General features: G+C 54.8%; 3 protein-coding genes across 4 annotated transcripts; 2 read left to right on the forward strand and 1 right to left on the reverse strand.

Annotated features, from left to right (window-relative positions):
* The first annotated feature begins 2,626 nt into the window (after positions 1–2,626).
* Positions 2,627–9,319, forward strand: Tle5 (TLE family member 5, transcriptional modulator). Of its 2 annotated transcripts, none has more exons than XM_051172896.1 (7): positions 2,627–2,782; positions 4,369–4,466; positions 7,618–7,681; positions 8,207–8,251; positions 8,405–8,467; positions 8,813–8,887; positions 9,075–9,319. In XM_051172896.1, exons 1-7 carry the CDS (start codon positions 2,756–2,758, stop codon positions 9,294–9,296), a joined length of 594 nt encoding a protein of 197 aa, XP_051028853.1. In that variant the 5' UTR covers positions 2,627–2,755; the 3' UTR covers positions 9,297–9,319. The 2 variants fall into 2 exon arrangements, with proteins under 2 accessions (XP_051028853.1, XP_051028854.1); XM_051172897.1 differs by having other exon boundaries at positions 9,078–9,319.
* Positions 9,320–20,140: 10,821 nt separating this feature from the next.
* Positions 20,141–37,915, forward strand: Tle2 (TLE family member 2, transcriptional corepressor). Its single transcript, XM_051172898.1, has 18 exons — positions 20,141–20,437; positions 20,551–20,648; positions 21,011–21,074; positions 21,327–21,371; positions 23,067–23,129; positions 25,625–25,699; positions 27,003–27,113; positions 27,847–27,891; positions 28,310–28,459; positions 30,828–30,966; positions 32,005–32,165; positions 32,985–33,055; positions 33,205–33,454; positions 34,508–34,755; positions 34,847–34,994; positions 35,446–35,596; positions 36,726–36,802; positions 37,530–37,915. The coding sequence occupies exons 1-18, from the start codon at positions 20,414–20,416 to the stop codon at positions 37,635–37,637; spliced, it is 2,028 nt and encodes a 675-aa protein (XP_051028855.1). The 5' UTR covers positions 20,141–20,413; the 3' UTR covers positions 37,638–37,915.
* A 611-nt stretch (positions 37,916–38,526) lies between these two features.
* Tle6 (TLE family member 6, subcortical maternal complex member) lies at positions 38,527–49,078 on the reverse strand. The gene is given in 15 exon segments (XM_051172726.1): positions 38,527–38,631; positions 38,733–38,809; positions 39,404–39,554; positions 40,151–40,292; positions 41,133–41,380; positions 41,466–41,724; positions 42,864–42,901; positions 42,981–43,033; positions 43,126–43,201; positions 43,534–43,830; positions 43,832–43,909; positions 46,808–46,853; positions 47,375–47,424; positions 48,791–48,870; positions 49,021–49,078. Coding segments are annotated over 15 exon segments (1,758 nt in total).
* Positions 49,079–68,247: the final 19,169 nt, after the last annotated feature.

Here is a 68,247-nt window from a genome sequence, read left to right on the forward strand (position 1 = left end):
GACGGGGGTGGTGGTGGTGGGGGGCAGCCAGAAGAACCCAAAGTTCAAAGATGTCCTTGGACCACCCACAGTCAGTAAGTCAGTTTATATGTCAGCTTGTTAAACAGAGCTTGACCTGGGCTGGAGAGATGGCTCAGTGGTTAAGAGCTCTACCTGCTTTTCCAGAGGTCCTGAGTTCAATTCCCAGCAACCACATGGTGGCTCACAACCATCTATAATGTGATCTGATGCCCTCTTCTACAGATACAGCACTCATATACAATAAATAAATAAATCTTTAAAAAACAAACAAATAAATATAAACAGAGCTTGACCATAATTCTATTCTGTCCTTCCTAGCGTAGTATAGAAATTTGCTTGTTTGACATCTATCTATCTATCTATCGATCCACCCACCCACCCATCTATCAGCTTTTTTGAGGTCCTATTATGTAGCTCTGACTGTCCTGGAGAGGTCTCTGTAGACCAGGCTGGCCTTGAACTCACAGAGATGCGCTCTTCCTCTCTGAGCGGTGGGATTAAAGGCCTGTTCCGCCACCACCCAGCTGATAAAGAAACAAACAAACTTGTGTCTCTAAACAGCTGCCACGTGGAGGGGAGCCCCATGATTCCTGGGTCCGCAGTGGCCTGTCTTGACCTCCAGTGTCAGCCCTGTGTCTGGCTCCTCTGCCCCCACAGTGGCTGGTGTCCCATCCTCTCAGGAGAAACTGCGCCATCCCAGGAAGTCACGGGAGGGAAGTGGTCACACAGGACCGGCCAATGCGTGTGATGACACACGACAGCTCTGGCCATGTTGAAATCACAGGCTGCCAGCAAGCCATGAAAAGGCAGCCTGTATGACCCAAAGTGGGACAGAGGGATGACGGTGACAGGGAAGGCTGGCCTGCGGCAGGAGGCTCAGGAGTTCAGCTTTGGTGACACAAGACCCTGTTTCCATGCAGTAAACTAAGACAATGTGAGAGGCCGACCGAGGGACCTTGACAAAAGCTCCATCGGGAGCAGCCGCTCTGCCTCCGGGGACCATAGTCTGAGCCCTGCCTCACGAAGCCTGGGGTCTCACTCCCCACTGGGGCTCCCCACTGGGGCTCGGCGTTGCAGTGGGTGGGCCACCGTTTCTCCTCACTAGCCTTGTGGGCCACATGAGCGTGACACTTGAACTTTGCCCCTGGGTGTCTCACGTATGGGACTGTTTGAGACAGAGTCTTGCTATTTAGTTCATGCTGGCCTGAAGTCCTAGGAATCCTCCTGCCTCAGCTTGATTTGAAGTGTTGAGATAACAGATATTAGCCCAGGGAACTATTTTCCTCTTATGTATTTATTTATGTTTTATTTGTTTCTGTTTTTCTTTTTCTTTTTCTTTTTTTTGTTTTTTTCCAGACAGTTTCTCTGTGTAGCCTTGGCCATCCTGGACTCACTCTGTAGACCAGGCATCTGCCTGCCTCTGCCTCCCGAGTGCTGGGATTAAAGGCGTGCGCCACCACGCCTGGCTCTGTTTCTGTTTTTCGAGACAGGGTTTCTCTGTGTAGCTCTGGCTGTCCTGGAACTCACTCTGTAGTCCAGGCTGGCCTCAAACTCGTGGAGATCCACCTGCCTCTGCCTCCCGAGTGCTGGGATTAAAGGCGTGCGCCACCACTGCCCGGGCCAAACTCACTTTGTAGACATGGCTGGCCTTGAACTTGCAGACAGACACTTGCCTCTGCCTCCTGAGTGGTAGGATTAAAAATGTGTTTTACCACGTCTGGTATATTTATTTTGTTTTTTATTTTTTAGACAGGTCTCATTCTGTAAACTAGACCCCAGAAATTGCAACCATCCTCCTGCCTCAGCCTCCCAAGGGCTGAGATGACACTAGGACCTGGGAACTCTTACTTTTTAATTTATAAAACAGGGTCTCTCACTATGCAGCCTTGGCTATCCCAGAACTATGTAGACCAGGCTAGCCTCAAACCCAGAGATTCTCCTACCCCTGCTTCCTGAGTGCTGAGATTAAAGGTCTGCGCCACAGCCTCCACCACCACCTCCTGTCACCCTCTTTAACTTTTTGTCCTGTTGAGACAGGGGCTCCAGTAGCCCAGGCTGTACCCGAACTTACTGTGTAGATCAAGGTGGCTTCCACCTACTCCGATTTAGCAAGCCCGTTGTACCTCCCATGCAAATTGTCTCTTATTTTTCGTTGTTTTGAGACAGGGTCTCTGGTAGCCCAGGCTGGCCTGGGACTCTTCTTGACCCTCCTGCCTCACCCCTGGAGGAGTCACTGGGATTATAGATTCTGCGGGACAGGTGTCACTTTGCTGCTCAGCGTGTTCCCCACCCCCCGCCGGGCCCCCCAGTGTGACAACCCCCTCCCCACTCCCGAGAGGACGTGGCACACCGTAGGCGCTTCATAAATTCACCCTGAAGCCTGGGTGTCCAGGCTGTGAGTCTGTGGCCTGGGGAATTGGTGGGGGGGGGGGAGGGGGACACTGAGGCAGGCCTAGGGCCGGGGTTCCGGGCCGCGGCGGGGGCGGGGCGCACGGGGCCAAGGTCACGGGTGGGGCGTCCGGGCCTGCGCAGTGCCGGGCGCGGCAGGTGGAGCGGGAGCCCGGGCGGCACCGCGTCGCCATTACACAATAGCGCGGGCGGCGCGGGCGGGCGGCGGGCGGCGCAGGAGGCGGGACGCGGGGCCCCGGAGCTGCCGATCGGGGACAAAGCGCGGCCGCCCGGCGCCCCCCGAGCCGCCCGAGCCGGGGCGCAGCCCGCGCCCCCCGCGACTGACATGATGTTTCCGCAAAGCCGGCACTCGGTAAGGGGGACCCCGCGCGCTGCACCCCGGAGCTCGCCCTGAGCCCCCAGCCCAGCTCACTGCACCCCCCCATCAGGGCCCTGCACCCCCGCTAGCTCGGATCCTTTCTGTCTCCCCGCCCCAGGGCCTGTCTCAGGGGCTCTCCCAGCCCTGGGCTCTGTCTCCAGGGTCCTGGCACCCCACAACCCAGGCCTTGCAGACCCCCACCAACCCCTCACTGTATCCTTCAGCCGGATCCCTGAACTTTGATCCCGGCACTGAGTCCTCCCACCCGCCGTCCATCCCGATTCCAAGGTCCCCCCTCCCCCTAGGCTCCGGACCAGCCGGTCTCTCAGCCCTGGGCCCTCGCACTCCACTACAGCCGCACTCGGCCTGACTCCCAGCCCGGGGACTCAGCCTCAGAGCTGAAGCACCCCAAGCCCAGGCCCTTCATCCCCTCAGCCCAGCCGCGCCTGTCCTCTAGCCCAAGACCTTGCACCCCCACTTCTCTGCTCTGCAGCCCCCCCCAGGCCCTGCTCTCTAACGGCTCCAGACTGGCCTGCCCCCAAGTCCAAGGCCCTGCACCCACCACCACCTGGGCCCTGCACTTCCTTCCATCTCAGATCTGCCCTGTACACATGTCGAGTGTCCCGCACCCCCGATCAAAGCCCCGCACCCCATGTCTCTCCCTCCAGCCCTGTGGGGCCTGGCGTCACCATCCGGGCCTAGCGCCACCCCCAACACCCCCAGCCTGGCCCTGCGTTCCTCCTTCAGCTTCATGCCCCGCACCCCAGCCCTCATCCTCAGCACCAGAGTTGGGGGAACCTGGTGGCGCTATCACGCCCGCCCCGTGTGCTCCCCTGTCCGGAGCTGGATACCGTCAGGCGCCCCCCCACTCCTCATCTCCAGGCTCCATCCCCCACCCCATCCAAGCCCGGGCCCAGCTGGCTTGCCTCCCACCCCAGCTTCCAGTGGCTCTGCACCCCACACCCGGCTCCTAGTCATGCTACCCAGATCCAATAATCTTAAACCCCAACTCCTGGCCCAGTGCCCTCAGATGCTAGCCCTGTACACCCCCCCCCGCCCCGCCCGCCCCATCCCCGGCCCGCCCTCTGCCCCCTACAGCTACCAGCTTTCTCCCTGGCTGTCCCACCCCATGGCTTTGGCTAGGGCCGGAGTGTGTGTGTGTGTGTGTGTGTAAATCCGCGAGATACTCCTGGGGGGCTGGACAGGTTTTTTTGGGGGGGTGTCCCCTCCTGGAAGAACACAGACCTGAGAAAACAGGTGTGATGAGGTACCCCCAGGAAATGTGGGGTGGTAAGCTAGGAGACTCTTCCAAGCTGGTTTTGAAGGGAGGCAGGTGCCCTGCTTGGCTTAGAGAGGTTTTCCCAGAAACCCCTCTGGGGGGGGGGCAACTGAGAGGACTGAGGTGCACCCCACTCCACGGGTGCCTGCTCCCCCAAATGACCAGTGCATAAAAAAAAGCCCCCACTGCCTAGGGGCCTCAGCCCCCTCCTGGCTTCCTGGGAGAGTGCTGCTGGGGCCTGTAAATCAGCAGCTCAGGAAGTGGGGCGTGAGTAGGGCGCTCACCCTCCCGCGCCCCGCAGGGCTCCTCCCACCTCCCCCAGCAGCTCAAGTTCACCACCTCCGACTCCTGCGACCGCATCAAAGATGAGTTCCAGCTGCTGCAAGCGCAGTATCACAGGTGAGCCCTGGCCCCGGGGGAACCTGGGCACCCCCATATAGAGTTGTCTGTCTGTGGCATGGAGGAAGACTAGGTGTGTGTGTGGGGTGCCCCTGTCATTCTCATGGCTCAGGAGGTGGTGGGGAGGGTGTGTGAGGGGGAGAGTGGGGGCAAGAGTGTCAGCGGTTCAAGGTCATCCTCAGCTGCTTTGCAAGTTGGAGGCTGGCCTGGGCTACGTGAGACCATGTGTCCAAAAACAAGCAGCCGCACCGTGTAGAGGAGTAAACTGAGGCACGCGTCATGTATGGCTCTCAGGTTAACACAAGCCAGAGTGGGTGCACAAAGAGGGTGGGTAACCCGCTGGTTCACACAGCCCCACCTTCTCTTTATGTTCAATTCTGGAGTTGGGGGGCCCTTGCTAGTGCCCCACTGACCACCCCGCCTCCAGCCTGGTTGCTTCCACCACAAATCCTTTCCCCGGTTCTGACTTGACACTGATCACCCCAAAGCCCAGAGAGGTCAGCAGTTTTGGGTGGGGCACACAACACAGAAGGAATAAAAACTGAAAGGGGGAAAGTGAGGGGTGGCCCAGGGGTTGGGGTTCAGCCACAGGCCCTCATTTGACCCTAGGCTGAATGGTGAATGGGTGTGGGGCTGCAGGCTCAGCGTTCTGGCTCTCAGACACACAGGCAGGGGGATGTCGGTGTTTTGGGCTAGCCTGAGGTACAGAGCAAACCTCTGACTCAGGAAACAAACTAGTAATGAAGAAGATGATGGTGATCATAGTGATAAATCCTTTATGACCCTTTGATTTCTCTAGAAAGAGGAAATAGTTTTGGTGGAGTTTTAATATTTTATTTGTATTTTAAATTTATTGTTGTATTAAAATTTTATGTAGATTGGTGTTCTGACTGCGTGTCTGTCTGTCTGTGAGGGTGTCGGATCCCCTGGCATTGGAATTACAGACAGTTGTGAGCTGCCATGTGGATGCTGGGAATTGAACCTGGGTCCTCTGTAGGAACAGCCAGTGCTCTTCACCACTGAGCCAGCCTTGGAGCTTTCTATTTTTAAAAAATTTATAAAAAATTTTTTAAAATTTAAAATTATTATTATTATTATTATTGGTTTTTTGAGACAGGGTTTCTCTGTGTAGTCTTGGCTGTCCTGGACTCGCTTTGTAGACCAGGCTGGCCTCGAACTCACAGCGATCCACCTGTCTCTGCCTCCTAAGTGCTGGGATTAAAGGCGTGCGCCACCACGCCTGGCCTAAATTTATTATTTTTAACTTTTTGGTATTTATTTTGAGACAGTGTCATCATGTAGCCCAGGCTTTCCCCAGCCCCCTAGGTAACCAAGGATGACCTTGAGCTATAGTAGATGACAAGCAAGGGGCAGGTCAGCAGTCTACCCACTGGACCCAGCCTTTTCCACCGTAAAGAGGAATTTAGGTCACCGGTGCTGTGACACCGACACCCCCACCCCACCTGGCTCTGGTCTCCCACTCGTAGGGTGACCTCTTCCGCACAGTGGCCACAGTGCTGTGTGTCTTCCCCTAGGGTCTCCCTGGGCATGGGATTATAGGCACTGCCACTCTCCTGCCTGCTTTGCATGGTGCTGGGATTCGAACTTTAGACCTGGTGATTGAGCTGTAGGCACTTAAGCCCCTGAGCCCTGGTCACCCCCTCTTCACCTTGTTACTTAGTTTGTAAGAACAGGGACTCTGTATGTGGCTCGGATACCCTACCCCGTGATGCTGAGCTTGACTGGCTTTATTTTTATTTATTTATTTTTGTTTGTTTGTTTGTTTTCAGGACAGGATCCCACTTTGTAGACCAGGCTGGCCTTGAACTCACAGAGATCCTCCTGTCTCACCCTCTCAAGTGCTAAAGGGTTTTTTTGGTTTGCTTTCTTGATTTAAAACAAACTATTTTGTTGGACAGCGGTGGCGCACGCCTTCAATCCCAGCACTCGGGAGATAGAGGCAGTTAGATCTGAGTTGGAGGCTAGCCTGGTCTACAAAGCGAGTCCAGGACAACCAGGGCTACACAGAGAAACCCTGTCTCAAAAATAAAACAAATAAATAAATAAACATTTCATATTACATTGGGGGGTATGCCAGGTGCCGTGGCACACACCTTTAATCCCAGCACTCGGGAGGCAGAGGCAGGCGGATCGTTGTGAGTTCGAGTCCAGCCTGGTCTACAAAGTGAGTCCAGGACAGCCAGGGCTACACAGAGAAACCCTGTCTCGAACAAACCAAAACAAACAAAAACATTGGGGAGTGGCACCGCTGTGGTGGTCAGAGGACATCTAACTTGAGGGAGTCAGTGCCAGGCATGGTGGCAGTCACCTCACCCACTGTGAACAGGACCAGGCCTTCAACTCCTCTGACCCCTCTCATGCTGGCCTTCCTGTCCCGGGGAAGGCTGCTGCTACAAAGAGAAACAACTAGAGCCTAGACAAGTCCAGCAGTTGGGCTGGAGTCATAGGCACAGGAAGGCAGGGCGACCCCAGCCTCCTGCCCTGACTAGAGAGACGGCAGGGCTTGGCATGAAGAAAGTTCTTGAAGCCAGGGCCCCTTGGGGTGTCCCCCCCAAGCTCTGTTCCCTGTACCTCTGGGCCAAGCACCTGTCTCTGTGTGGAGAATTCTGAGTTTTTGGGTTACTGCCTGCTGTGTGACCTTGAGCCAGTCACTGGCCCTCTCTGAGCGTCCACTGAGTCATGTGTTAAGATGAGGGAGGCAGATGACTAGGTCTGCAGCCCTCATCAGCCCCTCCAGGAAGGCACCTCTGACCTTGGTGGTTGTTTTCACTCCATTGAGACTGCTTTCACAGTTTGACAGAGGGGGAAACTGAGGTAACTTCACATGCCCAGGATTGCAGAAAACCCAGAGGTGTTCCCAAATAAAGTCAGCCGTGGTGTTTTGGTCCCTTCTCAGTTGGCAGCTTAGGGCTGCCACTGTGTTGGTGGCACATCTCAGCATCAGTAACTGGAGGCAGGAGGATTGGGGGGTTCAAAGCCATCCTCAGGTACATAGTGAGTTCAAGGCTAGCCCAGGCTACAAGGAGACCCTGTCACAAAAAAAAGCCAAAAAGTTTCTAGCTTGACCCTCCAGAAGGTGCCACCCCTACCCCCGGGGGGGCGCCTCAGCTGGCTTCCCTTGTGTCCTCAGCCTCAAGCTGGAGTGTGACAAGCTGGCCAGCGAGAAGTCAGAGATGCAAAGGCATTACGTCATGGTAAAGTCCCCGCTGGGACCCGGGGGGAGGGGGGGCTCGGGGCGGGCGACCCCAGACTCCCCACACACCCCAGGTGCCTGCTACGGAGTCCCGGCGGACCAGGGGCGGCCTGGCTGCCAGCCCAGGTAGTGGCTGAGGTGCCAAACCACCGGCTCACAGCCTGGGCCTGCCAGGTCCCTGCTGTCCTTGGTGGCGGGAGGAGGACGTGGTGTGGAAGGCAGCCACAGCCAGCCGGAAGCAACAGCTCCCTCCCTTCAGGCCATCCTGCCTGCCAGGCATCCCTTAACCCTTCCCCGACCAGAGCTCTCCAAACCCCCAGGGGACCAAAGGGACCACTGTAGCTAGGACCCGCGGTTCCCAGCAGGGGAGGTTGCTGGGGTCTTGAAGAACAAACAGGAGCTCGCTGGATGGGGGTGGGGGATGGGGTGGGGGGGTTGGAGTGGTGGAATGTGCAGGCTTAGTCAGGCCTCCCGGAAGGCCACACCCCTTTGGCCTCTGACACGCCTCTCCGCTCCACCCCCACAGTACTACGAGATGTCTTATGGGTTGAACATTGAGATGCACAAACAGGTGAGCCTCAGTGTCCCGCCTCCGGCACCCCATTGCCCTGTGACCCCCAGACTGAGCATTAAGGCCACGTCTGTTACCCCTAGAGGTTGGCACGCCCCCCTCTCGTCCCTCCAAGTGCCGCCAGGTACTGAGGGAAAACCGTGTGTGTTCCAGGCTGAAATCGTGAAGAGACTCAATGGCATTTGCGCCCAGGTTCTGCCCTATTTGTCACAGGAGGTAAGAAAGCCCCCGGCGGGGGGGTTCTCTCTGCACCTTGCTTGGGTACCCAGGGGTGTCCTCTCTGAACTTATTGAAGGTGAGAAAGGCGGGGGCTGGAGTCAGACGCCCCCCTGTGGGCGGGACACCAGCGTTCCGAGAAAATTCCCTGGAGGCGCCCCACCCCCACCCCACCAGCCCCTGAGCTGGCAGGACAGGACCTCGCTTGTATATTCGAGCCTGTTGCCCACCGCACAGGATGTCGCCCCCCTCCTTTTTCCCCCTTGTAACAGTCCTTTTCCAGACTGTCCCTTTGCCCGACAGAACAGTCACCTGACCCCTCTGTCCCTCCTTTGCCTGTTCCAGCATCAGCAGCAGGTCCTTGGAGCCATCGAGAGAGCCAAGCAGGTCACGGCTCCTGAGCTGAACTCCATTATCCGGGTAAGTCAGAGCCCTGGAGGCCAGGTGGCAGGTGACTGGTGACCCAGATGGGTGGGTGACAGGTGATGGGCACCCAGGTGTGCAGGTGTGGGGCCTGGGTGGGCAGATGTTTGACAGGTGACCCGGATGGGCAGGTGTCAGGTGACAGGACCCTGGGCTGACCTTTCTCCCCACCCCCACCCCACAGCAGCAGCTCCAGGCTCACCAGCTGTCCCAGCTGCAGGCGCTGGCCCTGCCCCTGACGCCGCTGCCTGTGGGGCTCCAGCCGCCATCGCTCCCCGCGGTCAGCGCGGGCACCGGCCTGCTGTCACTGTCGGCGCTAGGCTCTCAGACCCACCTCTCCAAGGAGGACAAGAACGGACATGATGGAGACACCCACCAGGAGGATGACGGCGAGAAGTCAGATTAGCTCCTGGGGAAGGGGGGAGGGGGAGGGAGGACGACCGGGAGACAGGCACAGAGAGGGTGCAGGGTCCAAGGACCACACAGCACACAGCGCGCGGTCACTAATCAAGCTTCCAGCCCCCGCCCACCCCCTCCAGTCCTGGTTCTGGCCCTTCTTGCTGTGCATCCTGGGCCTGGGGACCCCAGAGGGTTACCCCAGGCTACAGGGAGCCGGGAGAAATCCCCCACCTGCGACATTTACTTGGGCCACAGCCACCAACCTTGGCCCAGAATGTACACAACGCGATGCTAGCTGCCCCCTTTCCACCCTGTGCACCCCGTGTTTGCCCTGTTCCTCATCTCGGCTTCCCGCACTGCGCACCTGCTAGGTCCAGATTTCCCCCACCCCACCCCCAGCTCACTCAGCCCCGCCCCCTTCCCTCACCCATGAAAGAAGGGGACAGAGGAAGCTATGGCTTGGGGACTGCAGTGGGGGTGGGCACCCCACAAACTTCCCTTCTCTTCCCCCAAATAAACGTGAGGGTTCTGAAGTTGGTTTCTCTACTATTCCTTTTTCGTCCCAGTATCTTATAGCCTGTCTTCTAAGAAAGAGAAAGATAAAGAAGTTAAAAAAGACGGAGCCCCACGCGTGTCTGTGTAGTTAGCTTTGGTGCGTCGGCTCGGTCTCTGCGGAGAGGAGTGGAGGGCTGCTGTACTTAAGGGTGGGGGGTCTAGCTGTGCCTTTAAAATAAAAACACGAAAAGGTTGGCCGTTGTGTCCCTCCTTCTGTCTTGTGGGCTGAGGACCCCTTTTCCTCAGGGTACCCCTTGTCTCGAAACAAGACATCCCAGGAGCAAGCAAAGGCCCAGAGAGTGAGCCTGGGGGACCTGAGGTCAGACGCACAGCACAGCTTTCTGCTGTTTCAGAGTGTGTTGATGGGTGGGCAGGGTGGCTGTGGCACCACACAGGGACGTCACCGGAGCCCTGGTTGTCCTCTGAGAGATGGCCTGAGCGCTTTAGCTACCCGAGCTAGGCTGTCAACGTGGCAAGCCTCTGCATGCGTCTCCATTTGGAGCCTGTTTCCTTTTTTCTTCTTTTAAAAAAAATTTTAATTTATTCAGATTACAACTCAATTGTTATCCCATCACTTGTATCCTCCCATTCCTCCCTCCCTCCCACTTTTACCCTATTCCCCTCCCCTAGGTCTATGGCCGAGGGGGACCTCCTCCACCACTATATGGTCATAGGCTATCAAGTCTCATCTTGGTAGCCTGCTTATTCTTTCTTTGAGTGCCACCAGGCCTCCCCACTAAGGGGAGGTCATCCCATAAAAGCCTTCACTTACCAGGAGATTGGGATAGATGTGAGGACACCACACTGGGACTTGTGGTAAGAGAAATACAGGAGATGGGGAAATAGAAGGATCCAGAGGCTCTTAGAAACCTAAAGGAAGAACATCGTATCAGGTGGATCGGGGCCCACAGGGGTCTGCTCAAACTTGCACCAACCAAGGACAATATAAGTAGTAAACATTGAACCCCTCCTCTGATCCAGCCAATGGACAGGACATTCTCCACAGTTATGTGGAGAGCGGGGACTAACTCTGACATGGAGCCTGTTTTCTATTTGTTGTTTGTTGTTGTCTTGTTTTTCACTTTACTGGTTCGTGTGTGTGTGTGTGTGTGTGTGTGTGTGTGTGTGTGTGTGTGTGGTCTCCATGTGGCCTGGGAATCGAACTCAGGGTGTCCGGCTTTGCATCAACCGCTTCTACTGGTGAAGCCATCTCTCCGGCCTAGTTTTTGCTGTTTTTTGAGACAGGGTACACTGTGTAGCCCAGGCTGGCCTGGAACTTGCTTTGTAGACCAGGCTGGCCTCAAACTCACAGAGATCCGCCTGCCTCTGCCTCCCTCCCGAGTGCTGGGATTGCAGGGGTGGCCCACCGTGCCTCGCTGGCCTTTTGTGTTTTGATAGTTTCTTGCTAGAGTGCAGACACAAGCACCATGGAGCCTGGAGTTTGCCCTGAGTCTTGGGGTGCTGTATCTCTTGGGTTCTTCAGCCAAACAGTCAGAGGGGTGCCAGGTGCCATGGTACACACCTGGAATCCCAGCACTTGGGAGGCAGAGGCAGGCAAGTCTCTGTGAGTTCAAGGCCAGCCTGGTCTACAAAGTGAGGTCTGGCCAGCCAAGACTACACAGAGAGGAGCCGGGCGTGGTGGCGCACGCCTTTAATCCCAGCACTCGGGAGGCAGAGGCTGGCGGATCGCTGTGAGTTCGAGGCCAGCCTGGTCTACAAAGTAAGTCCAGGATGGCCAAGGCTACACAGAGAAACCCTGTCTCAAAAAAAAAAAAAAAAAAAAAGACTACACAGAGAGAACCTGTCTTGGGGTGGGGGGGGGTGGGGGAGAATCTAGGGCACCTTTGGGAGAACAAACTGGAGGAGTCTGGGCTGGAGCATTGTCCCCTTTACCCTGAGGGCTCCTGTGGGGAAAGTCCTGCCAGCAGTTGGGCTGGCAGTAAGGGGACCCCAGGAAGAGAGCTGAGCCAGCCTCACCTTGGGTAATTGATTTGCTGATGGGCTGGTAGGTGCCTGATGAAGGGGTGGGGGTGGGGGTGCCCCTCCCAGAGGGCTGAAGCTACCAAGACTTGAGCCCAAGGCAGCACCCAGGACCAGGTGACATTCCACCCTGATGTCCTTCCCCATAGATTTTGCTGGCTCTCTCAAGACCCCCAGGGGGACCTTCCACTCCTCCGTCTCTGTGTCCCCATTACAGTGGTTCTGATGTCCTCTGTTTTGGAGTCAGCCTATGGCTTAGAAACTCTTGGGACTATAGGGGCACACCCCAGGGCCAGGCTACTCCATAGGCCCCAGGCCCTAAGGCTGCATGGAGGCTGGGAGCCCAGGCACTATGGACTCTACCCTGTTCCCAGTAAGGAGAAGACACCTCAAGCAGCCACTATCCCCCTCCACCTGGCCTGGGAGCTTGCACCCTAAGTCCCACCTTGGAGTGACAATGGTGAAGTGAGTCTCAGATATGGCCCCTCCTTCCTACCGGGCAGGTGGGGAAACTGAGGCCCATTGAAGTGCTGGAGATGGTACAAGGCTGCAGAGGGAGGCTAGTCCCCTCGAGGAGGACACTGATGTTTTTGTTGGGGCCCTACAAAGAAAGCAAGCAGGGGAAACCAAGACAGCACCCCAAAACCAGCAATTGATTAAGCACCAAGGCTTGCTGGGTATTGTCCTGGCTTCAGGCAACACCTGGGTCCCTTGTCCCTTCCAAGGAACTGGAGAGGAGCCCAGAGACTATAAGCAATTGGTCAGCACTTGCTTGGGGTGGGGTGGATGTGGGGGAGGGGGGATAAGGGTGGGGGGGGCTGGTGGGGGAGGGAGAACACCCAACTTTATTTTTTTCAAGGCAAGGGCTTCTCTGTGTGGCCTTGGCTGTCCTGAAACTCACTCCGTAGACCAGGCTGGCCTTGAGCTCACAGAGATTGGCCTGCTGGGACAACAGGCCAGGCGTGTGCTGCTGTGCCACCACCTTTTCAAAACGTATTCAGAGCTGGGCAGAGGCAGGTGGATCGCTGTGAGTTCGAGGCCAGCCTGGACTACAAAGTGAGTCGAGGACAACCAAGGCTACACAGAGAAACCCTGTCTCGAAAAACAAAACAAACAAACAAACCAAAACGTATTCAGTGTCAGAAGGGGAAATAGACATCTACAACAGTGATGTGGGGAAAGAGGGGACTGGGGGGGGGGAGCAGAGGGGGGAAAGACACCCAGACTGGCTGAAGGGGAGTGGTGGGAGGGGAAGCCGCAGCCACCTCCTCCTCTCACCACTGTCTTCCTCAACTGTGCCCTTCCTGAGCCTGCGCAGGCCACTGTGGCAGCAGCAGTTCTCCAGGACCCCGAATGTCCCCCAACAGATGCTCAGGGCTCAAATCCTCAGGGGAGAGGGATCCCTTGTCTTTGTTGGGTTGTCCGAGTCTGTGGGAGGCATGGTGGGTGTTTGAGCAGGAGGGTGGGTCCCTCAGAGGGGAACAGCACAATGTCAGCTGGCGACTGGGACACCGAGGGACCAGAATGAAGAGGGAAACTGAGGCTGGACTCCACAGAGAGGGGGGGGAGGAGACAAGAGTCCCCATGTTTCAGCTGACTTTTGGGGTCTTCCTGCAGCTCTGCCTCTGATTTGCACGCCCTTCCTATGTTCCCTTAGGCTGTGAAGCTCTTTATCCTTTGCCGTGCCTGTTGGGTCCCTCCTCCTCCTCCTCCCACGTGTCCCCTCCCCACCCTCCCCTACAAACCGCTCTCCCACCAGGCCCCCTGGGCCTGGCTGCTGGCTGCCAGCCAAGCCCCAGACAACCTTGACCGCCTCTTGCAGCAGCCTCCTCTCCTCCCTCCCCTCCCCCTCTTCTCCTCCCCCCACCTCTAGCCTCATTTCTCTTCCTTACCTTCTTCTAGCTCCCCCTCCAGGCCTGCAGGGTGGCACTCTGGCCGGTCTGCTGCTGTTGACTTCACAGAGCAGCAGTGCAAACTGTGCGACCCAACCTGCTTAGGCCTGGCCTCCACCCTGATCTAGCTAAAGCCTGGCCAGTTCTGTAGCAGGTGCAAGCCCTATTCCCTGCCCCTTCCCCCCACCCCCTCCCCCTCCCCCCGCACCCCGTTCCAGGTACAAGTGCTGTCACACATTTGAACGGTTTAGGACTTTGTCTGAGGACAATGGAGAGCTAAGGAAGGTTCTTGAGCTTGGAAGTGGGGGGGGGGGGCAAGGCTGAGATGGGACTCACATTTTAGTGGGTAAATAGATGTTGGGAGGGGAGTCGCAGCCTTTCTGTGGGGTGTAGAACGGTCACATCAGTTAAACATTTTCTTCCTTCCCTCTTTCCTTTGTTTCTTCCTTTCTTCTCCTCTTCCTCCTCCTCCTCCTTTTTTTTTTTTTTTTGAGACAGGATTTCTCTGTGTAGCCCCTGTCTGTCCTGGATTCTGTAGAGCAAGCTGGCCTAGAACTCAGAGATCGCCTGCCTCTGCTGGGACCAAAGGCGTGTGCCACCAAGTCTTTTTTTGTTTTCGTTTTTGTTTTTTCGAGACAGGGTTTCTCTGTGTAGCCTTGGCCATCCTGGACTCGCATTGTAGACCAGGCTGGCCTGTAACTCATAGGGATCCACCTGCCTCTGCCTCCTGAGTGCTGGGATTAAAGGCGTGAGCCACCACTGCCTGCCGCCACCAAGTCTTAAGGTTAAACATTTTCTAAAATCACTGTCCTAAGCTGGGCGTGGTGGCGCACGCCTTTAATCCCAGCACTCAGGAGGCAGAGGCAGGCGGATCGCTGTGAGTTCGAGGCCAGCCTGGTCTACAAAGCGAGTCCATGATGGCCAAGGCTACACAGAGAAACCCTGTCTCGAAAAACCAATAAATAAATAAATAAATAAATAAATAAAAATAAAATCACTGTCCTTTTTTGGAGCCTCCTGGTTCAGGAAGGGACCCACTTGGCGCAGGGTTCCGGGATTCACAGCCCCTTTTGTCCCTTAGCTGCTCAGTTATTGCCTAGGAAGAAGATGAAGCTTCTAACCCGGGTGCTTCCCTGAATAAAGGCGAGCGCCACCACGCCCGGCCAGAGCTCCCCGTTTTAAATTGGCCAACGGTTAGTCACTTAGGGGTATTTTTATTTTTTATTTTTTTGGTTTTTCGAGACAGAGGTTTCTCTCCGTAGCCTTGACTAGCCTAGATTCGCTCTGTAGACCAGGCTGGCCTCGAACTCACAGCGATCCACCTGCCTCTGCCTCCGGAGTGCTGGGATTAAAGGCCTGCGCCACCACCGCCCCAGCTCCCTAGTTAGAGGTATTTTTAATGAGTCAACTCCTACTGCAGAACCCCAGTATAAAACATCTACATCTAGGAAGCCTTGGGGATTTTCTAAGCAGCTTTGTGACTCCAGGCTCGGCCTTCCTTGTCTTCTCTGCTCCTGAGTCCCCTCCTTAGCCAAGCCCAGGCCACAGCAGAGGCTACTTCTCTGGGAAAACCCGGGCACTAAGTTTGGGGGAGGGGTGGCTCCCCCATATTCTTAGGGAGAAAATGACTGTATGCGCGCGCGTGTGTGCGTGATTTTTTTTTCCCCCCTGCCAAGCCAGGCAGGGAACTGGGGCTCAGAGGTCACCCGCGAGCCCTGGGCCAGCAGGAGGGGACCGGCCTGGCTGGTGGCCAGTGGCTCAGCTGGGGGCGCGGGGAGGGGGAGGTTGGCGCTGTCGGAAGCCACAGGCTTTGGCCTCCCTGAGGGAGCCGCTTTCCCGGCCCGGGTCGGATCAATGGGCTGTAATTATACCGCGCCGGGCCGGGAGCTGGCGGGGAGGGAGCGGGAGCTGGCAGGAGGGACGCGGCGGGCGGGGGCGCGGGCCAAGCCGACCCACGTTACTTTGAGTGACAGCCCGAGCCGATGCGGCGCGCGGGAGCTTCTGGGATACGTAGTTTCCCTCTCGCCTCCCAGTCCAGCCAGTTTACTCGCGGTTGCAAGGTCCGCTCTGGTAAACTAAGGCACTCCCAGCACCTCCAGCCTCCAGCCTGTCCTGTGATTTAATGGCTCAAAGCGAAATAAGCTTGGGATGCGAACTGGGATTAAAAATAAAATCCCAGCCATTCCCTAGGCCACCAAGGTGCCTTCGGGTCTCTTTGCCTCAGTTTACCTATCTCTTAAACAGGCCGAAGGGCGCAGTGGCCACTAGGTAGCCACTCAAGCGAGGGACTTATATTTATTTTTTAACATAAAATGTTTTGTGACAGTAGCGCACGTTGGTCTCGACGTCTCAACCTTCCTTCAGCCTGAGTTTCTCAAGTGCTGGGGTACCTGGCATCCTCTGCCATTCAGGATTCACGGGGCTTTTATTTTTTAAAGGGGACCCACCGTGCTCAGCTCAGGGACCACCACGCGGGTCCCCACTCTCTCCGGGTATGTTTGGGGGGGGGGGAGCCGCACACCCACCCTACCGGGAGCTTTCCTATTGGCCCAACCCAGCCCACCGCCTCCTGCTATTGGCTGTCGAGCACCCGGCGCTCATTGACCAGAGCTCTGGGTGACGTCAGAGACCCATGTGGGAGCTTCGGGAGCCGATTGGTTGGCTCGTCCGGCCAACCACGGCGGAGATAGGACGGTCCCCGGCAGCTGGGCGGCCAGTCTGATTTAAGGTGGTCCGAGCAGTCCCCGGTCCCGGCTCCGAGTAGTAGCCTTTTCCCTCTCCCCGGCTTTTTAATCCACGCAGTGGATAACCGCGGAGCCTGGGCGCACCGTGGCAGGGGGCGCACTGCAAGACCAGAGCCCCACTTTACAAAGTGGGAGATCTGGGGACATGGTTAACTGCGGAAAAGTGACTCAAAGGGAGGGAGGCTCTGCGGGTGCTTGTCACTTTTGCCGGGTGTGATGGCTGTGTACCCACGGATGGGGTTCAGGCCGTCGCGAGGGAAACCCCAGATCATATCCTCCGCTTCCACGGAGGTTCACAGACTGTGCCTTCCCTGGCCACACAGCAGAGGGACAGTGGCCCCCTCCTCCAGGAAGTCCCCTAGGATCCCAGAACCAGGCCCTGCCTCTCCTGTTGTGTGTGTGTGGGGGTTCTCCTTAACCTTGGGCTCCTACAGCTGGCCTTCTGCTGGGAGGATTCAGAGGGTAGCCTTCGGCTGATCTTAGAATAAGATGGAGATAGCAGTGGGGGCGGGGGCGGCGGGAGGGGATTCCAGGAAGTGAGCGCCCAAGAGTCAGAACTCAAATTAAGTCATCCCAGAGATCGGGTGCTGAAACCGGGGCGGGAGCAGGGCGTGGCCAGCACAAATAATGCTTGGAGGGAATGTGTCCTCCGCATAATAGGGAGCCTTGGGAGGCTGTCCAGGGTCAAGTACGGAGGTTAAGGGTCTCCAGCTGGAAGGGTGTTGCGTGGGGACGGGGTTGGTCTCTGCGGAACTTGGCCTTGAACTCTCCAGTGACTTGGTGACACACACACACCTGCGATCCTGACTCACCAGCTGAGGCCAGCCTGTCCTACCGAGTGCCAGACGCTACCAATAGCAAACTAGCTTGATTTGGGGGAGATGGGGGAGGTTTGGCAAAGGCGATGGCGCAGGAAGAGGAGATTCTGGGGTGCCAGGGCCTCCAGGGGATCAGAAGTTCTCAGACCCTAAGAGCTGGGAACCCTTGGTGCCTGGGATGGCTGCCGGACATACTATTTTCTCAGACTCCCTGGGAGCCAGGAGTGTGGCGGTGTGTTCCTCAGTCTCGGCCTCAATGCCTGCTTTAGTTTTGAGCCAGGGTTGGTGTGTGTGTGTGTGTGTGTGTGTGTGTGTGTGTGTGTGTGTGTGTGTGTGTGTACTGGCCCTTATGGCCTAGGGAGGGACAGCCACAGAGACAGAACGACCTGCAAGGAAAAATGACCAGAAAAGAGTAAATCAGTCCTGCAGAAACCAGGACTGAGGGGTAAGATGATGTGTTCCGAGTACCAGGTGCTGGAAGATGCTGCAAGGGGCAGGTACCAGGAGAGGCCTTTGCAGGAGAGAATCTGAGTGCTTGGAACCGGGAAAGAATGTTCCATGTGGAAGGGACTGCTGACTGTACATCATCTGCGAAGTCCTTAAGGCTAGCCTATGCCTAGGATGCCTGAGAGCGCGGTAGTCTAGGGCTCCATCCCTGACCACGCCCCAGCCTCTCCCTAGGGGGTCCTAGGCGGGGCTCCGTCCTGACCACGCCCCCATTCCCTCAACTCGGGAATTGTCCGTGGGACTGGCGCGCTCCGAGGAGTTTACTGAAGGCTAAATCTCTGGGTCTCTTTTCCTGTCGCTTTCTGGGCCCACCATCTACAACATCAACCTCGCAGAGCCCTGTCCCACACCTATGGCACCAGTGGCTCGTGTTTGTTGCCTGCTGTCATCGCTTGCTTGTCTAAATTCTTGCTGTCTACGTGCAGCTCCTGACCGGACAGCTGTGCTCCTGGCTAGTTTGTGGCTCCTCTCCCAGTCTGATCAGAGAGCGCTCCAATCTGTCCTCTTACCCTGGAAGTCCTGGGTTTCAGCTAATACCCTCCTGCTACAGAGCCTGCCCACGAGTCCCATGAAGGCCCTTGCGCCCTGTAGTTGACTTAGCTGCCTGCCCACAGAGGTCCCAACGTTAATATGGATGCCAGGGCTTTCCCCCACGATCGTTGCTGTCCAGTGTTTACCAGTGCACAGTGGTCTACAATAGCACTGGGGTACGTTTACTGAGTGAATGATGGAGCAAATCTGAGGGGTTCTTTGTTTGTTTCTCTCTTCTTTCATCACTTTATCACCTCTTGTTTGTTTGTTTGTTTGTTTGGTTGGTTTTTGGAGGGGAGGGTTGTTTTTGCGGTTTTTTTTTTTTTTTTGAGACAGAGTTTCTCTGTAACCTTGGCTGTCCTGGACTCGCTTTGTAGACCAGGCTGACCTCAAACTCAGAGATCCACCTGCCTCTGCCTCCTGAGTGGTGGGCTCAAAAGTGTGTGCCTCCACTGCCGGCTTCGGAGGTTTCTTCTGTGTAAAACTGAATAAAGAAAGCCTGGCAGTGGTGGCGCACGCCTTTAATCGCAGCACTCGGGAGGCAGAGGCAGGTGGATCGCTGTGAGTTCAAGGTCAGCCTGGTCTACAAAGCGAGTCCAGGACAGCCAAGGCTACACAGAGAAACCCTGTCTCAAAACAAAACAAATCAAAACAAACAAACAAAAAAACTGAATAAAGAGTTGCCAGAGTTGGAAATGAAGGATGGATCCTGGAAAGGGTTCTCTGGTGACAAGTGGCTTCTTGGGTCTGGGAGATACACTTAACCTTGACCTCAGACCCGAGGGAGCCTGTGGCACAGGCCTGTTGTCCCAGCTACTACAGGGCTGAGCAGAGGATTCCAAGCTCAAGTTTTGGAGGGGGCAACAGCATCAAGGCCTTGTCTCCTAAAGTAAAAGGAGTGGAGCCCTGGCCTAGAGTCCCCAGTGAGGGGCTGGGGGCGTGGTCAGGGTGAAATCCCGGCCAGAATCCCCACCCCTGGGGGCCTGGGGGCGTGGTCAGAGGTGGAGCCCCTGCCTAAGATGTTCTGGTTCGATCCCCAGAGCTGAGGTTTTAAGTACTAAGTTTGAGGCGTCTGGCCCTCTAGGAGCTCATTCTGACGGAGGAGGTCACCCGGTCGGCTGGCGGTGGCACCAGGATGCAAGTCAGTCCTGGGCTCTGAGCCTGGCCAGGCTGTCCTGGGCCTCGTCTCTGTCCTGGTCCTCCCCGGAGTTGGGGCAGCACTGGCTTGCAAGCATAGCCTGGGTCTGCCCTTCCTGGGACAGGTATGCGTCTCTCCTTCGCGCTCAGGGGTGTTTATCCTTCATGGGCGCAGTGTCTCTAGCTCAGAGAAGCCACTTGCAGCCCCAGGGCCCCGGAAGCCCCGCACAGAGATGATTTTGATTTTGTGCCTAACTTGTTTCTCTCTCTCTCCCTCTCTCTCTCTCTCTCTCTCTCTCTCTCTCTCTCTCTCTCTCTCTCTCTCTCTCTTTCTCTCTCTCTCTCTGTTAGTGGAGGTGGGGCGGGAATACTAGGATCGAACCGAAGCCTCAGTTTCCCCCGCCGGTCTTGGGAGCGGAGGAAGCAGAGCAGGCGGGGGCGGCGGTGCCACCTTAAGGCGGGTCCCGCCCGCGGCTCCCAGCCGAGCCCCGCGGAGGGAGGCGGCTCCGCAGCCACCGCGGCCACCAGCGCCGACCCCGGGCGGCAGCCACGGACCTGCGGCGCTGACTGCAGCTGCCCCTGGGCTGGACGACCCGGGCGCGCTGGCAGGAGGTGGGGGCGCAGCGCGGGGTGCGCGTCCCTTGCCCCGGCAGGCTCTCCCTGGCTGCTCTTTCTTTGCGTAAAAAAAATCCCTCCCCCAGCTCCAGCTTCTCTCCCAGCCTTTCCAGCCTCAGTCTCGCTGCACCCCAGCTCTAGCTTAGCACCCCAAATACCACCAGCTCCGCCCCCGCACCCCACATTCTATCCCCCAGCTCTGCATCTCACATTCTACTCCCAACCTCAGCCTTGCACCCTAAATTTCTCTCTCAGCTCCACCTCTGCACCCCAGTTTTCCTCTTGCCACATCCTCAAGCCTCCACGAAGCTGGGGGGCCCCTTCTCTCACCCGTCCATCAACAGGATGTACCCCCAGGGAAGGCACCCGGTGAGTACCGAGATCCCTATCTCTGGCTGCAGGAGGTAGGGACGAGGGAGAGGTGCCCTGCCTGCTGGTGCCCTGGAACTCACCCCGGTGTCCTTCCCCTCTGTCCCTCTCAGAGCCCGCTGCAATCGGGCCAGCCTTTCAAGTTCTCAGTCCTGGAAATCTGTGACAGGATCAAAGAGGAATTCCAGTTTCTCCAAGCTCAATACCACAGGTAAGCGCCCCCCCATTCCCCCCTCCCCCGCTCTAGGCGCTGGGAAGCTACAGGGGTGTGCGAGCAGGAAGGACACCCTGGAGGGGGGTGTGGTCTCCAAGACAAGGGGCGGAGCTCACTGGGCCTACCGGAGGGCTTCCTGGCGGAGGTGGTGTTGCCAAGGTGAGGTGAGTAGGTCCTGGGAAAGCCTTCCCTGAGGAAAGCTTCGATCTCAGGAGAGTAGGCCTGGACTCGCCAAGGGCTAGCAACAATTTCCAAAGAAGTTGGCAACGCGCAGCCTCCACCTGTCCCTATGGAAACTGACCCGTGTGGGGTGTGGCAAGGCAGCCCCCCCCCCTTTTTTGTCCAATTTTCCCACCCAGCCTCAAGCTGGAGTGTGAGAAGCTGGCCAGCGAGAAGACAGAAATGCAGAGGCACTACGTGATGGTACGGGGTACCGTGTTCTCGGATAGCAGGCACTGTTTCTGTGGGTACCCCCTCCACCCGGTATTGGGGACTGCCTGCTTGTCCCATTTCTCTGAGCCCAACCCTGATCCATCTTCTTGGCTCCCCGCCTGGGTCCCCATGGGGCGCCTCTGCCCTGCCCTGACACTCCTACTCCTCGGGCTGCGCCCCCTCAGCATCCCCAGGGTGGGGTCCCCCGGCTGTCCACACTGGCCAAGATTGTGTCCTTTGCAGTACTACGAGATGTCCTACGGACTCAACATTGAGATGCACAAACAGGTGACCTGCGGGGGTGGGAGCGTCTGTGTGGGAGGGGCTTGCGGGGTGGGCGTGTCTGTGTGGGAGGGGCTAAGTACATTGACTGGAGGTGGGGGATGAGGGTGGCAGGTGAGTCCCCATGGGAGGAGATTTTACTCGACTTCTAGGGGAGGTGGCCTGAGGAGGAACAGCAGAGGGAATGGAGTGTCCCCACAGAGGAGGGCCTGGGCCATAGGCCAAGAAGGTCTTGGAGGCAACTTCCATCCCGTTAGGGACTCCGCAGTTGTGCGATAGACCCCAGTAGCCTGTGTTGGACTCTGGGAATCTGTGATGCACCAGTGAAGGTTTTAAGGACTCAAGGTTCTGAGATAGCCCTGAAGGTTCTGAGGACTCAAGGTTTTGAGACAGCCCTGAGGGTTCTGAGATAGCCCTGGAAGTTCTGAGGACTCAAGGTTCTGAGATAGCCCTGAAAAGTCTGAAGACTCAAGGTTCTGAAATAGCCCTGAAAGTTCTGAAGACTCAAGGTTCTGAGATAGCCCTGAAGGTTCTGAGGACTCTAGCTTCTGAGATAGCCCTGAAGGTTCTGAGGACTCTAGCTTCTGAGATAGCCCTGAAGGTTCTGAGATAGCCCTGGAGGTTCTGAGATAGCCCTGGAGGTTCTGAGGACTCAAGGTTCTGAGACAGTCCTGAAGGTTCTGAGGACTCAAGGTTCTGAGATAGCCCTGGAGGTTCTAAGATAGCCCTGGAGGTTCTGAGGACTCAAGGTTCTGAGACAGTCCTGAAGGTTCTGAGATAGCCTTGGAGGTTCTGAGATAGCCCTGGAGGTTCTGAGGACTCAAGGTTCTGAGACAGTCCTGAAGGTTCTGAGATAGCCCTGAAAGGTCTGAAGACTCAAGGTTCTGAGATAGCCCTGAAGGTTCTGAGATAGCCCTGGAGGTTCTGAGATAGCCTTGAAGGTTCTGAGATAGCCTTGAAGGTTCTGAGATAGCCCTGGAGGTTCTGAGGACTGCTTCCGAGATAGCGTTCCAAGTTGTAAGGTTGGTCTCATGAGCTTCTCGGGCTCCAGCATGTGGGGCTGGGTTCTGAGATAGACTCTGTGTTCTAGAGACTGATTCCAGAGGTCTGTAGTTAACCCTGGGTCCCCAACGTGGCCAGTGGCTCTAGGGGGTCCCGAGGGCTCAGAGACCTGCCGATGAATGGATTTATAGGCCATGCCCCCCACCCCATCTCACAGCAGAACTCCATGCTGGGACTCCCTGCAATTAGCTGAGTGGACTAGGAGTGTGGGGTGCTCTGCCCACCATATGCTTCCCTGGGTTTCTGTGGGTCTTGGTGCTGATGTGGGCGGTGGGAGGGCCGGGCCCCGGGTCCACCCAGTAACTGCCCTTCCCTGGAGGAGGACACAAGCCTGGTAGGGGACCAGAGGCAACCACGGAGTACCCCCAAATACTTGAGGTGGTGCGTCAGCTGGCCACACACCCTCTCTAGGGCTTCGGATCGATGAGATCTGTCGGCCTAAACTGACTTCTCTGAGGGCTTCGCTGGGGCGATCTTGAGGTGTCTGTGACTTGCAGGACATCGGCCTCCATTACCCCAAGCATCAGGAGGCCACGACTCTCCTGCCAGTCAGCTCCACAAATGCTCAGGACACCTGGGGTCGGTGATGGAGACGGCTGGCTCCCTCCAGCCCCATCTATCTTGTTGCTTCCCTGCCAGGCTGAGATCGTGAAGCGCCTCAGCGCGATCTGTGCCCAGATGGTCCCGTTCCTCACTCAAGAAGTGAGTGCGCCTGCGCAGAGCCTGTGGGGGAAGGGAAGGGGCAGGGTGGGTGTCCTGGGCCCAGGATGCGCTGTTGCAAAGGGCTCCCACACCGAGGGGACCGATGGGAGACTGGCTGAGACTGGGGACCGGGGACTTTCTGCGCCTCATGCGTCTGTGTGCACGTGCATGAGGTCAGCGTCGGTGTCCTTCCCCGGGTGCCATTCACCTTCATTTGCTTTATTACAATTTTCTGTACTTATTTAATTTTATATGTATGGGTGTTTTGCAAGTGTGTGTAGTACCCCTAGAGGCCAGAAGAGGGAGTCGGGTCCTCTGGAATTGGAGTCACAAGCGGTTTGTGTGAGTGCCAGGAATCGAACTCTGGTCCTCTGAGAGACCAGCTGGTGCTCTTAACCACTAAGCCAACCCATTAATTACCTTTCGGAAGGGGGCTCATGGGCCATAGCACACCTGTGGAGGCCAGAGGCCAACTTGCTGGAGTGGGTTTCAAGGATTGAACTGAGGTTGTAGTTCAGGCTTGGCTGCAATCATCTTCATCTTCACCTCCCGAGCCCTCTCACCACCTCACCCCTCTTTAATGGGACCGAGACTCTGACTGGCCTGGAAATCTGCCACGTTGCTGATGCTGTTTGGTCAGTGAGCTGTTTGGTCTTTTTTAGATTTTGGTTTATTTATTACATATACACTTCTGTCTGCATGTACACCCGCACACCAGAAGAGGGCACCAGATCTCACTATAGATGGTTGTGAGCCACTATGTAACCCTGGCTCGGCTCTCTGGATGCTTAGTCAGGGTGTACCTGCACTCTGCTGTGCGTGTCCCGCAGCCAGGTCTGCTGGTACAAGTCCTGGCTGTGTGACCTTCTGCAGGGCGCATGCCTCTCTGTGCTTCCCCTCTGGGTTAGCGTGTCCTGACAGTTAGGTGAGCAATGGGGGGGGGGGGCGGAGACGGGGGACACTAATCCTTACAGAATGATACTCGGTGAGATGAGCCCACAGGGGACACTCTGCAGTTCCCTGAAGTCATCAGATCCAGGCCCAGGAAGTGGGCTGGTGGGGGAGTGGGGCCCGGGAAGGGAATGGGACAGAGCTTCAGAGAGTGCAGTTGAAAAGTTCTGGAGGCTGATGGCGGGGGTGGGGGTGGGAGGGTGGGGGGGCTGGGGGATTGGGGGTGGGAGAGTTGGGGGGTGGTGTGGGCGTGGCGTGAAGCCCAGTGGTCCCGTGAGTGAGCTTCACACCTCTGAACCTCGTGTGCTTGAGAAGGCTCAGACTAGTAAACTTTGTTAGGCGTTTTTTTTTTTTTTTTTTTTAAGTACAGTGATTTTGAAAACACAAGAGTAAGCACAGACAGAGGTGAATTGGTGTCAAAGGGAGCAACTCCTCCCTCCTGCCGACCACGACCACGGGACGTTGGTGTTGGCTGTTGCCACTGCTGTGTAGAGGTGGCCCACAGGGTGGGCAGGCTGGGTACCCCACGCAGCCAGCATCGTCAGGTTTCTTCTAGGGAACCTTCTGTTCCTCCACGCCGCCCCCCCCCCCAGGGTAGGCGACAGATTGTCTTACAGTGAAGCCAGGGGCACACGTTACCACCCGACGGCCCATATGGGGCCACCAGCCATGTGTGCTGAAATTTACTGACTTCATCCATGTTTAATGTTGCGGGGCTGGATAAACATGCCGGGTGGCTTCTCTCCTAGCCTGCACACCCAGCTCTAGGCTGCTCATTCTGTGGGTGCTTGGATGTGGGTGCTTAGCATGTTGATGCTTGGTGTATAGGTACTTGGCATGTGGGTACTTAGTATGTGAGTACTTGGTATGTGGGTGCTTGGTATACAGGTGTTTGTATGTGGGTGCTTGTTTAGAACACAGTTCTGTAGGGGGGCAGAGTGTGGTGTAATACTGAGCTGCTGACAAGAGCTTGGCAGGTGGGACCCTGCCCGGCAACCCTCAGGGTCCAGGATGCCACCCACAGAGTGCAACCTGGAGCTGCAGCCCCAGAACCTGGGGAAGAGGCCCAGACTGAATTGTCACTTAAGATATTTGTAGCTGGATGCAGTGGTGGTGCATGCCTTTTATCCAGCACTCGGGAGGCAGGCAGATCTCTGTGAGTTTGAGGCCAGCCTGGTCTACAAAGCAAGTCCAGGACAGCCAAGGCTAACACAGAGCAACCGTGGTGTCTTGAATGGGGGATGGGGGTGGGGAAGGTGTATTTGTTTCTCTTTTATAAGGGGAAGAAGCAGTAAGAAACAGGACAGGAGATCCTGGGGCTGCTGTGAGACCCCACCTCAAAACACGAAGATAGCCAGCACCCACCTCCGCCTTCCAGAGAGAGAGAGAGAGAGAGAGAGAGAGAGAGAGAGAGAGAGAGAGAGAGAGAGAGAGAGAGAGAGACAGAGACAGAGACAGAGACAGAGAGAGACAGACAGACAGACAGAAGAGACAGGCTGGGGCCCCAGGACAGCCTTCTCAGCACACCCCTCCCCTCCCCCCAGCACCAGCAGCAGGTCCTCCAGGCTGTGGACAGAGCCAAGCAGGTGACCGTGGGGGAACTGAACAGCCTCCTGGGGGTGAGTCGCCCCAGCCCCGCCTAGGGGACGGACGCCCTGCTCCTGGCCCAGGCACCTAATGGGTGCTAACCTCCATGCATTCACTCATGCCCGTTCACCCCCTGCGCTCCCTTGTCCCCCCCCCACGTCGCCCCCCCCCCCCGCTATCCTCTCTCCCTTCAGCAGCAGAATCAGCTTCAGCCGCTGTCCCACGCACCCCCTGCGCCTCTCACCCCGCGCCCAGCTGGTCTGGTGGGTGCTGGGGCCACGGGGCTGCTGGCCCTGTCCGGGGCGCTGGCTGCGCAGGCCCAGCTGACGGCTGCGGCCAAGGACGACCGCGTGGGTGTGGATGCGGAGGGGTCCAGAGGTGAGTGGGAGGTCAGGGTGAAGCTCTGATGCTGGCGGGGAGGGTACCGCCCACCAGGGGCTGCAACTTGTGGGGTTCAGGTTTCCTGTTGTGTCCTTGGGGAGGGAACATCAGTAGCTCTCTTTGGGCATCTCCCTGGGATGTGGGAGGCAGGCCAGAGGATTCTGATCCGGAAGGAGCTGTTCTGTGCCCTAAGGTTCTCAACTGTTGGGTACCAACCCTGATTGTCTCTTTTCTCTCTGCTTCTGCCTGCCATCTGCCAGCGGACAGAGTTGTGAGCGGGGTGAGTGACAGCTTCGCGTGGGCTGGGGCGGCGGAGGCGGGGGCTCAGCAAGTCCCCAGCCCTCGCCACCTGGGCGCAGGATGACACCAGCGTCACCTAGGTGCTCGGCCTAGAACCCAGGGCCTGGTAGATAAGATACAACACTGTTGTTCTGAGACAGGGTCTCCCTCTGCAGCCCTAGCTTGCCTTGAGCTCACAGAGATCCTCCTGCCTCTGCCTCTAGGGCTCTGGGATAAGAATTGTATACCACCAAGCCAGCTGCAGTTTACGCAGTTTGAGGCGTGGTCTTGCTTTGTAGCCCAAACCGCACTGGGTTCGTGGCAAGCCTTCTGCGTGGTCTCTTCGGTTCTGCTGTGATGGGTTTGCCTCAGCAAGACCCCACTGTGTCCTGGTGTGAACGCACTCCTTGTCTGGCTCTGCTGAGTTTCCATCTCCAGCTCTTAGGGGTCAGCTATGGGTGTCGTGAGTCCCACCGTAATGCACTTTCACGGGACTCAGTTTCCCCATCTGTATAATAAGATTATTCATTACTCTATTAGTTTACAGAGGCAGAGAATTAAGCACCGTGGCTGAGGTAGTATCCCTGCCTAGAACCCCCCCACCTCAGTGAGGGTCACTCAGTGTTGGCTGGATAACCCACCTCACACCCTTCCCTTCTTCCTGTCTCCCTGCAGAGTGCCTCCCCCTCCCCTCCTGAGAGTCTAGCGGAAGAGGAGCATCCTAGCAGCCGAGGTGGCAATGGGAAACCGCAGAGAGCAGAAGACAAGGACCTGTCAGGGCCTTATGTGAGTTTGTGTGAGCGAAGCAGAGGACTGGGACGGACAGAGATGGACCAGACTGGCCCCTGGTCAGATCCATGGACACTCAGAATGCTCACTCTGTAGCTTTCCGTAGCCTCCCATTGTTTGTGGGGGTGTGGTCAGGGTGGAGCCCCGCCTAGAATCCCCCAGTGAGGGGGCTGGGGGCGTGGTCAGGGTGGAGCCCCGCCTAGAATCCCCCAGTGAGGGGCTGGGGGCGTGGTCAGGGTGGAGTCCCGCCTAGAATGCCCCAGAGAGGGGCTGGAGACATGATTTAGCACAAGGGAAGGTGCACTTGGCGGGAAATTGGGAGACAGCAATTCTGCAGAATTCAATTCAGGTTGCATCTGTGGCCTCTTCCGGCGGATCCAAGTGTGGTCTGTCTTGCTGTCTAGGTCAGGAATCAGGTCCAGCATCTGGGATTGAACATGGAACTTGGTGTTCCTGCCGAGGGCAGTAGGAGCCAGAGAGGGTTAATAGAGCTGAGGTAGGGAGGTTGAAGGGAGCCTCCCTGTGCAAGCTTGGTCAGGCTCCCTTAAGGCCGAGAGGCTTGAGTGTGTGAGCTGAGGGGGAGCGGTGTGGGGGTTGAGGTGTGTCAGAGATGGATAGACAGACCTGCCTGAGAGATTAGTTGTGTTGAGTTGAGGTGAGGAGAGCGCGCTGGGCAGGGGTGTCCAGGCAGGGGCATGAATGAAACTGGGTGCTCTCCGTCCTCCCCTAGGAAAGTGACGAAGACAAAAGTGATTTTAATCTGGTAGTGGATGAGGTGAGGCGACGGGGGTGGGGGGGTGGGATGGGGGTGGGGGGGTGGGGAGGGGAAGCGGGGGTTGTGGTGGGGGGGTGGGATGGGGGATGGGGGGAAGCGGGGGTTGTGGTGGGGGGGTGGGATGGGGGTGGGGGGGTGGGGGGAAAGCGGGGGTTGTGGTGGGGGGGTGGGGGGGTGGGCAAGGGAGGGGCTGAGGGAAGGAATTCCTGGCCATCCCTGGTGCACTCAGACTGGGGGCATGTGGAGCAGGCATACCTTGTCACAGCAGAGGTGGGGAAATCGAGGCCCACAGAACAGTGAAGTGGGCTACCCACAGATTCCCCAGAAATGAGGCGGAGGCCACCCGTCTCCCATGGAGTGGGGTGCCACATGGTGGCTATGGGAATCTCCCCACTCAATAACACCTTCTCGAAATCAGGACCAACCCTCTGAGCCCCCCAGTCCTGTGACCACCCCCTGTGGAAAGGCACCTCTCTGCATCCCTGCCCGAAGGGACCTCACCGACAGTCCAGCCTCCTTGGCCTCCAGTTTGGGCTCACCGCTCCCCAGAAGCAAAGACTTAGCCCTGGTAAGGAAGAGAGGTGTGTGTGAAACTCCTTTTATTCATCCGAGGGTGGCCTAGAAACAGATACAGGCAATGAGCAAATCAGCTAGGCTTGGGCAACGTGGCTTTCTCATATTCCTTTTTGTTTGCTTACTTTCATTGTGTTTGGGGTTTTTTTTGTTTTGTTTTGTTCTGGAGACAATATTTCTTGGCCTCCAGCTCTTCCTATAGTGTTGGATCCTCCTGCCTCTGCCTCCTCAGGACTGGCTGGCAGCTAGCTGCCTTACCACACCTGACTTTTTTCTCGTAACTCTTTGGGCCTCTCCTCTCCCCATCCAGAAGACTCTGCTGAACCTCAGGAAATATTTTAAAAGCAACTTGGTGACCAAGCTGGGCCAAGAAATAGGACATCAAGTGGGGTCACTCACTTCTTGCAATGGTGGGACCCCCCCCTGTCATCCCCAGCATTGGCTCCTGGCTGGTCTGAAGCTTGGTCCCCAGCAGAGGCCTCCCCAGCTCTGCCCTAGATGGCCCCCTGGAAACTGGCTCCCTCCCTGGGTCTTCCCCAGACATGCTGCCCTCCACTTTACCCAAGGAGAGAGGTGATGTTTCTAGCCTCCCCGCCCCCCTGCTGGTTGCCATGGCAACAGCCAACCGGGTTATCTAATCCCCTACCCACCCAGAGAGATTTTAGGGGTGCAGCGCTGCTTTAGCTGGTTGGGGAAGCCCCCCAATGATGTCCCTCAGCCCATCAGGGTCACTTCAGTGTGGGGATCTGTCACCCTGTGTGAGGAGACAGACACAGGTCAGAAAGCAAGGGAGTCGCCCTGCGGTGGCTCCTCCAGGCTGGAGGATCTGGAATCCAAAGTCAGTTTAGGGCTAGCCTCAGATACCTGGCCCCTGTCTCACAAAACAGCCCTCCAAAAAGCAGAGGCTTGACTAGCAGCCCCCTTGGGGAGGAACAAAGGTGGGTGACACACCTCACCTGGGGCTGAGGATCCCTCTTGGGCCAAAGGTCCACTGCTCTCGCAGCCTGTGATTTTCTTACTGGTTTTTGAGACATGGTCTCATGCTATAGACCAGGCTGGCCTGGAACTCACAGAGGTCCACCTGCCTCTGCTCTGGAGAGCTTGCACACCACATGTGGCAGTCTCTAAACGAAAACTTTAAAGAAATATTTTTTAAATTAATTAATTAATTTTGATACAGTGCTTTGCCTGCATGAACACCCACAGGCCAGAAGAGGGCACTAGATCTCATTTTAGATGGTTGTGAGCCACCATGTGGTTGCTGGGAACTGAATGCAGGACCTCTGGAAAAGCAGTCAGTGCTCTTAACCTCAGAGCCATCTCTCCAGCCCCGTTAAAACATTCTTAAAAGCCAGGTGGCAGTGGTGATTCACACCTTTAATCCCAGCACTAGGGAAGCAGAGGTAGGTGGATCTCTGCGAGTTCGAGGCCAGCCTGGTCTACAGAGTGAGTCCAGGACAGTCAAGGCTACACAGAGAGACCCTGTCTGGAAAAACAAAAAATTTAAAAAATTAAAACAAAAAAAAAAAAGCGTGTGTGCACACAAGTGCCATAGTGTGCACGTGAGGTCAGAGGTCAGCTCTGGGGAGTCCCTCCTCTCCTACCGTGTGGATTCTGGGGATTGAGCACAGTTGTCATGCTTGGCTGCAGTCCCCTTTCCGTCCTGAGCCGTGCTGCCAGCCCAGTGACCTCTGTCTGTTGCTTTCTCTGTGTCCGTCACTGTCCCCAAGAGTCTCCATCTCTATGCACGAAACCTCTGCTGTGACCCAGTTCACACCCACACTCCCGAGGGTGTATTCACACCATTGACCTAGGCCCATCCGGCTTTCCTGTGTGTGAGAAATGAGCTGGCTGCTGCTCGTGTGTGTGCACACATGTGTATGTCTGTGTGTATGTGTCTACATGTGTCTGAGTGTGTCTGTGTTTGTGTTTTTCCGTATGCGTGTGTGTGTCTTTGTGTCTGTGTGTGTCTGTGTATGTGTCTACATATCTGTCTTGAGTGTGTTTCTTTGTGTTTCTGTGTGTGCATGTCCGTGTTTTCATGTGTGTGTCTGTTTATGTATCTGCATATGTGTCCGTGAGTGTGTGTATGTGCATGTCTGCATATGTGTCTTTGCGTGTGTCTGTGTATCTGTGTGTGTGTGTGTGCATGTCTGTGTGTGCGTCTACATATGTGTCTGTGTGAGTGTTTGCATCTGTATGCATGTCTGTTTGCATGCCTATGTGTGTGTCTGCATATGTGTCTGTGTGTGTGCGCATGTCTGTGTATATATATGCGTATCTGTGTGTGTGTGTGTGTCTGTGTGTGTGCCCTCACTCCCCTCGGCTGGCTTCAGAGTGGCCCCTGCTCTCTTTCTCCACAGAGTGATCTTCCCGCGGGCACTCCTGCCTCCAGGTCAGGTGGCCCCTCTCCACCTCAGGACTCGTCCACCCCGGGGCCCAGCTCGTCCAGTCACCTCTGCCAGGTGGCAGCCCAGGCAGCACCATCCACAGACAGTGTTGGTGAGTCCCACATCGCCAGCACACCTCTTCTGGGGACTCCCCAAAACAGAAAGGAAGAGAGTTGGCCATGCCTGTAATCCCAGGCGGGCCTCTGTGAGTTCGAGGCCAACCTGGGCTATAATGAATATAATATAAATAAAGGGAGGGCTGGAGAGCTATCTCAGTGGTTAAGAGCACCGCCTGCTCTTCCAAAGGACCTGGGTTCAATTCCCAGCACCCACATGGCAGCTCACAACTGTCTGTAACTCCAAGATCTGATACCCTCACACCAATGCACATAAATTAAAAAAAAAAAAAAAAAAAAAAAAAGCTGGGTGGTGGTGGTGCACACCTTTAATCCCAGCACTCGGGAGGCAGAGGCAGGTGGCTCACTGTGAGTTTAAGGCCAGCCTGGTCTACAAAGTGAGTCCAGGACAATCAAGGCTACATAGAGAAACCCTGCCTCAAAATAATAATAATAATAATAATAATAATAATAATAATAATAATAATAATAATAATAATAATAATAATAAAAGGTGAGTGAGGCTGATGGCTGGGGCCTCTGACCTCAGATTACTACCTAGAATGTCCTTTAACCCCAGGTGTCTTTTGCCCCCCTGCGGGCCTCAGTTTCCTTCTTGTTGCTACTGCTTAAGAGAGAAAACTGCACAACACTTGGGAGGCAGAGGCAGACAGATCGCTGTGAGTTTGAGACCAGCTTGGTCTATAAAGTGAGTCCAGGACAGCCAACCCTACACAGAAAGATTCTGTCTTGAAAACAAAAACAAAAACAGAAAGAGAGAGAGAGAGAGAGAGAGAGAGAGAGAGAGAGAGAGAGAGAGAACAAAGGCCAGAGTCAAGTGTAACAATTGTGAGACAAGAGTGGACTTTAGTTAGCTGTGTGACCTCAGGTTTGTCGCCCAACCTCTCTGTGCTGGTCTGGTTTTTTTCTCCCCTGGGTCTGGGGTTTTGAAGGATGTGTAGGAGTTCACTGGGTGGAAGCCAGGAAAAGCGGGGCTTGCGTATGTGAATGTATGTCCTGTCCTTCTCACTCAGCCCTGAGGAGTCCCCTGACCCTGTCCAGCCCTTTCTCCTCGTCCTTCAGCCTGGGCTCCCACAGCACCCTCAACGGGGACCTCTCCATGCCCGGCTCCTATGTCAGCCTCCACCTGTCCCCCCAGGTCAGCAACTCTGTCGTGTACGGCCGCTCACCCCTGGTGAGTCCTCAGGGTACAGACCCACCAGGATGGTCCGCGGAGCCCAGGGGTGGAGGTGGGGGGGCATGGGGAGAAACCGGAGCTCCGTGGCACGCACAGAGTCCTGGGTGCCATCCCTAGCACCATAGAAACCTTCACCCCAGCACCTGGGAGGCTAAGGCAGGAGGATCAGGAGTTCAAAGCCAGCCCATACCACATAAGCCAATATTTAAAAAAAAAAAAAAAGAATGTGGCCGGGCGTGGTGGTGCACGCCTTTAATCCCAGCACTTGGGAGGCAGAGGCAGGTGGATTGCTATGAGCTGGAGGCCAGCCTGGTCTACAAAGTGAGTCCAGGACAGCCAGGGCTACACAGAGAGACCCTGTCTTGAAAAACCAAAAAGAAAAAAAAGAAAAAAAGCCGGGCGTGGTGGTGCACGCCTTTAATCCCAGCACTCGGGAGGCAGAGGCAGGCGGATCGCTGTGAGTTCGAGGCCAGCCTGGTCTACAAAGCGAGTCCATGATGGCCAAGGCTACACAGAGAAACCCTGTCTCGAAAAACCAAAAAAAAAAAAAGGGGGGGGGGTAAGGCCTGGTCCAAACTGTGTGGGGGCAGATGACTCAGGGGCCTCAGCCCATCACTCAAGTTAGCCCCTGCCACTGTGGGGCAGAACAAAAGGAGTGAGGCTGGGTTACAGAGCCTGAACTAGGAGGCTATTTTAAAAAGTCCAAGTAGCCATCTTCCAATCTTTTTTGCTTGATTCGGGAGGTTCACGGGCTGGGGCCTCGGTGAGGGGTTGCTGGGCGCCCGTGTCCTGGGACACTTTTCTGGCCTCCAGCAGATGGCCTTTGAGTCACACCCGCATCTCCGAGGCTCGTCCATCTCTTTGCCTGGCATCCCCGGAGCTAAGCCGTGAGTAGCGCGTGGGCTGCACTGTCTCCAGGGTGCGTGGGAGGCGTGTGTCCCTTCTTCCTGAGAACACGGCTGTGTTAGGCAGCCCGCCCTGTGCTGGGGTGGGGTCGGGTGAGCCACCCACTCACCTGTCTCTGCGGCCTCCGCAGCGCTTATTCCTTCCACGTGTCTGCGGACGGCCAGATGCAGCCGGTGCCCTTCCCGTCTGATGCGCTGGTGGGCACAGGCATCCCTCGCCACGCGCGGCAGCTGCACACGCTGGCCCACGGTGAGGTGGTGTGTGCGGTCACGATCAGCGGCTCCACACAGCACGTGTACACAGGAGGCAAAGGCTGCGTAAAGGTGTGGGACGTGGGCCAGCCAGGCAGCAAGACACCTGTGGCACAGCTGGATTGCCTGGTGAGGGCGGGGTCTGTGGTGTCAGGGCGGGGTCTGTAGTGTCAGGGCAGGTCTATATGGTCAGGGTGGGGTCTGTAGTGTCAGGGCGGGGTCTGTAGGGCCAGGGTGGGGTCTATATGGTCAGGGCGAGGAGTCTGTAGGGTCAGGGTGGGGTCTCTGGTGTCAGGGCGTGGTCTGTAGGGTTAGGGCGGGGCCTGTAGTGTAAGGGTGGGTCTATATGGTCAGGGTGGGGTCTATAGTGTCAGGGCGGGGTCTGTGGTATCAGGGCAGGTCTATATGGTCAGGGGCGGGGTCTGTGGTGTCAGGGCGGGTCTATAGGGTCAGGGCAGGGTCTGTAGGGTCAGGGCGGGGTCTGTAGGGTCTGGGTGGGGTCTGTGGTGTCAGGGCGTGGTCTGTGGTATCAGGGCAGGTCTATATGGTCAGGGGCGGGGTCTGTGGTGTCAGGGCGGGTCTATAGGGTCAGGGCAGGGTCTATAGGGTCAGGGCGGGGTCTATATGGTCAGGGCGGGGTCTGTGGTGTCAGGGTGTGGTCTGTAGTGTCAGGGCAGGGTCTGTAGGGTCAGGGCAGGTCTATAGGGTCAGAGCGAGGTCTGTAGTATCAGGGCGGGGTCTGTAGGGCCAAGGTGGGGTCTATATGGTCAGGGCGGGGAGTCTGTAGGGTCAGGGTGGGGTCTCTGGTGTCAGGGCGTGGTCTGTAGGTTCAGGGCGGGGTCTGTAGTGTAAGGGTGGGTCTATATGGTCAGGGCGGGGTCTGTAGGGTCAGGGCTGGGTCTGTAGTATCAGGGCGGGTCTATAGGGTCAGGGAGGGGTCTGTAGTGTCAGGGCGGGTCTATAGGGTCAGGGAGGAGTCTGTAGTGTCAGGGTGTAGTGCCTGAGGGTTAGGGCAGGGTCTTTAGGGTCAGAGTGAGGTCTATAGGGTCAGGATGGAGTTTAGAGTCAGGGCAGGGCCGGGAGGGGTCTGTAGGGTCAGGGCGGGGCCTACAGTAGCAAGTGGGTCTGTGGAGACCTTGGAGGAGTGCCAACCCCACCCTGGCCTGCTTCTTGCCATGGCAGAACCGGGACAACTACATCCGCTCCTGTAAGCTGCTACCTGACGGGCAGAGCCTGATCGTAGGAGGCGAGGCCAGCACCCTGTCCATTTGGGATCTGGCAGCACCCACACCGCGCATCAAGGCCGAGCTGACCTCATCCGCCCCGGCCTGCTACGCACTGGCTGTCAGCCCCGATGCCAAGGTCTGTTTCTCCTGCTGCAGCGACGGCAACATCGTGGTCTGGGACCTGCAGAACCAGGCCATGGTCAGGTGTGCGTGGTGGCCCCGGGGGCGTGGGGGGGAGAGGGCGGGGTGCACAGGTGGCTGTGGGCGTGGACGCCTGCCTCCCCCCCGCCCCCAGACAGTTCCAGGGCCACACGGATGGGGCCAGCTGCATCGATATATCGGACTATGGGACCAGGCTGTGGACTGGGGGCCTGGACAACACGGTTCGCTGCTGGGACCTGCGCGAGGGCCGCCAGCTTCAGCAACATGACTTCAGCTCCCAGGTGCACCCACAATCCCCAGCCCTCCCAGGCCTGGAACAGGGTGTCTGTGGAGACCGCTTGGTGGATGAATGGATAAATTGTTTGCCTAGCTAGCATGAGGACTCGAGTTCAAATTCCTAGAACCAACATAAGAAGCTAGTTAAAGTTAACAGGCAAAAAGGAACCTGCCTGTGCGTGGCGGTGGTGGCAGCGCACGCCTTTAATCCCAGCACTTGGGAGGCAGAGGCAGGTGGATCTTTGTGAGTTCAGCCTGATCTACATAGTGAGTTCCAGGATGGCCAGAGTTGCACAGGGAGACCTCCATTTCAAATATCCATCGGTCAGAACCCTGAGCCACCTGTGTGGCTCCCTCTACCCAGAACGCTGTGTTTCTCATCCTTATGTGGGGCGCCCCTGGGCCTCCGGCATCATGCGCGACCCTGGGGTCTCAGCACTGTCTCTCTTGCCCTAGATTTTCTCGCTGGGCCACTGTCCCAACCAGGACTGGCTGGCCGTGGGGATGGAGAGCAGTCACGTGGAGGTCTTGCACGTGCGCAAGCCCGAGAAGTACCAGCTGCGCTTGCACGAGAGCTGCGTGTTGTCGCTCAAGTTCGCGTCCTGTGGTACAGGCCCTGGAGACCCTGTGGGGCAGGGGGCAGTAGAGGGAGGGAAGATGCTACACACCACGCCCTTAATCCCCGCACTCGGGAGGCAGAGGCAGGGCGGACCGCTGTGACTTCGAGGCCAGCCTGGTCTCCAAAGTGAGTCCGGGACAGCCAAGGCCACACAGAGAAACCCTGTCTCAAAAACCAAACCAAACCAAACTAAAAAGACAATGACTTACTCAGGCCTGTCTACCCAGCCACTGTCTAAACCGGTCAAAGCCAGTTTAGATAAATGCCCCCCCCCCCACACAGATGTCTCAAAAAAGAAAAAAGGACAGACTAGGTGAGGTGACACAAACCTTTAAGCACTTTAATCCCAGCACTCTGTGGGGGCAGAGGCAGAGGCATCGCAGTGAGTTTGAGGCTAGCCTGGTCTACAGAGTGAATTCTCACTCCGTGTTGACCTCTGGCCTCCACACACCAAAGATAAAACAATTGCTTAAAAAACACAACGTTAGCCGGGTGTGGTGGCGCACACCTGTAATCCCAGCACTCGGGAGGCAGAGATGGATGGATCACTGTGAGTTCGAGGCTAGCCTGGTCTACAAAGCGAGTCCAGGACAGCCAAGGCTACACAGAGAAACCCTGTCTCAAAAACAAAAACACAATGTTTAGCCAGGTGTTGTGGTGCATACCTTTAATCCCAACACTTGGGAGGCAGAGATGGACGGATCTCTGAGTTCGAGGCCAACCTAGACTACAAAGCGAGTCTAGGACAGCCAGGGCTACAGAGAAACCCTGTCTCGAAAAACAAAAACAACAACAAACCCACACGCACAATGTTTTCCTCGCTAGCTGACAATTTTGGTTTTTCTTTGAGACAGGGTGTTGTCCCCGAGAAGCCTAGGTTGCCTTCAAACTCACAGCAATCCTCTTGCCTCAGCCTCCCCATCCATGGCATCCATGGAGAAAGGTAGGCAGCTGTCTGGTGCTTGACTGGCAGTGCTCAGCTTTTGTCACCACAAAGTAGTAGGCTGGGGTGGTTCGAAGCGTTTGGGCACTGAGGCGCCTGGAGTTAGGTAAGCCCTGTGCTGAGAGGGCCTGGCCCCTCTCCCACTACCACCCTGTCTCTGTCCCCCTTCCCCAGGACGCTGGTTTGTGAGCACAGGCAAGGACAACTTGCTCAATGCCTGGAGGACACCCTACGGGGCCAGCATTTTCCAGGTACCCCACCTTCCCCGCCTGGTGGCCGTCTCTGCGTTGTCTGTTCCCGACACGTCCTGTTATGGAGCCCCAGACTTTGGGCTTCTCACTGAGCACACCGTCCCCAGGGTCCCCTCTATGTCATCACGTAGCAAGCGCCAGAGCCCTGCTCCAGTTCATGGTTGGGTGAGAGAGATTTTAGGAAGAGAAGGGGACACTGTGTGCTTCGGGGGAGCTCTTTCCCTGGAGGCTTTTTATACGCCTGCTTGAGTGCACAGCCACGTCTCCCTCTGTGAAGTGATTTCGGACCTCACATTTCTGCCTCAGTTGCCAGAGTGTGGGGTGGCGGGCTATAGCTGGAGCCACGGCTTCCCGTGTTTTTGGGGAACCTTCTCCCCACTCAGCCCCAGGCTTCAATGGCAGTTACTAAGTCTCTTGAACCTTCTGTGGACATGCCACAGCGGTCTTTCAAATTCCCCATCTTCCTCATCCACCACAGACCCCGGAGCCTCCATCCGTTATTTTTAGTTAAGACTCTTTGGTGACGTGAGATCCCTTTATGTCAAACCCTTCACGTGTCAGGGATGCCACTGTCCCCGCCAACCCACCCCCACCTCCGGACATAGGGACAGGCGCCCACCCTAACCCACACCCCTGAGTCTTTACTGTCCCCCAAGCCCCACCCTCCAGCCTGTGAACTTGGTGTGGTGGTGACATGTGGCCGCCCTTCACCTCTCTTTTCTATCAGTCCAAAGAGTGCTCTTCTGTGTTGAGCTGCGACATTTCCAGGAACAATAAATACATCGTGACAGGCTCAGGGGACAAGAAGGCCACTGTGTATGAGGTGGTGTACTGAGCCCATCTGCCTGCACCTCCAGATCATACGCCCTGGATGGCCACATAGACGCAGTTCCTTCTGGGTACACCCCGGCTTGCCCCCTCCCTCCCAGCCTGGGGGCCTGGGGAAATACAACATTTATCAACTCACTTTCCTTTTGTGTGTGCATCCAGCGTGCAGAAGCAAGGGGGCCCAGGTGGGTGTCAGCCTCTGTTGCTCTCTCACCCTGCTTTTCACACAGGGTTTGGACCTCACTCACCAGGCAGGTGGGTCAGCAAGCCCCTGGTCTCCTCCTGTCTCCACTTACACCCAAAGCTGGGTCAGGCGTTCGTTTTTTGTTTGTTTTTCGAGACAAAAGAGTTTCTCTGTGTAGCCTTGTCTGTCCTGGACTAGCTTTGTGGACCAGGCTGGCCTCGAACTCGAAGCGAAACGCCTGCCTCTGCCTCCCGCGTGCTGGGCTTAAAGGCGTGCGCCACCATGTCCAGCCTGGATCAGGGGTTCAAACCCAAGTCCTTATGCTTGCACATTACCAACTGAGGGATCTTCCTAGCTCTTTAAAACAAAAACAAAACAGGGCGGGTCTGGTTTCTCTCTGTAGACCAGGCTGGCCCGGAACTGAGAGATCTGCCTGCTTCTGCCTCCCGAGTGCTAGGATGAAAGGTGAATTGAGAGGTGAAAGGCTCAGAGCCACAAAGTCCTCCCAAAACCTGGGTAGGAAGGCAGAGACAGAAGAGTCTGTCTTCAGAGGACAGAACGGCCCATTCCTGCTTTCTCAATTGCTTTATTACATGTGTTGGGGGTCCCCGTGGAATTCTCTGGGACCACTGTAAACCCTTGGTACCCACTGCTGTGCAACTGGGGGCGAGGAGGGAGACGGGGGGGGGGTTGGGGGGGGTAGCTGGCGATGTCAGTACTTAATCTGGTACACCGAGGCACAGTCCTTGGATCCCGTGAAAACCAGCCTGCCATCCTCTGTCATGTCGCAGCATGAGACACTGGCAGCTTCAGGAGCCTGTGTGATAGCACACGGAGGGAGCAGCGTCAGGCCTGGGCCCCGTTGGGGATGCTGCTGAGGATCCCGCCGACACCCAGGGCCCCACTGTACACAAATACCTGCAGCAGTTTTGCTCCTGTGGGCATGCTGTGGATGGTGATGAGGCCATCCATTCCTACGCTCACCCACCACTGACCTGGGAGGGGGCAGAGGGGACAGCGAGGTTACAGATGGCCCCAGCCACCCACTCCCACCTGGCAGCCAGGTGCCTACTACCCCAGCACCCAGGTGGCTGAGGCAGGAGGCTTGAAGGTTTGAGATGAGGATGAGCCTGGGCTACATGGACCCTGCCTCAAAAAAAACAAAGGCAGAACAATAAATAAAACGTTTTCCTGCTTTATTTGTTGTGTTTTGCGGTTTTAAGTTTTACATAGCCCAGGATAGCCTCAAACTCCCTAAGTAGCCAGAGATGGCCCTGAACTTCTGATCCCTGCAGGTGGTTTATATCAATAAAAAAGGTGTTGGGGTGTGGAGCGTGTCAAAGTGGTGTGTGGGCACTGACTAAACAGAGTGGAACTTCCTGGAAGGGCAGTGACTTGAGGTGCACGCTCATCCTCATTGGACTGTTTACTTCCCCAGACACTGTTTCTCTGTGTAGCCCAGGCTGGCCTGGAACTGTCTCTGTAGGCCAGGCTGGCCTTGAATTCAAATCTGCCTGCCTCTGTCTCCAGAGCACTGGGATTAAAAGTGTGCGCTGCCCACCGCCACTGCCCAGCCTCAGTGGCCTCACCATTTTGGGAGAACTTGAGGCCTAAGATGGTCTTTTCCTTGGTGCCCACAGTCAGCGCCTGGCTCCTCTTGGTGTCAAACAGGCAGTGCTGGCCACTGACCAGTCCCAGCAGCAGCCAGTCTTCTGTTGGACTGTGTGACAGGCTCATGATCTAGGAAGAATGGAGCAGCGAATCAGACTCCAACCCCGCCAGGTGGCAGGACCGCAGGGCTTACTGGCCTGGCTGCTGCCCAGCGGCTTCCTGTCCTCACACCTCCTGCCCTTTGATCTGTGAAGTGGGCACAGGGTTAAACAGGGACGCTGGGCGGTGGTGGTGCACACTCCTTAAATCCCAGCACTTGGGAAGCCGAAGCAGGTGGATCTATAAATTCAAGGCTAGCCTGGTCTATATAGTGGGTCCCAGAATAGTCAGGGCTACACAGAGAAACCCTGTCTATAAAAACAAAAGCTCTTGCCGGGTGTGGTGGCTCAGCACTCGGAAGGCAGAGGCAGGCGGATTGCTGTGAGTTCAATGCCAGCCTGGTCTACACAGAGAAACCCTGTCTCGAGAAAAAAAGAAAAAGAGACAGAATCTCACTATGTAGCCCAGGATGGCCTCACTTTTTCATCTTCCTGCATCAGCTTGCATACTGGAACGACAGCCTTTTCTACTACGGCCACGTGAGCTGACCTGGGATGTCCCCTCTACCCTCCTCACCCTGTCACCCGAAGGCCCACGCCTGCTTAGCCACAGCCTGCTCTGCGCACCTGCGACTGAGTCCTGTACTCCAGCAACACCTTGGCCTCCCGCAGGTCCCAGCATCGCAGACACGTGTCCAGACCGCCTGTCCAGATCTTGTCATCTCTGACCATGAGGCTCTTGATCGCACTGACAGGGCCTTCGAGGTCCCTGGCCGGGGAGACAACAAAGGGAGAAGCCTAGGCTTGAGAGCCCGTGCCCAAGGTCCCCCAAAGTGCCCTCTGCCAACCCAGCCTGCAGTAGTCTTCCACCTCTGGTTAGGAGGAGATGGCAATGGCACCCCCAAAGTCGCTGCCCCCGAAGGGTAGTGAGTGGTCCAAGCCAACATGGGTGTGGTAGGACACACCTATAAATTCAGCACCGAGGTGGCTGAGGCTGGAGGATTGCCATGAGTTCAGGGCCAGGCCACCTCAGGGCACATAGTGGGACCCTGCGTCAAAAATGGTGGATGAAGGGGAGACCCAAGCAGGCCGTGGTGACTCAAAATTGTGATGCCGGCTACTCAGGAGGCCGAGACATAGGTCTACATAGTGAGACCCTGTGTCAGATAAAATGAATGGAGGTAAAAGCGTTGGCCAGAGGGCTTAGTGGGCAAGGAGTTCCATTTCCAGGAACCCATTTGGTGGAAGGTTGTTCTGAGGCACCGCTGTGCCCCATCCCACAAGTAATACAACGAAGAAGCCAGGCACACACTGACTGCCCTTGGGAGGTGAAGGCAGGAGGGTCAAGAGGTTAAGGTGATGATCTTCTGTGCTTGAGGCCAGCCTGGGCTACACGAGACACTTATCCTACTCAAAAGGTTAAAAAAAACAAAAACAAAAAAACAAAAACAAAAACAAAAACAGAAGGCTGGGGGCGTGGTCATAGATGGACTCCCCCTCCATCCCCGCCCCCTCTAGAATCTCCCAATGAGGGGCGGGGGGCGTGTCTTTGGGCTATTAAGTGCATGCAGTCCTCAGCTCACTGTGCTTTGGGTCTCTGTGTCCGCACCTGACCACTCCCTGACTCCGTAGGTCCCATATCCTGATCCTGCCGTCTGTGAAGCCACCAAAGGCCATGTTGTTTTCTGTGCTGGCCAGCGCCTGACAGGACAGACCCGTGCAGGGCAGCTGGCACTTCTCGTACAGAGATGGGGCTGCCAGGTCCCACACGCTCACGCCGGGCAGGTTGTGTCCACCCCCGAACAGGGTCCTGCTGTCGGAGGACAGCAGGCAGGTGCGCAGGTATGCCTTTTGGGCCTACAGAGGACCATCCCCATGAGCGAGGGGACCATCCAGCGGCCACTCCCCCCTCCCTTCCCCAGGCACCTTCCCTGCCCATCACCTGGAAGCCACATTTCAAGTGGCTTTCGGGGAATCTGTCCTCGGCCACCTGGCTCATGAGGTTCCAAACTTTGATGCCACTCCGGCTGCAGGTGAAGACATGCCGCGTGAAGCAGCTCACGGTCATCGCCAACACCAGCTCCCGGTGTTTCAGCACACGCACCTTCTGCAGGGCTTGGGGGACAGCGACCATATCCGACTGCAACAGCAGTGCATCCTGCTTCTTCCAGCTGTGCTGCGAGTCCTCAGCGTCCCAGGACCTGAGGGTGGGTGGGTGGGGGGCACAGGCTGTGAAGGTTTCAAGACAGGGTCCCCGCTGGGCATGGTGGCCCACGCTTTAATCCCAGCACTTGGGAGGCAAGTGGATCTCTGTGAGTTCCGGGCCAGCCTGGTCTACAAAGCAAGTCCAGGACAGCCAGGGAGGGCTGTCACACAGAGAAACCCAGTCTCAAAAAACCAAAAAAGAAAAAATAATAATTCAAGGCAGGTTCCCTCCTTAGTCCAGGTTAGCCCTGACTTCCCTATGTAGCTAAGGCTGGCCTTGACTCCTCCTGCCTCTAGCTCGAGTGCCAGGCCAGGCATGTGCCACCACACCGGGCTCCGACCACACTTCAGTTCTTGCCAGAGCTGTATATGCTCCGTCTAAAACGCTTTGCCCAATTAGACTAAGCTCCCATGCGCCCTTACGGGCACAATTATTCTATTTTCTTCATCAAGTCTCCCTCCAACTACAAGGTTGGGAGAATCTGTGTTGAGATTTTTTTTTTCCGAGAAAGGGTTTCTCTGTGTAGCCTTGGCTGTCCTGGACTCGCTTTGTAGACCAGGCTGGCCTTGAACTCACCTGACTTTGCCCAAGCGCTGGGATTAAAGGCGTGTGCCACCACCGCCCAGCTCCTGTGTTGAGATTTAACCAAGACATTCCTTCTCTAACCCTTGCAAAGTTATGTTTATTTATTAATTTGTAGGAGGTAGCACAAGGTAACTCGTAGCAGTCAGTTTTCACTTTCCTTTTTAAATTTTATTTATTTATACAGTATTCTGTACACACGTGCGCCTGCAGGCCAGAAGACAGCACCAGACCTCATTAGAGATGGTTGTGAGCAACCAAGTAGTTGCTGGGAATTGAACTCAGGACCTCTAGAAGAGCATCCAGTGCTCTTAACCTCTGAGCCATCGCTCCAGCCCCATTTGTCACTTTCAACCCTGTGGGTTCTAGGATTCAAACTCAGGTCCAGGCTTGGCAGCAAGCCCCATTACCTGCTGCACTGTATAGCCTGCCTGTCACTTTCCACCCCGAGTCAGGAGGACGCGGGAGGGAGGGGGGTAAGGGGACAGGGAGGCAGAGGCAGAAGGCAGGGGGACAGGGTGGCCCTGAGAGACCAACAGAACAGATACTCACAGGGGCTTCAGAAAGCTATCGGCCCTTCCAGAGGATTCCTGCGGTGCAAAGAGAGAAGCTGACTCTGCTGGCTGGAGCGACCTCTCCTCCACGTGTGGGTCCGGGTCTCCTGCTTACCTGGGTCTCATATTGGAGCTGGCTGATGTCTTTTTGGAAAATGCCAAGCAGTTCTGAGGGAGATTTGCTTGGTCAGGGTTTGGGGCAGCTGTGTGGAGACAGGACGCAGGACCCTCTCCCTCTGCGGCCACACCTTCCTACCTACCAGAGTCACTCAGGCTGTTCCTGTGTCTGGGCTCCGGTTTCAGTTCAGACTCACTGAGGCCTGAGTCTTTCCTTTCCTGGGAGACAGACCTGGGTCAGCTGGGGGTGGGGGGTGGGGAACACATCATGGCAGGGGGGAGGGGGGAAGGGGGAAGGGGCAACATAAGCCTGGGGGGGTCCCAGACTGCAAAGGGATCCTTCTGGGATCAGAGTGCAGGGGTGAGGTTGGAGGGAACCCAGTGGGGTGGGGGGGGGGGCGGCAGAGGGGAGGTCGGGACACGGGGGCAAATTCCCGGGGTCCTAGTCAAGGGTACTCACTAATCTCATAGCTTCTCTGTTGCCGTGACAACAGGCAAGAAGGGAGGGAGGGAAGGGGGTAGGGGAGAGAGATGAGGGTTGCAGCTGGGACCTTTGAGGGACCCTGGTGGTTCTCATAGCTGTTCATAAAAAGTTTCCAGAGTTCCTGGGTCAGGCTGTCTTGCCAGAACTGGGGCTTCTTGATCCAGATGGGCTGTGAGTCCTGCTCCTCAGTCTCTGAGAGGAACCGACGTCGGGTGGAGAGCTGAGGCCCTGGGGTGGCTTTGAATTTGGGGTCCTGGGGGAGCTGCTTGGCTTCTTTCTCAGCTGAGGCCTGGGTGGTCGGAAGAGAGCCCACAGGGGTCTTATGAGACAGGGCCTACCGGTGCCTGTCCCCCTCCAGGCCCAGGATGGACACTCACGCTGACTCTCTCTGGGATGTCTGGGGACCTGCTGAAGGTTTCCAACTGCGGGAAGACGGCATCCATCTAGAAAGAGTCAGGGTAGAATCCTGCTGCAGGCAAGGAGGGTGGAGGCGGGGAGCGAGCGGCCATGCTCGGCGCTTGGCAGCCTCTGCACTCACGGGCACACCCACCCACCCTTCCCTGCAAAGGCCGAGGCAGGAGAATTCATTCCTTGGCTACACACTGAGTTTGAGATCCTGTCACAAACAAAAACTTCAACTAAAACAAAACAGAAAACCAGTACCCAATTAAGGGCCTGGGATGCAGCCCTTGATGCACAAAGCCCTCCCCGCCCCGCCCCAGCAAGGCTCCAAGGCTTTAGTGTTATTTTGCAGACAGGGAAACTGAGGCTCACAGACTCAAACCCCAGAAGCGCCGGGAGCTGTTCGTCCTTGCTCCTCCCCTGAGTTTTGGGAGCACACCCAGGATGGGGGCGGGGGGTGTGCACGGGGAGATGCCTGGGATGGAGGGGGAAGAGCCCCAGGGGCGGAGGGGAGAGAGCGCCCTCCCGCATGGGGAGGGTAATGCCTAGGATGAAGGGGGAAGAGCCGCAAGGACGAGGAGAGAGCGTGCCCCTGGGACAGAGGTTGGGAGACCCAGGGAGCTGCCTCCCAGGGAGGGGATGATGGATTCCGGGGCAGCGCCAGCCTGGGGCTGCATAAAGCCCAGGGGAGCCCTCCCGAGTCCCCTTGGCTCATTAATGTGCAATTTACTGGCACTTCAGTGTGCCTGGAGCTCTGCGTGAATGGGAGGGGGGAGGGGGAAAGAGGGCTGTTGCTCCCTCCTGCTGCTCCCAGGGGATAGGGAGGGGGGTGTGCCGGCACAGCAGGGGCTGGAGAGTGAGGCTTGGAGGGGGTGGGGTTAAAAGCATGATAGCTGGGGAAGCCTTGTGCTGCATGAAACTGCCGAGGATCCCATAGGCTCCCCGCCGTAGCCCCCTCCCCCTCTCCCCCCTCCCCCCCGCCCTCCACATACGCACTCCTGTCAATCATTCCGTAGCCCTTCATTCTTGCTGCTGTTGCACCTGAGGCCTGATCAGTCTCTTCTTGGTTGACCACAGCCTCCCAGGGCTCCCATCACCCACTGGGGCAATGCCCAAAACTCCCAGCAGGCCCTCTCGCCCTGCCCTGTCTCCTCCAGCCTGCCTCTATCCCTCCCATACCAGACCTCATCCCTGTCCATACTGCCCCCCCCACACCCCCCTTTCAGCAGCTGTTCCTCCTGCCCAGACTGTGTCTCTCCCAAACCAGAGCATCCCTTCTGTGCCCTCTGACCTACTAAGTGCATCTTCCTGACCACTCCCAGCTGTAGCCCATACCCCAGCCCCTGCCTTGAGCTCTTGGCTCGACACCTTGGGCCCATGGTATCCTCCCACCATCCCCCCCCTTCAGTCCCCAGTCCTAGCTCTCCCCTGGCACCTCTGCTGGGCAAAGGGCTGCTGCTAAGTGTCCTGAATAGACAACCATGCTCTGGTGGCTCCCTGTTCCCCCTCTCCCCAGCATTGCTGCTCATGCTTCCCCCCCACCCCCCACCCCGCTAAGCTGTAGTCATGGCTCTGGCTCATGGCCAGTGACATCTGGCCCTGGGCAGCGCCTGCTTCCTGCCACTGCCCTTGAGAAAGGGGCCAGGTGGCAGGAGGGAAGGCGGCTGGGGACACAGGTGCTTTGGCTTGGGCAGCAGGTGGGGGAGGGGAAGAGCCGGCCCCCCCTCTACAGGCCTATCCTCTACTCAGGCATAGTAGCCAGGGAGAGGGCACTAGAGCAAGCCGGAGGACCCAGAAACCAACCCCTGCCCTGCCTTAGTCTCAACCCCTCTGCAGCTCCCACTTCCGGGAAATCAAAGGCCACGTCCTCCCTGAGGCTCCCTCTCCTCTCCCTCCTCCCTGAGACCACGCCCCCATCCCCCACCGCACCGCATCCTAGAAGGGGAAAGCGGAAATGTACCAGCTCTGGTACCAAGCTCACTTGTTTGTGAAGTTCCTGGAACTTGGACACCTGAAATCACACACCGGGAGGGGTGGCTGTAGCAGGGAGACCCTGGGCAAACGCCTTCACCTCTTTGATCCTAGTCACTTATTTTTGAGACAACAGAGTCCCTTGTAGCCTAGCCTGGCCTTGAACTCACTATGGCCAAGGCTGATCCACCCCCTGCCTGCCTCCACCTCCCCAGTTCTGGGGTGACAAGTATGGCAGTTAGCTCTTTTCATCTTTACTTTTAAGTAAAACACTACTTTTTTTTTTTTTTTTTTTTTGGTTTGGTTTGGTTTGGTTTTTCAAGGCAGGGTCTTTCTGTGTAGTCTTAGCTGTCCTGGACTAACTTTGTAGACCAGGCTGGCCTCGAACTCACAGCAATCCGCCTGCCTCTGCCTCCCTCCCGAGGGCTGGGATTAAAGGCATGCACCACTACTGCCCGGCGTAAAACACTACTAACTGAATTGTTTTTTTGTTTTGTTTTGTTTTTTGTTCTTTTGTTTGTTTGCTTTGTTTTGTTTTGTTTTCCGAGACAGGGTTTTTCTGTGCAGCCTTGGCTGTCCTGGACTCACTTTGTAGACCAGGCTGGCCTCGAACTCACAGAGATCTGCCTGCCTCTGCCTATCGAGTGCTGGGATTAAAGGTGTGCACCACCACTGCCTGGCATACTGCATTGTTTTTTTAATGAGAAATCAAGTTTACCTCTTTCTTGCTGCCCTCAAAGCCCTGCCCCACTCACTCCCCTGTCTGCCTCCCTCCCTCCCCCCTTCTTCCCTCCCTCCCTCCCTCTAGTTTGCATACAGGAACCTGCCTCTTCCCTGCTGTCTGCTCCCCTCCTCAACCAGGGTCCCTCCTGCCTGAGGAACCTTTGCATGGGCTATGCCTCTGTCCTGTCCCCCCCGCCCTCGCTACCCCCTCCCCCTCCCCTCAGCTGCCACCAGGGTGGGCTCACCTGGTTGTACATGGTTTCTAGCTGGACCATCATTCCAGAGATGAGTCTGAGGGAGAGAAAAACAGCTGAGAATCCTTCTAGAAAAAGCCCATGTATCTGCCCTAGGGCAGAAGCCGGGAGGATGAGCCACCTAATCTATAGCCGGAGGGAAAGAGGACACCCAAGTTTTTGGTTTTTGAGACAAGGTTTCTCTGTGTAGCTCTGGCTGTCCTGGACTCACTTGGTAGACCAGCCTGGCCTCGAACTTACAGCAATACGCCTGCCTCTGCTGGGATTAGAGGTGTGCTCCACAGCGCCCTCTGCCATCCAAACTCTTAAAAGACTGACCCGGAGCCTTTGCATATGTTAGGCTAACGTTTTGCCAGTGCTCATTTGAAGACAGGGCTTGGTGGCTCAGGTGGGCCTGGGACTTGCCATCCTCCTGTCTCAGCCTGCACCACTACAAAAAGCAACAACCCGGCTTAAAGACAAACCCAAACAAACACTTTGCTGGAGACCAGGTTGCACATCTGGCCCTCATGGTACTGCCTACTCTGTTTGGGGACAGCGACCTGCAGATGTCCTTACCTTTTGAAGTCCTCTGCCATCTGTTCCAAGGTGGGTGAAGGGTTGGAAGGCTGGAAAGGTCAAAGGTCAGAACCACAAAGCCTGCAGCAGGCCTCCCCCCCATGGCCCACACCCCACCCCGAACCCCCACACACCACCACAAGATGCTCAGTCAGGTCCAGCTTCCTAAAACCCTGCAGCTCTTTGGGAATTAAACCCGATGTGTGTGGGGTTGGAGAGACGGCTCAGAGGTTAAGAGCACTGGCTGCTCTTCCAGAGGTCCTGAGTTTGTTTCCCAGCAACCACTTTTTTTATTTTTTATTTTTTTAGACAGGGTCTTTCTGTGTAGCCCTGGCTGCCCTGGACTCGCTTTGTAGACCAGGCTGGCCTCGAACTCACAGCGATCCACCTGCCTCTGCGCCGCCGACGCCACCACCACCACCCGGTTCCCAGCAACCATTTGTAATGAGATCTTGGTACCCTCTTCTGGCATGCACGTGTACATGCAGGCAGAATACTGTACGAATAATACATAAATCTAAAAAAAAAAAAAAAAAAAAACCCAACCAACCAACCAACAAGTGTAGGCCCTGCACATCCAGTCTTATACCCTAGACTCTGGAGTGTTGGCTCTTAGCCTTCCTAATAGTGGGACCCTTTAGCACAGTTCCCCAACCAAAACATTATTTTTGTTGCTACATCAGAGCTGTAATTTTGCTACGGTTGTGAATTGTAATGCAAACATCTGATATTCAGGGTACCTATCTATATATACATGGCCTCCTGTGGTCGAAACCCACAGGTTGAGAACCAGTGCCCTGGAATCAATTTAGTACACAGACCTGAGTCTAACAGTGCCTTGAGTTTTAGAAAGGGAGGGGTAGGGAATATTCGCCCTCCCCTCTCCACCGCCCCAAACCCCGCATAGTGTTTCACTACGCAGCTCTGACTATTTTGGAACTATGTAGACCAGGCTGGCCTCAAATTTACAGAGATCCACCTGCCTCGGCCTCCAGGTAACTTTAATCACAATAGAGTGTTAACCCATAGAACTCAAGACCAGTGTACTAGGCGGGGCTCCACCCTGACCACGCCTGCTGTCTATCACTGGGTGGATACGGGCCCTGACCACGCCCACAGTGGGCAGGCCCTCACCAAAGACTTGGGGCTAGGAGAAATCTTAGCATTTAGTCAGCAGGTGCTTGACATTGGCCAAGTGTGGCTCCTACTCTTGTTTTCACCTGGGCAGATGGGGTCACAGGTGCAGACCTTGTGAGGGGCTCGGGCTGGGGTGCAGGGCTGTCAGCTTAGCTAGGCTGGTAGGAGTGCCCGAGTTCCAGGCCAGGCTAGGACAGTGAGACTCAGTGCCCAAAACCCCAGACAACCCAGTGTGAAGAGATGAAGGCAGCCGTGGGCCCTGGCCATCTTTTCTCTCACCAAAATTTCACCAACGGCGCCATTGCCCTGGCTCTGGGAAGCCATCTTCAAGATTCTCGAAGTCACAAGGCAGGTAAGTCCTACAGGGAGCAGATACAGGTTTTTGGCAGACAGAAAAGCCGACCCCCCGCCCCAATCCATCCATCCATCCATCCCCTGTAGCCTCTCCGTGTGAGTGTGACGTCAGCCCCTTCCCCAGCCCCATGCCTTATGCGTTCCTTAAGCTTTACCCGCGACTACAGGGGCCACGGTTTCAGAGAACCCCGAGCTAAGCAGGTGGGGGCTCATCCCTTCAGGTACCTAGAGTCCCAGGCACCTCCACTCCCTAACGGGAATGTTCAGGAATGTGGCTAGTCGCAGGGTTTTACGGAACGAATAAGAGCTATGAAACGTGCATGTGGTGCACACACTTAAAACCCATCTTAAAAAAAAAAAAAAAAGAATTTAGAACTTTAATCCCAGCACTCAGGAGGCAGAGGCGGGCGGGTCTCTGTGAGTTCGAGGCCAGCCTGGTCTACAGAGCGAGTCCAGGACAACATAGGATACACAGAGGAAACTCTGGGAAAAACAAAACAAAAAACCATAGGAGACAAGAGAAACGACGTTGGTTTGCTCCCTAATCACTCAACCTGGGTAAAACTCTCCGCTGAGTCTGTTTTGTGCGGGTCACTCCCCCCCCCCCCTTTCTGGCTCCCTCTCCTTCTCCCACCCGTGCAAATCGCCTGCAGGAAGCCGGCTGCCCTCGGAGGATGGGGAGACCCCGGGCCTTCCAGAGGAAGCTGCAGAGGCCAGCCAAGTTCAAGCCAGGAGGAAGCCCCCCACCCTGCCGGGCCCCTGGCCATTTGACCCTCTCTGACTCCGCCCCGCCCCCAGGCCCCCTCGGGCCCCGCCCCCCACCTGCAACCACTGAGGGGAGCGGGTCAGGGCCCCCGGCCACGGGTGCACGTGGGCCTGGGACTCTGCGAGCCGCCCCTGCAAGGGCTGGCCAATCAGAAGGCGCAAGCCCACGTGGGCTGCGACCCACGATGCTCATTGCTCAGTTTGGGGCCTGGTTGTCAATCACGGAGTTCCAGGCCTTGGTTTAACCCTGGAGTTCCCGGAGAGGCTTCTAGAGGATTTGGTGAAAAGTCTGACTGTTTGGGGCATGCGGGAGGGGTCAGCAGGTGGAGGCGATTGCGGCCTAGGCTTTTGATCCGAGTTTAATCCCTGGGACCCACAGGGTGGACAGCGAACCTACTCTTCACACCGGTGTGTTGTGCATACACGCGTAACACACAGATGCAGACACTCATGCCAAACAATTATCTTTTAAATCCGGATGGCCTGGAGAGAGCACCAGCTGCTCTTGCTGAGAACCTGGGTTCAATTCCCAGGACCCACACGATGGCTCACAATACCTCATTCGGTCTTGGGGTGCACACTCACACATGCAGGCAAAACATCCGAACATATAAAATAAAATGCAAAAAAAAATTAATAAAAATAAATGTAAAAGCCGGGCGGTGGGTGGTGCTCGCCTTTAATCCCAGCACTCAGGAGGCAGAGGCAGGCGGATCGCTGTGAGTTCCAGGACAGCCTGGTCTACACAGGGAAACCCCGTCTCAAAATAAATAAATAAATCAAAAACTAAGTAATTAAATACATTTAAAAATAAAATCTGGGCGCTCAGCTTTGGAATCAACTACTGATGTCTGGGGTGCACAGACGAAGTGGGGACCAGAGCTTGAGAACCCCAAAAGTTTCCGTGAGAAATGAGGCCTCCAGTTACCTGTGAAGTGACACTGACCTGCTCTGTGGTGGCCCAGGCTAGGCCTGGCTCCTCCTCAAGCTGAGGCAGGAGAATCAGGATTCGTCTTGGCTGGCACACATATGTCCCGGGTCGTATCCCTGCACCACTTGAACCAGACATGCTCAGACATGCCCATCGTCCCAGCAAGGAGAAGTGGAGGCAGGAGAGAGTTAGGAGGTCAAAAGTCATCCTGGAAGACATACCAAGCTCTAGGCTAGCCTGGGCTACATGAGACTATGTCTCAAAAGAGAAAGCAAAGGCATAGAGCTCAAAGCCACAACTCCCAGAACCCCCCAAATTCAAGGATGGAACTCGAGGCAGACCCCTGAGCTCCAGCAAGGCCTCAGTGCCGGATTCCTGGCCCGGGATGGAAGATCCTGGGGTGAGCTGAGGGTGGCCCCAGTGAGAGTGACTCTGGTGGACACTTGGGCTCAAGGGAGGGCTGGGAATGAAACCTCCGAGTCTGTGCTTTCAGCACTCTGGACACAGAGACAGGGAGGGTGACAGTGAGTTTGGGGACAGTCTGGTTTCCATAGTAAAGAAAGGGCTCGGTGGTTAAAGGCGATTGCTGCCAAGCTGCGTGGCTGGAGTTTGATCCCTGTGCCCCACACAGTGTGAGGTGAGAAAGTGTTCTCATTCCCCAGGGGGTGGGCTCTGACCCCACACGCCACATGAATAAATAACTGTAGCTCAGTTAGGCCTCTGTCGATAAATACGTCATTAAAAAGTACGTCAAGCCGGGGCGGTTGGTGGCACACGCCTTCAATCTCAGCACTTGGGAGGCAGAGGCAGGCAGATCTCTGTGAGTTCGTGGCCAGCCTGGTCTACAAAGCAAGTTCCAGGACAGCCAAGGCTAACACAGAGAGACCCTGTTTCAGTAAGAAACAGTACTATAGTTTGTTTGTTTTGTTTGTTTGTTTTTCTTTCTTTTTTTTCTTATGGGGCTGGAGAGATGGCTCAGTGGTTAGAGCACTGGCTGCTCTTCCATAGGCCCCGAGTTCGTGTTGTGGGACCCACATGGTGCTCACAGCCATCTATGATGCCCTCTTCCAGCATGCAGACAGAGCACTCACATACACCAAATACATCTTTTTAACAAAATTTTAAGCCGGGCGTGGTGGCGCACGCCTTTAATCCCAGCACTCGGGAGGCAGAGGCAGGCGGATCGCTGTGAGTTCGAGGCCAGCCTGGTCTACAAAGTGAGTCCAGGATGGCCAAGGCTACACAGAGAAACCCTGTCTCGAAAAAACAAAACAAAACAAAACAAAACAAAAAATTTAAAACAGGGTGGAGGTGGCCCCCACCTTTACTTTCAGCACTCAGGAGGCAGAGGCAGGTGGATCTCTGAGTCTGAGGCCAGGACAGCCAGGGCTACCTAGAGAAACCCTGTCTGGAAATAAAAAAAATTAATGTGTATAAATGTTTGCTTGCGTGCGTGTGTACCGTGTGTGTGTGTGCCTGATATTCTCAGGATCAGGAAGAGGGTGTTGGACCCCTGTAATTGGAGTCAACATGTGGGTGCTGGGGGAACCCAGGTCCTCTGCCAGAGCAGCTAGCGCTGGTAACTGCTGGGCTGTCGCTCCAGCCCCATATACATATATATTTTTCTTTCTTCCCTGGTCCTGCTTTGTTGTTGTTGTTTTTAAGTTCTTGGGACAGGGTTTCTCTGTGTAGCCCTGGCTGTCCTGTACCCACTTTGTAGACAGGCTGGCCTCGAACTCAGAGATCCACCTGCCTCTGCCTCCCGAGTGCTGGGAATACAGGTGTGCACCACCATGCCTGGTATCCTGGCCCTGTTTTTGACGCCAGGGCTTTTGCACATGTTAGGCCAGTGCTCAGGCCATCAGTGTTCCTAGCAGCCAGGATTGTCACTGAAGGGGACTATAGGATCTTCTTCATGTCCAGCAGGCCTGGACGGGGCTGTAAGCTGAAGGAGGTGGTCTCTCGCGCCCTCTGGTGGTCATACCTGTCACGACACATTGATGAGTAATTTTCATGAGATGACATCACCATCTCAGCTTATTCTGCAAAAAATATTCAATCATTGTGTCAGGTCTGGCCATCATCCAAATCTGGAAAAGTCAACCGTTGTGGCTCCGCACAAAACCAGGATGAGCTCTGTGAGTTTAGGTCCAGCTCTGGCTACATAGTGAAATAAAAACAACTATAATAATAATAAATTTTTTTTCGAGATAGGGTTTTAAAAAAACTTCCTTTTTTTTTTTTTTTTTGCCCAGAGAGTCAGGGCCTTGTTTTTGTTTTTGTTTTTGAGACAGGGTTTCTCTGTGTAGCCCTGATTGTCCTGGACTCACTCTGTAGACCAGGCTGGCCTTGGACTCACAGCAATCCGCCTGCCTCTGCCCCCCACCACCCGAGTGCTGGGATTAAAGGCCTTCACACCCCCCAACATCTTACTTAATTTTAATATTGATTTAATCTTTTTTGTGTAGAGAAATGTTAATTCATAACATGGCTGTTCTGGCCCGGTGGTGGTGGCGCACGCCTTTAATCCCAGCACTCGGGAGGCAGAGGCAGGTGATTGCTGTGAGTTCAAGGCCAGCATGGTTTGCAAAGTGAGTCCAGGACAGCTAAGGCTACACAGAGAGACCCTGTCTTGAAAAACTAAAAACAAAAAAACAAACAAAAAAACATGACTGTTCTGGCAAGAGATCACATCCAAAGACCTTCTATGTCTGTGTGATCTGACTGGAATACAAACATGCCTTTAATCCAGGAGACAGAGGGAAGCAGATCTGAGTTCAAGGCCAGCCTGGTATAGAGCAAGTATCAGGCTTAAAACAAAAAAGCTTAGGTCCAGGCATGGTGGTACAGGCCTTTAATCCCCAAAGAAGGTAAAGTTAGTTTGTAGAAGGAAGAAGCCATGTTTGTTTTTTGTTTTTCGAGACAGGGGTTCTCTGTGTAGCCCTGGCTGTCCCAGACTCTCTTTATAGACCAGGCTGGCCTCAAACTCACAACGATCTGCCTGCCTCTGCCTCAGGAGTGCTGGCATCAAAGGCGTGTGCCACTAGGCCTGGCTAGCACCCATGTCTGACAATGATGTCTAATTGGTGGCAGAAAAGGAGACAAATCAGAGAAGATTTGACAGAATAGGATACACCCAACTCCCACAAGAGAGGAAAGGCAACCTATGTAAGAGGCACTTTTACCAGGACAGCAATAGAGAGATGGGTGAGAGAGAGAGAGAGAGACAGAGAGAGAGAGAGACAGAGAGAGAGAGACAGAGACAGAGACAAAAAGAGAGAGAGAGAACTCAGGTGAAGACTGAATGAGCCAGAAAATGAGAAGGAGCCAGAAGATTAGAGCAGATTGTTGAGTTAGTTTGAGGGCGAGCAGAGCAATTCTGGGTGGAGAGAGAAGCGAGACGGAATCAGTCAGCTGGGAGAAGGGTTTGAGCCAGAACAGCTGAGTTGAAGCAGCCAGCCCACAGCTCAGAAAGACAAGAAAGGGTGAGCTTATTAAGCAGTTAGTCTCAGAGGCTGAAAACATTCTAGGCCTTTGTTAGGTTGTACAGAGGCTAGAAGCTTCCAGGACTAGGCCTAGATTAGCAGAAGGAGGCAGTGAGCCTCCCAGACAACAACTGAGCCAGGGGGGTAAGTTATTTTAACATTTTTGTTTATTATTATTATATTTATTATATTTTGTTTTATTGATTTTATTTCATTTATTTTAATTCCATTGTATCATTTTATTATTGTATTTTTTCTTTCTTTCTTTCTTTTTTCCCCAAGACAGGGTTTTTCTGTGTAGCCTTGGCTGTCCTGGACTCACTTATAGACCTGGCTGGCCTCAAACTCACAGAGATCCACCTGCCTCTGCCTCCCCAGTGCTGAGATTACAGGTGTCGCCACCACTTCCGGCTTCTTTATTTTATTTTTAAAATTAATTTATTGAGGGCTTTTGTCATGTTTTTGTTTGGATTTGGTTTTTCCAGACAAGAGTTCTCTGTGTAGCCCTGGCTGTCCTGGAACTCGCTCTGTAGCCCAGGGTGGCTATTAACTCCTAGAGATCCTCCTGCCTCTGCCTCCTGAGTGCTGGAGTTTCAAGTGTGCACCACCACACCCAACCCATTTTATCCTTATATACAAATGCACGTGGACTTTGTGATCCTTGTGAGTCAGCTTCTGGGAATCACTGTAGCTGGGTTCCCAGAAGGCAGGAAACGTAGAGCAGGACACACAGACACATATGAGATATAGAGACACACAGACACATGGACACAGCGACAAAGACATGAACACACACACGGACACATACACACATGAGATACATAGACACATAGACACAGACAAATACAGACACACAGATACACACCCATGCAGACACATGAGACACAGACACCCACACACACAGGCACACACGCGCACAGACACATACAGATACAGACACATAGACACACACATGCACAGACACACACGCACACACACATACACTGACACATAGACACACAGACACAGACACACACGCAATCACTTTGGGGCGTTTGTGCTGGGTGACCTCAGGAAGTAAAGGCTTTTCTTTCCCTTCTGGAAGCTTTGCAGGGCTCAGGCTGAGCTCATCGCGGTGCGCAGAGGTGAGCGCGGGCGCCATCTCCTGGCCGGAGCCGGACACCACAGGTCTCCAGAGGTGGGGAAGAAAGTGTGTATGTGGCGTGTGTGTGTGTGTGTGTGTGTGTGTGTGTGTGTGTGTGTGAGTGTGTGAGCGGGGGGTGGTGGTGGCGGTAGGCTGTGCACGACCTCGGGGTGCTGGGGGTAAGTGGAGGTTGGCTAGGAGGAGCCTGGGGTGCTGGGCACCCGGGAGACAAGAGGCAGGGGGCATCTATTGAGTTTGAGGCTCACCTGGTCTACATAGCAAGACTTCGTTTCAAACGAACAAAAAATAAAACAAGGAAAATGTTAGCCGGGCAGTGGTGGCGCACTCCTCTTATCCCAGTACTCCCTCTGTCTCCGAGTTCGAGACCAGGCTGGTCTACAGAGTGAGTTCCAGGGCAGTCAGGGCTACACTGTGTGCTTTCGAGGGAAGGTGGTAGGTACCACGAGGGAGTGCTAGACATTAAGCTTTATTTTATTTGTATGTGTGTGGTCTGCGTGTGTGTACACCACGTTCATGCAGAGCCCAGAGTGTCTGGATCACCTGGAAATGCAGTTACAGATGGTTGTGAGTCACCTGGGTACGGGGAGTCGAAGCTCTGCCAGCGCAGGCAGGGCTCTAGCCACTGAGCCTCTCAAAAAAAAAAAGAAAAAAAGAAAAAAATATATATATATAAAACCTGGCCCCCCAGACAGGGTTTCTCTGTGTAGCTCCGGCTAACCTGGACTCGCTTTGTAGACCAGGCTGGCCTCGAACTCACAGTGATCCACCTGCCTCTGCCTCCCGAGCGCAGGGACTAACGGCGTGTGCCACCACACCTGGCTTCCACCGGCCTTATCAATCTATTTTGTGTGGCCGAGAGAGCCACAGAGAACATGGTGGGTGCCGGTCGGAATTAACATCCGTAGGGTTCACTCTCGATGCCCCCACACCTGGGAATCCAACCCGGGTTATCAGCCATCTTGCCGAGCGGAGTCTGAGCATCAGCACGTCGCTGGAGCATTCACCGCGGACTAGGACACCCCCGCATCCAGAAATGCCCAAATCTGCTCATAACCACGCCCCGGGGCGGGGTAAGTACTAAGCCCCGCCCACCAGGCAGTTTTACTTCAGATGGACTGTCAAAGCATCCAATTGCATTCTAGCAGAGGCGGGCACTAGTGGTTCTGGGATCGGAGAGTGGGGACTTTCACTAGTCTGCCAATCAGGCTAAATTTCACTTCCGGTTCCCGAAAAAGCGGAAGTTTTTTTAAACCGAGAACTGGGAGGTGACTGGAACCGGAACAGGATGCTAAGAATGGCCGGAACTGTATGGTAAATTCGACTGTAAGATAACCAGAAACGGAAATGTGATGCTCTGCCCCTTTGGCTTTCATCGCTGTGGGAATCGGGCTCTTGACCCCACGTACTGGGTCAAGATGGCGATTCCTAGCCGGGTGTGGTGGCGCACGCCTTTAATCCCAGCTCTCGGGAGGCAGAGGCAGGCGGATCGCTGTGAGTTCGAGGCCAGCCTGGTCTACAAAGTGAGTCCAGGATGGCCAAGGCTACGTAGAGAAACCCTGTCTCGAAAAAAAAAAAAAAAAAAAAAAAAAAAAAAAGATGGCGATTCCTATGGTCCAAAAAGTTAAAAGTCAAGGACTGAGGTCAAAGGGCAGGAAAGAACTTCCTTTATTTAGTTTGGCCAATTTGGGTAGTAAGGCTGGTTATTTGAGTCGCCCGGAGGTCTTGGCCTCGGTTTAAGGCGCAAGCGAGGGTTGGCTACAGCCGCGCTACCGGAGGGATGCGACACTGTTTCCATGGGAACCGGAGTCGGAAAGAGCTGCGCGAGCTGAGAGTCCGCTCCGCACCTGGGCTGCGGATGCACAGAGTCAGTGTTGCCAGGTTGTGAGGATCATCTGGAGATGTGACTTGGTGCTACCCCAAGAAGGGTCCAAATAAGCAAATTAATAAATATTGAAAAATAAAGAAAGGCCCGCCAATAGGGTTCAGTGGCTTGAGGTGTTTATTGCCGCTGGGCGTGGTGGCGCACTCGGGAGGCAGAGGCAGGTAGATCTCTGAGTTCGAGGCCAGTCTGGTCCAGAAAGAGAGTTCCAGGACAGCCAGGGCTACACAGAAAAACCCTGTCTCGAAAAACAAGACAAAAAGCTGTTTACCGCCAAGCGTTCTGAACTGAGTTCATACCCTGAGACTCACATGGTGATCTCTGGAGTCACTTTTTTTTTTTTTTTTTTTTTTTTTTGACACGGCTTCTCTATGTAGCCTTGGCTATCCTGGACTCGCTTTGTAGACCAGACAGCGATCCACCTGCCTCCGCCTCCCAAGTGCTGGGATTAAAGGCGTGCGCCACCGTGCCTGGCCCTGTAGTCACATTTCTTATGTGCCCCCGTCCCCAAAGGGAGGATGCCTTCGGATTCTTTAGAAATGGTTTGTCACCATATCCAAGGTGAGCATCTTGATTTGGGGGACCACTGTGGTCCAGGTGTCAATTCTGCACAAATACAGGCTCTTAGCTATGTGTGATGTGCGCGTGTGGAGATTAGAGGCAAACCTGGGTATCCGTCTTCAGAAGCCCTTTACCACGCCCTTTTTTGGTGGGGGGAAGGGAGGGGAAGCGTGTTTTACTGGGACCTGCAACTTGTTGAGGCTAAGGCTGGCAGGGCAGCGAGCACCGGCACCGTCCGGGTTCTGGCGCCCCAACGTAGGCATCACATGGCTTCCTTGTGCTAGGTGGACCTCTGGCCCAAGCGCTTTATCAACGAGTCCCACAGCCGTATCCTAGAGCCCGAGTGGCGGTTGGCACGTGCACGGTATTAGTTTGCAGGCTTAGAGATAAAACCCAGAATGTCAAAGGTGCCGGACAGACCCTCTCTCTTCCACTGGCCCTGGCCCCAGCTGACACGCGGTTTAAGTTACCCTAAAAGCCAGGTCGCGCGCGGTGTGGCCTGCGTGCCTCTGAAGGGGACCACTGTGCAGCCTTGACTTTCCACCAACGCTAGTCCTTCTGCCTCTGTCTCCTGAATGCCTGTGGGACCCTTCTTGGTGTATGCTAGGCCAGCCCAGCCGGGTCCTGCTTACCAGCAGGCGCCTCTGATGCACGGGCCACCTCTGAGGACAGCCTGGTCTCTGATCCCGCAGGCCACCAGGATTCCTACCTTGTCTGGTTCCTTCATGGCGGTGGCTGGAAGTTATACAGTCGGGAAGGGGAAGCTACCAGGTTAGCCCAGTCACAAAGACCAAGTCCCAGCGAAGGGCTGTCAATCAAGCTGCAGGGAGGGGCGTGGCAGAGCAACCCCGACACCCAGGCTCCGGATTCTAAGAGCGCCACCCCAATTACAACATCTGTCTAAGGCTCTGGCTAGGGACCTGAGCTCTGTCCTATCAGGGTTGGGAGGCGTCGAGTCGCGGCTGCTGCTAACAATCTCCCTGCAAGCCGCTACACTAGCTCAGGCCACGGAGAGGCTGGTGAGTGTTCCGCGGGCGGGGACACGGTCACTGCAGCCAGGTCTCGCTCCGAGGCCACTGTGTGGGAGGAATAAAGGGACGGGAAACTGGGCTAAACCTTCCCGACATGCGGCAAGATCGAATGTGTGCAGAGCATCGCAGCAGTAGGAAATGTGGGGCAGTGGAATTGCAAGGAGTTTGAAACCAGCCTGGGGTACCTGAATAAAACACTATAGAAATTAGGCGTTGGGAATAGGGGACTTGTGTTTAGGGACAGGTTTCCAACCACAGGCGAATCCCGTGTAACAAAGGGAGTGATGTGGGGCACAAGAGTTCAAAATTTGTGTGTTGCACTGGAAAGCCTGAGTAAAAAGAACTCCCTTTGCAGAGTGGTGGCAGCTCACGCCTTTAATCCCAGCACTCGGGAGGCAGAGGCAGGCGGATTTCTGTGAGTTCGAAGCCAGCCTGATCGACAAAGCGAGTCCGGGACAGTCAGGGCTGCACAGAGAGAGCCTTTCTGGGGTTGCAGGGGAGAAAAGTTCCCTTCTGTGAAAAGGGTTTCCCAGGGCTGAGAAGGGCTTTCAGTCTACACTGCGATCTTGCACTAGCCTGTTATCAGGAGGAGCACCGGGCACTGAGTGTGACCACTGAACAACCTGGTCTAAGGTGAACATTGAAGACAGGCGGTCCATTGACCCAGAGGGCTGTGATGTGGACTTGGAGGAGTGGACCGACCTGGTCCTGCATATGCTAGGAAGGAATCAGGGCACTGTTCGCCGGCTTGTGGGATGTCACTTCCAGGCAGGAGGGTACAGGACTTCCTTTGACCCCAGCTATTGTAATGAGCACAATGGCGCATTCCATTCTTCATCAGCAGAGGAAGGACTTCCGGTCCTGACCACGCCCCCAGCCCCCTCACTGGGGGATTCTAGGCTATGCTCCACCACTGACCATGCCCTCAAGAGAGATAAATAGGCGATGTCTTTGTTGGGAGGGTAGAGAGACAACTCAGAGACAAGTGCACCGGTAGCCTTTGCACAGGAGCTAAGTCGGGCTCTCAGCACCCACATGGCGGCCACAGCTGCCTCGAACTCCAGCTCTAGGGGAGTCCAGCGCCCTCTTCTGCCCTCCATAGGCACCTGGGCCCAAGTATACACACACACACACACACACACACACACACACACACACACACACTTAAATCAATATTTTTTTAAAATTTGGAATCCATTTGAAAAGAGTCTTGCCAAGATCCAACAGCATGTAGCGCAGAGGCTCACCTTGAAACAAGGACCAGTGTATATCTCACTCTGCTTTTAAAATAGATACTTTTTGTTGTTGGGTTTTTTCTTCTTTTTGTTTGCTTGTTATTTTGTTTTTCTTTTCCTTTCTTTCTCCCCCACGCCCCAGACAGAGCTTCTCTGTGTAGCCTTTGACTGTTCTAGATTTGCTTTGTAGACTAGGCTGGCCTCGAACTCACAGAGATCCGCCTGCCTCTGACTCCCAATTGGTGGGATTAAAGACGTGCGCCACCATGCCTAGCTGTTATTTTGTTTTTCAAGGCAGGATTACTCTGTGTGACCTTGGCTATCCTGGAACTAGCTCTGTAGACCATGCTGGCCTCACAGAGATCTGTCTGAGTGCTGGGATTAAAGGTAGTCACCATTTCTGACTGAAGTAAATGGTTTATGCATCTTTTGTGTATGCTCGTGTGGAGGTCAGAGGTCGGTAACCTGTGTCTTCCTCAATCACATATTTGTGCAGGTCTATAACGTGCTTTGACTATTTTCACTCCTTACCTTCCCATATCCCCAGCCCACATGTGAGCCTCTAATGACCAATTGCAACTGTCTTCTGTTTTATAAAAAAAATTATTTATTTATTATGTATAGTGTTCTGCCTGCATGTACACCTGCAGGCCAGAAGAGGGTACCAGATCTCATTATAGATGGTTGTGAGCCACCATGTGGTTGCTGGGAATTGAACTCAGGACCTCTGGAAGAGCAACCAGTGCTCTTAACCTCTGAGCCATTGCTCCATCTGGAAATTCCTTTTTTTTTTTTTTTTTTTTTTGAGACAGGGTTTCTCTGTGTAGCCTTGGCTGTTCTGGACTCCCTTTGTAGACCAGGCTGGCCCCAAACTCACAGCAATCCGCCTGCCTCTGCCTCCCGAGTGCTGGGATTAAAGGCATGCGCCACCACCCCTGGTCTGGCAACTCCTTTCTTAATATTCTCCCACCAGTAATATCCAGGGATGTTCCTGTATGTTCCTAGGTTTTGGGACTGAACTCAGGCCCTCATGGCTGAGTGACAAGTGTCTTACAGGTTGATTTCACTTCTTATGTCCAACACTTGAATTTTCTTCATCTGAAGCCTCTATGTTCACTAAGTCTTGTCACGTGGACACTCTCTACCAATTTGAGGCCTCTAATTGGCCCCACTCTTCCTCTCCCATGAGTGTGAGAATTCTGGAATTTTGATTTCTTTTAAAAAAACACAGAAATAGCTGGGTGTGGTAGTGCACGCCTTTAATCCCAGCACTTGGGAGGCAGAGGCAGGTGGATTGCTGTGAGTTCGAGGACAGCTAAGACTACACAGAGAAACCCTGTCTCAAAAAAAAAAAAATCTAAAAACAAAAACAAACAAACAAAAAACCCCACAGAAATAGCTGGCTGTGGTGGCGCATGCCTTTAATCCCAGCACTCAGGAGGCAGAAACAGGTGGTTTGTTATGAGTTCAAGTCCAGCCTGGTCTACAGAGTAAGTCTAGGACAGCCAAGGCTACACAGAGAAACCCTGTCTTAAAAACAAAACAAAACAAAACAAAAAGAAGTTGCATTCAGGGCTGAAGAGATGGCTCAGAGGTTAGGAACACTGATTCCGAAGGTCCTGAGTTCCTGAGTTCAATTCCTAACAACTACATAGCGAGATCTGGTTCCCTCTTCTGGGCATGCAGGCAGGCAGAATACTATAAAAATAATCTTTTTTTTTTTTTTAAATCATGCTCCATGAAGAAACAGGAAGAAAGAAATTAGATTCAAGGATCTCTCTGTCTCTCTCTCCCCCCCTTCCCCTGCCCCACCTTCTCCCACCTTCCCCCCCTCTGCTCCCCCCTCTCCCCCATCTCTCCGCCCTCTCCCCCTCTCTCCCCCTCTTGCCCCCTTGCCTCCCCTCCTTCCCCCTTCCCCTCCACCTCTCCCCCCTGCCCCCTCTCCCCCCTTTACCTTTTCCCCTCTCCCCTCTATCCTGTCTGGTAATAGGGAGTGAAACCGAATGATAAAGGGTGGAAAAAAGAAGAACCCACAAAGTAGCCCCATCAGGTACATCCATCCTCTCCTCCCCTCGTCCCTCCCCTTCCCACTTTGCCCTCCCCTCCTCTCCTTTTCTTTTTTCCCTCCTTTCTTTCCTCGATTTCTGTACTAGAGGTTGAACTGAGACTCTCACACACGCCAGTGGAGGAATGTCTCGAGTGGATGTAACAACTGTCAATAAAGTGCTGTTTAGCCAATAAGCTGGGCAGAAGGACAGGAAGTGGAAGGCGGGACTTCCTGGAGGGGGGGGGGCAAGTTTGACAGTTGAGAGGGAAAAAGAAGACAGTTGAGAGTTGATGGGGGAAGGAGAGAGAAGTCTGCGAGGATCACAGTGGCAAGTGCTTAGGATATATGTATGTTATGAGGTTTACAGTAGTTTATGTTAGTTTATGAGTAGATTTGTATCAGTTTAGATTCGGCCTGGCGTAGTGCTGGCAGCTTTAAAGTACATTTCAGTCTCCCTGTGTCAGTCACTGGCCTCCTAGGCCAAATGGATACAATTCACTGTTAACACTCTCCTACAGTCTGTCCTTCCTCATTTTGCCGTTTTTGGATAAGATGTCCTTGGCACTATTTCAGATCCCTGTGGTCCAGGTGAAGGCGGGGATTCCCCTAACCCTCAGCAGTGTCGAGGCCGGGCGTGGTGGCGCACGCCTTTAATCCCAGCACTCGGGAGGCAGAGGCAGGTGGATCGCTGTGAGTTCGAGGCCAGCCTAGTCTACAAAGTGAGTCCAGGATGACCAAGGCTACACAGAGAAACCCTGTCTCGAAAAACCAAAAAAAAAAAAAAAAAAAAAAAAAAAAAAACCCTCAGCAGTGTCACACGGAGAACCAGAGAGCCAACGGTGACACCATGCGACTCTCGAGTGGTGATGGTGAGGATTCTGCAGATGGGCATCAGGGCCAGGAGAGGCGTCAGGGGTGAGGGCATCCTGGGCAGAGGAGGGGAGACCTTAGTGCTCTTGCTCGGATGGGGGCTGCTGTCCAGGCTGCTGAGCCAGGGAGCTCGAGGTTCAGAAGTGGAGTGTGATTGAGGAAGACCCCAGCTGGGCTCTCCCCTCCACACCTGCAGGTCCACACCTCCCCTCCACTTAGCAGAACTGAATAAACTCCAGATGGGAGGGCAAGTGTAGACCTGATGGTTAATGCACATGGAATGGTTTGTGGTGTCAAGTTGATCCAGCCGAGCTACAGCTAAACATCTCCAAGACTCCCTTCTGGGTGTGTCCGTGATGATGTTTCCAGAACACTAGATCACGTGGGGCCAGTGGATGTACCAACCCCTTGATGAATTCAACATGTAATGTCTGGCTGGAGAGATGGCTCAGTGGTTAAGGGCACTGGCTGCTCCTCCAGAGGTCCTGAGTTCAATTCCCAGCAACCAATGGTGGCTCACAACTATTTATAATGTGATCTGATGCCCTCTTCTGGCCTGCAGGTGTACATGCAGCCAGAGCACTGTATACATACATACTAAACAAACAAACAAACTGTTCTTTCTGATTTGAATGGCACTCTTTGGTGGGCAGACTCTGTGAGGATGAAGGCAGCTCTGGCCTGGCCGAGGAGGATCCTGCTGTGTCCTGTAGTGTCCAAACTGAAGGTGGCGCAGGTGACAGCATGAGGCCCAGGAAAGCCTGGAGGAACCAGAAAATGCCCCTCACAAGTCACAGCTCACATCCTGGTGAGGACGGTGGGAGAGCCTGCTGTGGTGCTTTGTGCCCACGGCCTCGGGTGGAGACTGCCGTCGCGAAGAGCGCCTACCAGTGTGAAGACTCTGGGAAAGCATCCGAGAAACACACACAAGGTCCTAGTAGGACAAAGATTCTGCAATGTTAAAAATGTGTGACCATTTTCTCTTGTTCCTCCTCCTTTAAGGGACACATGAGAGGTCACAGAGGAGAGAAAAGTCACGCATGAGATTCCTGTGGGAAAGCCTTCAGCTTCTGCCCTATCTTAAGCGACACATGAGGACGCACACCGGAGAGCGGCTCCACACGTGTCAAGAGTGTGGGAAAGACTATAGCTGTCACTCATCTTTTCGGGACCACATGAGGACACACATTGAGAGAAGCCACATGTGTGCCCGCACTGCGGGAAAGCCTTACTTGCTACTGCTCCCTCAGAGAGCACGGAGGGTCTCACAGTCGGGAGGAGCCCTACGAATGTGAGGAATGCATTGGAGCCTTCAGGTACCCTTCATCCTTGAGGGCGCACTCTAGGGCACATGCCGGGGACGAGTCCCTCTTACGTGAGCAGCGTGGGAAAACCTTCAGCTCCAGAGCTTACTTCCAAACGCACCCGAAGATGCACAGCGGAGTGAAGCCACGCGCGTGCGCAGAGTGTGGGAGGATCTTCAGTTTCTCAGCATCCCTCGTCATCCACATGAGGACCCACACTGGTCCCTACAAGGGCCAGCGCTGTGAGAAAACCTTCGCTTCTCAGCCCTCCCTTCGGGAGCACGTCAGGACGCATGGCGGGGAGAAGCCTTATGTGCGTGCGCGCTGTGTGACAAAGCCTTCAGCCACTCTCACTATTTTCAGAAGCACATGAAATCGCGCGGGGAGGGCAGGCCGTATCCGTGCAGTGGGTGTGGGAAAGCTGATCTTTCTTCCTCATCGCTGCGCGCACATGCGAAGACACACACCCTACGAGTGCAAGCGGTGTGGGAAAAGCCTTCATGTCCATCCCATGCCTTCGAGGACATGTGAAAATTCACGCTAGACAAAACCTCAAGGGGCCACTGCTAAAATGTGACTTTGTGGTGGAGTGTTGGACATGCACACCCTGGGCCTTGGCCTCATCCCACACAGGAAAAACACCATGTGTGTGAAGAATGCGCTCTGCTCAGTGGGGAAAAGCTCACCTCACTTATTTGGAGGACCTGGGAGAACCCTAGCTGTGTCACCTCATCTATTTTCTTCCTTCCTTCCTTTTTCTTTCTTTTTTCTTTTTTTGGTTTTGATTTTGTTTGTTTGTTTTTTGGTTTTTCGAGACAGGGTTTCTCTGTGTAGCCTTGGCCATCCTGGACTCAGTTTGTAGACCAGGCTGGCCTCGAACTCACAGCGATCCCCCTGCCTCTGCCTCCCCAGTGCTGGAATGACAGTTGTGCACCACTGGGCCTGACTTCTTTTTTTCTTTTTTTGAGGCAGGGTTTCTCTGTGTATCCCTAGCTGTCCTGGAACTCACTCTGTAGACTATTCTGGCCTGGAATTCACAGATCTGCCTGCTTCTGCCTCTCAAGTGCTGGTATTAAAGGCATGTGCCACCACTGCCTGTATCAACTATTTTTTCCCCCTGAGCCCTCAGGGAAGGCCAAAATCTCACAAGCTTTATTTATTTATTTATTTATTTATTATATGATGTTTGCCAGCTTGTACAACTGTAGATGGGAAGAGGGCACCAGATATCATTAAAAATGGTTGTGAGCCACCATGTGGTTACTGGGAATTGAACTCGGGACCTTTGGAAGAGCAGGCAGTGCTCTTAACCCCTGAGGCATCTCTCCAGCCCCTCACAAGCTTCTTGAGGGAGGATCCCACTATATTGTCAAAGATAGACTCAAGCCTCAGACCCCCATCCCCGTCCCAGTCCCTGACGCCTACCTCTATCTCCAAGTGCCAGGACTATGGGTGTGCACAAAACAACGCTTGACCTTTTCAATTTCTAAAAAAAGGAGGGTATTTTATTTTTACTTATATGTGTGTCTGTTTCAGTTTATGCATGTGAGCATCGTGTCCTTTGGCTGCCAGAGGGGTCAAATCCCAGCAGCCACACTGGGAACAATTTAGGGTCTCTGCAAGCACGGTGTTCCGTGTCCGTCCTTCACGTCTGGGTCGTCCCTCCAGCTCCTCTTTTCAGTTAAGAATCTGGCATCCCATTCATTTCTTCTTTCCCTTCATTTTGGGGGTGTGAGGGTCAGACCCAGGGCCTGTCACATTTGCTAGATGAGTATTCGACCAGCAAGGCCAGCCCAGCTCAGTCCGGATGCCACTTTCCACGCTGCAGCCGTAGTAGAGTCTTAGGGCTTTAATTTCATGTTTTGTTTCTGAGTACACACACACACACACACACATCTTGGTTTTTTTTGTTTGTTTGTTTGTTTGTTTTTCGAGACAGGGTTTCTCTGTGTAGCCTTGGCTGTCCTGGGCTCACTTTGTAAACCAGGCTGGCCTCGAACTCACAGCGATCCGCCTGTGTCTGCCTCCCGAGTGCTGGGATTAAAGGTGTGCGCCACCACGCCCGGCCTAAGCTTTTTTTTTTTTTTGAGACAGAGTTTCTCACGTTACACATATTTAAGAGCCTGTATTTGTGCAGAATTGGCACCTGGACAATGGTAGAGCCCCAAATTGTAAGGCTTACCGGCCCTCAGCTATGGTGACAAATCATTTCTACAGAATCCGCACGTGCCTGGCTGCTGGAGACAAACTTAGTGGTCTTTTAAAAAAAATTATACAGAAAATTATTCTTAAAAACGTTTAAAAAATTAAATTATTAGCCAGGCATGGTGGTGCACACCTTTAATCCCAGCACTTGGGAGGCAAAGGCAGGTGGATCTCTGTGACTTTGAGGCCAGCCTGGTCTACACATCAAGTCCAGGACAGCCAAGGCTACACAGAGAAACCATGTCTCGAAAAACAAACAACCAACCAACCCCCCCCCCACACACACACACACAAATGGGCTGGAGAGATGGCTCAGAGGTTAAGAGCACTGCCTGTTCTTCCAGGCTCACAGCCATTTATAATGAAATCTGGAGCTCTCTTGTGGCAGGCAGGCATACATGCAGGCAGAACATTGTATACATAATAAATCTTTTAAGAAATAAAAAAATAAAAACCACAAAAATATTATAGGAACATTTTAACACCAGGTGTGGGGATCTGGGGCTGCTCTGCACTGACCACAGCAGCTGACTAGGCTTTGCTTAGTGTTCCAGCAGTCATGTGGTTTTGCCAGCTGCAGATAGGTTCTGCAATTGTGTGACATCTGGGATTCTGGGAACGTTTCAGAGAGTATATAAATGCTAGGGCCCCGAGAGGTGGGGTTGGTGGGTGTTGGTCATGGGTGGAGGGTTGGTTCCAGGAGAAACAAGAAGAGAGAAAAAAATTAGATTCAGGGATCTCCATCCCTGGCTCTCCTTCCTCCTCACCTATCCAATGACGGGGGTGAAACGGGTGGTTGGGTGGACAAAGGGTAGGAAAAAGAAGAACCCAGAAAGCAGCAAAGATCTGCTCCAAGATACTGGCCAACTGAAGGCTTCCCCACATTGTTGACCCTCATAGGCCCACTTTCCTGTGTGGACTTTCCTGTGCCCCTGACGGGGTGCATGTGAAGACTTTGCCACACAGCTCACCTCGGTAGGGCTTCTGTCTGGGGTCCACTCCTGTCTGAGTGTAGGCAAACTCAGGGTTCCCCTACACTGTTGAGCCCCTGGGGCATTTGCTCTCCAGTGCCTATTGTCAGAGGTTAAGAGGGATAGCTGATGGACATTTCCCACATGCCTCATAACGTCTGTGATGTCTCCTGAGTGCTGACACCTGAGGCTTCTGTCCAGTGTTTTTAGGAGTGAGACACCTATAAACCTGACCTCTCACTGTGGTGCCTCTGTCCAGGATAAACTGTAAATGGAGACTTTGCTGGGTTCACACTGTGTCACTTGGGATTGGGGTCTGGGGGACTTTCTGGTCTGGGTGAAAATTTGGAATGTGTATAACGATGCCTTCATATTGAGCATGGTTTATTTTATTTATTTATTTTTTGTGGTGACTTTCCACCATACAATTGCCACTACAAGTGGGAAACGAGGTGGGCGGGTTGGGGTAGGAATAGAGTGGAGACTACTGCCATTCCCAGGACAGCAGCCACAACTCTCTGCTCCTGACTGATTGGACAGAGCCTACTTATCTCTCTGGCAGATACAGAGAGGGACCAGTCTCGAAGCAGTAAAAAGCAGCTGGGTGTGGTGGCACACGTCTTTAATCCCAGCACTCGGGAGGCAGAGGCAGGTGGATTGCTGTGAGTCCAGGACAGCCAAGGCTACACAGAGAAACCCTGTCTTGGAAAACAAAAACAAAAACTCCAAAACAAAACAATGTTAGTGGGGAGAGAGGGCGCAGACCCCTTAACTTCTCCCAGCTGTTTAGGGTCAATTTGGGTTTTTTGGTGTAATACCATCTCCATCAGCAGGAAACAGCGAGCAGTCTCCTCTGAGCCACTGTGTTGAAACATTCCTCTCTGTCCATCACACTGTCTGTCTCTGGTCTCCCCAAACTGCTACAAGCCACACACCACCACCATGCGCCACACC

Source organism: Acomys russatus, chromosome 31, assembly GCF_903995435.1.
Source record: "Acomys russatus chromosome 31, mAcoRus1.1, whole genome shotgun sequence".
In the NCBI taxonomy this organism is placed as follows: domain Eukaryota; kingdom Metazoa; phylum Chordata; class Mammalia; order Rodentia; family Muridae; genus Acomys; species Acomys russatus.

Bases quoted from the DNA above. Each gene is read 5' to 3' on its own strand.
- Tle2 (XM_051172898.1), top strand. From the start codon at position 20,414: ATGTACCCCCAGGGAAGGCACCCG. The intron at 27,892-28,309 runs GTGAGGCGACGG...TCTCGAAATCAG, and splicing joins TTAATCTGGTAGTGGATGAG to GACCAACCCTCTGAGCCCCC. The intron at 33,056-33,204 runs GTGAGTAGCGCG...CGGCCTCCGCAG, and splicing joins GGCATCCCCGGAGCTAAGCC to CGCTTATTCCTTCCACGTGT.
- Tle5 (XM_051172896.1), top strand. From the start codon at position 2,756: ATGATGTTTCCGCAAAGCCGGCACTCG. The intron at 4,467-7,617 runs GTGAGCCCTGGC...TTGTGTCCTCAG, and splicing joins CTGCAAGCGCAGTATCACAG to CCTCAAGCTGGAGTGTGACA. The intron at 8,252-8,404 runs GTGAGCCTCAGT...TGTGTGTTCCAG, and splicing joins ACATTGAGATGCACAAACAG to GCTGAAATCGTGAAGAGACT.